Here is a 72089-nt window from a genome sequence, read left to right on the forward strand (position 1 = left end):
TTGACTCCGAAGGAAGAGATCGTTGCCCGGGATCCAACTGTTTTCATGTCGATTTATTGACATCACAGAATCCCAGATATTTTTTGTTTTATTTCTTTATCTATTGGCACACTCTTGCACGAAAATCCTTGTGATTTTCCAAAAGACTGGTTCTTTAATCTAATAGTTACTTTCAGATTCGGAGAACGGAAAATGGCGAGTTATTGCGAACGTGCAGAACTGAAGCGGCAACATTTAAGCGTGTGAAATTTTCAAAATTCCTGACATCACGCTTTGTCAGTTACGTCGCCTGACATCACGCCTGTCAATCACACTTTTTCAGGCGACTTTTCAGGAAATTTAACCATATTACATCTGGCTTTCTCTCTCTAGCCATACCGTATATAAGAAAAAATAGTCGATTGTTTTACACACCACTCTCAAAATCTCTAAAGCAAAATACTGCATTGTTCATCTTCTTACAACAGCATCCATGTCTGCCTCTACAGAAACACCATCTGCTACTGAAAGACTGCCTCTTCGACGCTGCTAGCCATCAAAGCTTACCAGAATCTCTGTCTTGATCTCTATTCATCCAAGTATGAAGAATCCCTCAAACTTTTAATCAAATGTCTTTGTCACTCTCCACTGTCTCATGCTCTAACAGTGTCAGAAGGAGTTTCCTTGGTTCATCTATCCAGGGCATACTCAACTGCAAGTTATCAGGAAGGTGAGTCAGTGATTACCTTCGAGATTGCTTCCCAAAAAACATCAATCTCCAAGTCTTGATTCAGCCGACTGCTAGGCTTTACTCAAACTAGGGATATGGTTGATCCGGAGTCAATCTCTTTTTCTGCGATTCTAGAGATGTTCATCTAGATGGGTTGCGTGGGAAATCTGACTGTTTTATCCAAGTTCAAGAAGCCCAACCTACCTCCAATGTGGAATGGACTCTTTACCCTTATCTTTAAAAGTTTTTCAAAGAGGGTCACCGGCTCGGACAGTACAAGTAAGCTTTTATGCACTATTTTGTACGTACTTTATCATGGGATCAGCCTGGATTATGGTTCCATTCTTTTGGCACAACTGGTTCAGAGTACTCATTCCACCACACGCCACTTAGAGATTTCGTGTGCTCATTCTGGTCCGTCATCGTCCACAGAGCAATTTCTAAACTCAACACTCCGATGTCTCCGGGGTGTACTGTCGCAGGCATTCCACTATTTCACTTTGAACATCATCGCCTCTGATCCTATGAAGTTCGCCTTTATTGGATCACTTCCAGGCGCCATGTTTCTTAATGTTCCTACAGACAATGTGATTATTAAAGCATACCGAAAAAAACCTTCGTTCGGTCCTCGCCCTTTAACGCCAGAGATGCAAAAAGCTTTACAGGATGCGAACAAGCCTAAAAGTGGAGGTAAGCGAAAGGCGAAAGATGGACCTTCCAAACCTGCTCAAGTTCCGAAGAAGAAAATAAAGAAATCCACTCGCAAGCCACGGTCTCCGTCTCCTGTTGGTAAGGAAGTTTTGGAGTCTCACACCATCTCCAACATTCAGAAAACTGAGCATGTCCAACGCGAAACTGAAGACACTACTGCGACTTTGTAGCCTATGGTCTCGCAACCATCTACAACTCAGACTAATCCGGAGGTAAATTTTTCGATGCCCACCTCTGTTCCTTTAACAAAAGATTTCTTTTAGGGCTTTACTCCTCCATGTTCTCCGAATCATACATCTACTCCAACCACCACTCCAATTTCCATTGCTCCATGTCCAAACATCTCGGTTGAAGTTTCGTTGCCACAGGTCTTAGTTGTTCAAACAACTCCATTGTCTACAGGTTCTATAGCAACAACCACCTCAACCACTAGTACACCGCCAGTAACTGTCAACGTATCTGATACGAGGGCAGGTGCTTTTGGTGTGATTGTTAGTCCTAATTTCTCACCTATCTCATGTCTAAGAACTGATGATCCTGATACAGTGACGAAGGGGCAATTCAAAACCCTCAATGATAAATTGGATACTCTCCTGGAGTCTTCCAAATCGTCGTTCAGTACTGAATACTCTTACGAATCTGTCAAAGCTCTAATTGAAACTTTCACAAAGGAATATGCCACATGTCTTGATGCATCTACCAAATCCATGGCAAATTTCGAGAAGACAGTTCGTGACATGACCGAAAACATTGATAAAGTACTTTCTGATGTTAAACTATTTATGGAATACTTCCGAACTTCTTCGGAACGAAACACAGCCTCTGCGAACAAGGTGATTACGAACCTTGGCGCAACACTCACAACCGAGAAATAAGCTCTTTCCAAGGTTCGCTCTGGCATCCAGGATGATAATGCAGAGTTGCAGACGACGATCACTTCCAAGATTGAAAAGCTTCAAGCAGATCTCGCTATTGAGAACGATCTCATGGATAAGCTAGCTATCAAAACCGAAAAAGAAAAATTTGCTTCTACCCACCTCTCTCAATGTAACACGGAGATTCAAGAGCTTAAGTCCGACAAAGCTGTGGTCAAAGGTGTTGTCACTGATGTTGATCAGTTTTTGCATTCCCTCATCAAGACTCGTGATTCTATGCTCATATTCTCTGTTCGCCAACATTTGGTTGACAAACTTCATCTGGTATTCTCCATGCTTGATCATTTAGAAGTTGTTTTGACATCGGGTACTCTTCCAAAACATGGGGGAGAAGCAAAGAAGGTTTCTGATCAAGCTGGTGGCTCTGATGAGCACGAACAAAAACCACCCAAGTCAAAAGATCTGAAGGATAATGTATCTTCGGGATCGTAAGGTAAAGATAAGTTTATTGATGGTGATGATGAAGAAGAAGAGGTTGAAGTAGCTAAGCTTAAACGCAAGTCTCATGACGCAGAGATCGATGAGAATCTGGGAATCGCCAAGGAAGCTAAAGCTAAAGAAAGGGAAGCTTGTGAAGCCCAAGTCACCCTGGAGACTCAAAAGCTTCTTTTTTCCTGCCTGGTCTGTGGAGCGTATTTTGAACGAAGCCATTGATAATCCAAATTTTTACTGGCTTGAGCCCGTAGTATCGTTTGATTTGGAGAACTCTCTGGATTCGTAGCTTTATCTTCCAATCACTCCGAAGGCCTTTCAGTTTTGTAGCTTTGACAAGATTGCGAACGCTTCTCTTCCAGACCATGACGTTGATCAGGTGCTTTTCTCGTTCCATCTCGAGCACATGAAGCCTCAGTATCAAACCTGGAGCTCAAAGAAGATTGCGGCTGTCAAGGTTTTTGGACCAATTGAAACTGATAGCTTTATCAATGCTCGTTTCAAGGTTGCTTGTGGGGCTGCGAGTTCTGTATTTAAATTTACTCTTGCTGATTTTCCCTGCCTTAACCCATTCGATTAGATTTCTCTTTTGCATCTATTGTTAAAGAATGAACATAAATTCGAACCTACAGTACTTTCTAAGGAGCCTCCGAAAGATCTTGACAAGATGAAACTGGGACGAATTCGAAAGGACAACTGGAGTATGGCGTTCCAGATACGAGAAAGGGGCAGTGCGAACTTTCAATGATGTTGCTTCTTTTTTCCTGAAAAACATTTGTATTCCTCTCTGTTTCTGGAAAATATGTTATGGCTTAGCAAGTGGTTTCAAAGGGAACGATGTTGCTGACAAATTTTTTTTCGCAGATATGATCAAGTGGTACATCACTTTTCGTAAATCATTGCTGGGTCTAATGCTATTGCTCTTCAAAGTTCAAAAGTGACAACAGAACTGAAGAATCTGCCTTCCTTTTTTGACACAAAAGGGGAGATTATTGGGTTATTTAATAGATTGTGTCAAATTTTGCTATGTATGTAGTTATCCTTTTTACGATTTGGGCCTGTCCATCCATCTTGATGTTGCTAGGGTTAGGTTTTAAATACTGCATGCATGTATTGTATTAGGGTTAATCAATTTGTGATTCCCTACCGTGCCTTTACAGTAGAAGTTATTCATCGAGCTCTTCTAAGGCATTTATTATTAATCATTCGACACAACTTTGATCATTGCATTCATTGTTTGATTTTTTTTCTGTTTAGAATCTTTCGATTAACTCTTATTTAATCTAACAAATTGCACTAATTTTAGAAGTTGGAGGACATATTTGGGAAAATTGATCATAATAGCTTTTAAATCACTTTTGGTGTTCTAATTAGGACTTAACGGTTAAGCCATAATTTTATCACTTTTAACATGATTATGGGTTACATATTAGTCTATTAAGATGTGAAATTCAATTTAACATAAGGGCCTTAATTCTTGGCTTGATAAGGGTTTAAAGTTAAGGATTTTCACATAAAATGCTACTTGTACACCTATTAGGTTCTTTCAGACAATATGATAAATACCTTGTGTGCATGAAATCCAACAGTGATAATCAACTCTCTAATAGACTCCAATCCATCCCCTAGAGTAGGACAAAAAATTCCATCACGTTTTTTATCATATTAGTAACTACATTAGCATGTGGACGTGGGAATAAAAAATTATAAAGTTGATACAATTGGCATTTTTACATGAAAAGTGTATGTTTTGAAATAATAGTCTGCATCATATAAGAACACATAAAAGTTGATTTTCCCCCTAAATTTTCACCATCTGTCAAGGAAATATCAATTGCCTCTTGTACATCATAAAACATACAGAGGGCATCATATACTCAACATGATTATGGTTGGGGAATAATAACAAACAACATAGTTGTCTTACAGAATAAAAGTGTATGTTCTCTTTTACAAATAAATTTGATATTAGTTTCTGTTAAACCATTTCACAAACACCTTGTATGCATCAAAGTCTACACCGATCTCAACTCTCTATTTGAGTAAATATACGTTCGCTTTCAATCAAAATCATAAAGTTCGTTGTGTTCTCCAATAAAAAAACAACAATTTGCACAAAAGTTTGAGTAATAATCATAATTATAAATTGGAGAGTATTGAATATGAGATGCCAACAAGGAACAAAACAGAGAAAAAGGAATTACAAGTTATCATTGTAAACTGATGGTTGGAGGCTTCCATATTGAAGTTTTTCGTTTATAGAGAGAGAAAGAGGAACACTATGATAGAATACCATGAATTCTCATAATTTGTCGATAAATAATAATGTATTATAAGAGTTAAAATTGTAGAGTGCTTAAGATTGTAGAACCGGAAAACCACATAAGAGAAAACTCACATAAACATCAACAGAAAGGATCGAACCTGTAAGCATTCTTAAATACCCATCTCTCGTTAACTGCATTCTTCTTCTAATATCTCTTAGCAGGAGAAACAGAACGGGCGTTGGGATGGGAGAATTCAATTCATTCCTGATTTTGAATCTCACTTACCTTGCTCACTACCAAAAATTAAAATTGATTCAGTATAACGATGTATAAAAGCAAATTAGGGCTCCAACTTATAAGAAAACGAAAATACGAAATTGAAACCTTCTTGTGCAATTGTCGATGTTAAATAAGGCCTTATAGATATCGAGGGAAGAGTATGAGATATGAATGGAGTGACAATCCTCTGAGTATCCAGATATGTAACAACCACTAGTTTCGACATCTCCGACTCCACCACTTCACCATTGCGCAAAGCTGAATCTTCACTCGCTTTGCTCTCTGTTTCCAGCTTCGCTAAATGTTTCTAGCACTTTGTCGACAGGTACAGTGACATAGATTGATTACACTGATTTTCATTCAGCAAATCGATGGTCAAATGCTTGAATTCAAAAAAAATTTCCAACCATGTAGTGAATTCCTTTCATCACCTATGAGAAATATGTTAAAACCTAATCCAAACTTAAAGATGATAGAATCGATGGTGGCGATAGGCATCGTCGGTGAAACTAGTGAAGGCAGCAATGTCATTGCAGATCAGGGCAAGGTAGATTGATTGTTGAAGATCATAGAGGGTAGACGCAAAAATGTGGCGTTGTGTCGACGAGTTGAAAGAAAAAAAGCGGCTCGTGTTTAATAGTCTAAATTTGTTCTCAAATGTTTTCAAACATAGAATTGTTCTCACTTGAACATACATCTATATATATATATATATATATATATATATATATATATATATATATATATATATATATATATATACATACTAGGTGTACACCCGCGCAAAGCGGCGGCGACAATTATTGTTGTTTCGATGAATATTTTTTTATTCAGAAAATGTTATTTGACTGTTTCAATAGCTATAAATTTTCTGGCTGATATGTTAGAAAATTTTCATGCCCAACCTTTGGGCAAACATCATGCCCACCTGACTGAGTATGTGGGTCGTACTTAGATGTATGCTAAGCGTACACACTATTTGGCTTGTACGCTGCGCGTACAGGCTTGTATGCCTAACGTACTCATCCATTAAGCTAAAAACTCCATTAAGCTCTTAATGCTTAAGTCCAGAGGTCCAAATCACATATCTGAGTCCAACAAGTGTCTAGAACCATAAAGTCACTGACTTGGTGACTTTGCATGTCCCAAAAGAACACAACTTTAACATATAACATTTTACTTTCATCAAATGGACACAAACTCATACATGGGGAATTCCAAACCCTAAAGGAGACAACTTTATGAATCTAGAACCTCAGAAACACCAAGAGTGTCAACTCATAGCTCTTGGAGTGGTACCAAACAATTATATCTCATTCTTGGGTCCAAAAAGGAACCAAAACTCATACGAAATAGATCTAAGCCAACAATGAACACGTTCATAGCTTTTTACCTCAAACAAGTTAGAAATGAAGCACGTAATCATGATCCACAAGCTCTTCCTTGATCCACAACCTTGCAGAAAACTCCATCTTCTTGAAAATGACCTAAAAACACCAATATGAACATAATGAGCTCAAAAACACCACCATGGAGGCTAAGGAAAATTTCTAGGGTTTTGGGGACTTAGAGGCTGGTAGAGAGACCAGCCCAAAACATTTAATGTGCTTATATAGGGTACAACATCAAAAATTTAGGGTTTTCATTTACCCCTCGTACGCCCAGCGTACGAGATCTCACACCCCCAATCCAACCCTCGCAATACGCTAAGCGTACAACACATTACGCCCAACATAATGCCCTTTGCATTAGTACGCCCCGCATACTCCCTAGATACGCCCCCGTACTTGGGTTTCCCCTCAAACCTTAACATATTGTGAAGGCCACAACTTCTTCGTTATTAATCCGATTCCGACGATCCATATATCCATGAAAAGGTAACGAGAAGCTCTACACTTTAATCAACTCATTCTTGCCTTACAATTTCCCAAACAAACATCCAATTTCCATAAAAGCCCGAGCTAACATATTACCAAAGTACCCTTTGGCCCCAAAACACAAACCGCATACCAATATCATCCAAATTACATCATCCACCTCCAAATGAGCCCAAATCTAAATTCTTCAAGGGTCCTTAGTCTACTAATACCCACTCCTTGATCACCACCCCGCAATGGGAAACGATTCGAAATTGGGTGTTACAACTCTCCTCCACTTAAATTATATTTCGTCCTCGAAATCATTCCTTACCATCCCAGGCACGCCAAAGAAACTTAGCAATGACCACAAACTAAGCATACCACAACCTTCCCAAGGAAACCGAAACAAACCCTAGTAGGGCTCTCTAATCCGAAGATGAAAAAATCCTTTATCCACCCGAAAATAATCCCTTGCAAACTACCCATACTAAACCATTGTTGAATTCATTACACTTGTCTCCCAACTGACTACTCAAATTCTGATATCTCGAGGTTCCCACTAGAAAACAAAATCACAGACCAATTCTTGCTGCAGATCACTCATACTTGACAAAAGGTTCAGATAATCCTTCAAGTAGAAGACTCATCCCTGCAAAGGTTAGACTTAGAAGAGAGCTGTGCAACAAGTTCAAATTTTTTACTCTGAGATTATTTAACCCAAACTGCAAGTGACCTAACATATTTTCCGAATGAGCGACTTCACACACGAGTTCCAAATCAATAATACCGCCTTGACTTATCTTGATGACCTTCACAGATTGAACCAATCAAAGACACAATCACAAATGGCTTAGTCTATCATCAAAACTAAAACTATTCCTTACCTTTGAACCCTTCGATTGACTCCCTTGGCATAAAGATACCCCAATTCTTATCCCACTGAAAAGAAAATCCTCTACATAACACTCACGATTCCCAACTCGAGACCTCGCTCAGAAACCAACCGGATACTTAACTCATAACCCGAGATCCATGGATCTGCACTTGCATTTCACCCCAAAACTTCTTATTCACGACAACCGCTCACTAGACCGAGATATAAAGGTTCCCAAACTATCGTTGTGACTACCAGTCTCGCACTTGGTCTGACCACCATGTTCCCAAGAATCCAAAGAAAAAGGCTACCCTGCCTATAAACACCTCTGCATCATACACTGACCATCCACTTAATCTTTGCAATCCAATATCAAAAACCTTGAGCCAACGGTCTCTACCAGGTCCCACTTGTATTGCTATAAGCACGCAAGCCTTGCCCACGGGTCCTACCCATCTACAGCTACACATGCCCGACTCCTCCATAGAACCCAATGATTCTGACCCAAAAACAGAGAAATACTCCTTGACAATCCTGATCGGCGTGCCCAAGGCACAAACTGATTCCTCATTTACGTTCATGACCACCTCCAATGATAGTCTACCTCGAATTCGTGAATGCTACAATCCCATCGTAGTCTTACGACACTACTAACCAACCATGTTCACCACCTACACTCATCCTGAATCGAACCCTACATCCAACAACTTCCAATCAGGTGATCGGGTCATATATCGAATTCCGAAGCCGTCAACCTAGACTCAATCACAAGCTTGCTATGCATAATAAAGGAGACGCCGATCAGTGGTTGGAAGTTTCCCGAATTCCCACTTACACAACCTCAGGCTAAACAACCACTTGGGTCGTTTCTCCTCTTGGCCGTGATGTGAAACTTGCCCCAGTTCCACACCCTTCCTAACTCTCGGAAATCCTGATCGATTCTCCCTACTTGGATTCAAAGAAGCTTTCTCATCTCTTAAATCTGATCGATGACTGACCCCTCAGCCTCACAAAGCATGAACCGCCTATGACCTGCGCTAATCAGTACTAGCGTTCCATTACTAGCCAAACTCAAAAATCGCCCCACTCCTAAAGTCCTGAAGAATACTCTTGAAATCTTAACCAGTCTGATAATCCTTTCCCTAAACTTACAAATCTTCACCCCGACTTCCATTCTCAAGGAATCATTGAATTCTAACCATCTACAAGCGATGCAGATATAAAACTCCCCTGACATTTCCAATGATCAAACAACTCATGCAACTGATATCACCATCTTCCTACTATCGCACCTCTCTTAGCAATGGTAGTGCTTGAACCTAAAAGTTCTTCCAAAGGCAACCCCCGATCATACCAAAATAGATGATGAACCCACCGAACCCTGACTAAAGATCCTCCAAGAAATACCCCCGAATTGAGCCTAATAAAGACCCGGATCAACAACTGAACATGCTGAAACCCTCTCAACAAGATACAACCCTCTAAAGATTTATTGAAGACTCTCGGCATGTAGAATGACATATAAAAATCTTTGATAACCCAGACAATAGCATAGAACCAACCCGATATATTGTTGGGTTATGAGCATTCTAACACTCCTAAGTGTACATGCAACCCTAAATACCTTGGATCTATGTTTTCTCCATTATACATACAATTATGAACATCCAAGGTATTATCCTAATCTAGCATACAAAATAATAAATATAACAAGATAGAATACATACCTCTTTGATGTAGAATGTCTTTATGAAGCTTGAGTGCCTAGTGCCCCAAGTGTGACACCTCAAATGGTTCACACAACACCAAATACACTTGGAATAACTTGAGAGAAACTTGAACACTCCTTGAAATCGTCTAGCCCTCACACTCACACATTAGTGCACGATTTCTTGAGCCATGGGATTCTTTTATATGGTGGCTATTAGGGTTACACCATGTAACTCATAACTTTACCCATTCCTTATGCTCCATGGATTTTAACCTCCATGGAGTATCCATGGGTCACCCCATGGACTTAGTCCAACATAAGGAATCTTGGATCACAAGCCCACATATATAAGAATGAATGATTTACACAATCAACCCATATATTTAATTAGTCTCCTTTTGATCACTTAATTAATTCCAAATTAATTATTGATCAATACTAATTAAATAACCTTATTAATATATTAGAACTTATAATATATTAACCAACCTTAAGTGTTATTTCTCTCATTATAGTCTATCCAAATGCATGATGCCATGCAACCCAAATAGACCATGCCGGTCGGGTCAAGTCTTACCAATTATAGTTATGGACTTAGACATTAATCCAACAGTCTCCCACTTGGATAAGTCTAAAACTATTATTGCGTATGACTTCAGGAACCGATCAGCAATCGTAGCTCTCAAAAGCTTCTGTCGAACTCTGACCTTGTCGATGAACTCTGACCTTTGTCAATGACTTGTCCATTAGATAAGGGATCATATATTCCTCCATTCTAGATATCATATGGACTGAGACATGGATTATCAATCATTCTCTCTGTCCATTTGTTGTTTCCCGATTTCTGATTCATGATGACTGACTGATTGAACAAATCAAATCAGTCCTGGCTTGGCCAAGCACTCACATGTATCATCTTTAAATCATCGAGGGGCCCACAGATATCGCTTTTATCCCGAAGGTAAAAGGAATGGATAAACTTCGAATCATATGGCTTGTTCTACTACTTGTTGAATCATACACAAAGGCACGTTTTATAACATCGAGTTACCAATGCGTTTTCGTGCAATCAATGTATAACCAACTCATAGTAACAACTCATATCTCTAGGTTTGAAGAATATAAGATATTATCGTCTCATGATCACTCGTGATAAAATCAATGAAGTGATTCAAATGAGCGCGGGTTGAATCCAATACTCAGAACTTATGAGCACTCATGAGTGTTGTAGCACCACTTTGTCCACCAACTTGGACCTCTACAAACCAACCCATGACAGTCTTGATTCATATCTACTTCCAACATATGACCGACTGTGGATGGTTTGAATAACTTAATCATTCAGGAAGAGCGACTTAGTTATTCTGGCAGTCAAAACATGCAAAGTGAAACACAAGAATAAATGAATCAAATATGGTATCAAACCCTATGAATATAAATAAACACTTTTATTTATCACCATACTGATTACTCATTATTCATTGTTTCGGTTTTATCAACTTTATACTTGAATTTAAAACAATAGTTGTCCCATGCTCCAAGCATGTACACTATGTTTTCTAAACACTAGTCATGCCATACACCAAGTATGCATACTATGTTTGTCTATGATCTTTACTTTGTAAAATAGATCAATTGAACATCACTCCAATGATCCTCTTTTCACAGTCCCAAATCCTTACTGCAAATGCAAGAATTCCAAATTCATGCCATTTACTGAAATCTGTTAGATTCTAAACTTATATGCATTGATCCTCTTAATGATTATGCACAAAGTCAGAAAGACTTGACAACAATCATTACAGAGCATTCCAAAGGAGATCAGCTCCTTGGAAACATCCTTCTTTCATTAAGTTTCCTAATCTTACACAGATTGAATAATTTCTAACTTTGAAACATTTCCATATTCCATTTTGACTATCACTTCTGAACAAGAGTTGCCTCCTTACAGATTATGTCAATATGGTCCTTCCAGAATTAACATTATACTTCCAACTGTCCTTGAGCAACCAATCTTTGGTAAATCTTAGATTGTCCTTGACAAGTGCTTAATCATTTTAGTCATATCCAATTCTAGACTTTTTCCCTTCATAATGCCCCAGGCATTTGGAAAATTTTAGAAAGGATGAATATAGCACATGTAATCGATCCTATATCCGAAGCATATGGGACACGATTCATGATGTCTCACATAAAGACTAAACCAGTCTTTTGCTATAATATTTCCATTTCAATTTGCCAAGTTCTCAAAATTCAGATTATGAAAAGGGATGTCGTAATCATAATCGAATTTTAGAACGCAAATAATGGACCCATATATAGAATTTCCTTATGTTGAGCCATTCCAACATGAAATTCATATATATATCCTTGATTAAATACGATTAAAATCTCAATCTAAGCTTTTTAGAATTGAAATGAAGTATAATTTCCTCTCCCTTAATTATAGCAAAACAACTTTTTCAACCCCTACAACCTCACGAATTGAAACTTTTGTTTTCTATAATTAACATTGCTAACTTGCAACCTTTGTCATAATTATCATGCTCCCACTAACATGATGATTATTAGCATAACACTTATGCTCCCACTAGCTTTGACATGTACTCAGAAATCAGCTGACTTTCTTACCAAAGTTCAGATTTCTGATACTAGATTGTTTTGATAAAACTTTATCAAAATCATACACCTCTCTTAGATAGCTCACATGTGTTTCTAAACAATTTTAGAACTATGAAAAGGGATGCCGTAATCATAGTCTCAATTGTTTAGACCTTTGCCACATCTCACAAGTCCATGTTAGTGTGCCGGTAAACCACACACGCTCCACTAACGACTTTGAGAATGCAAATATCACAATTGCTATCTAGCTAAAATCTACTTAGTGAAAGTGTTTCCTCACCATCATTTTCATGAATCGGAGAGAAACCTTATGACACTTAGATTTAATAGTGTATGTGTTCTTATCCATGTGAATTTGTCAAAACCATAATCACAAGACAAGGTTAGTGACAAATCCAAACTCATATTGATTAACTTGTGCAATCTTAAATTCTTGCCATTTGGCAGCTCAGGTGCCTGCCATTGCTTCCAAGTAGTTGTGCAACCAATTGAGAACTCTCAGAACTCCTATGCAAAGCCAACTTGAATAGGCACAAAAATTTCAACACGATAGGTTATAAACCTCAAGTCGTGTGCTAGTGAAGGACTTTAGGTTTTATTCTTGATTAAGTCTTGAAACTTTCAAGAGCTTTAAGACTCCCACTGTCCTCTTGACATATAAGACTCCCTTGTCAAATATTCAAGAGATAGTGCGGATTCTTTATCAAGACTAACACTTTACACAATTGGCCTAAGTTGGTCTCTGTTTTATCCAAAACATCACAACTTACCAATTTCAAATGTACAAGAGTAGATAACCTTTTACTCTTACATTTGACTAGTGTTAACAAACCCTCTTTAAGATATGTCACTCAAGTTACAATCTTGGAATATGACTCTAAGAATTGTTTTGGAACGAAGTATGACTCATCTTTTTGATTTAACCATTTCAACAATTCATGACTCCTCTTCTTGACTTTAGAGGACCAATTGTGATATGGTATCTTAATCATTAAGATGATCATAAACATGATACTAAAGTACTCTCCCATCTTTTCAGATTTGAGAAACTTTTATCTTTCTGCCATACTTTGATTCTTCTTATTCGTTCTGTCTCACATTCAAACTTCTCCAATGCTACAGACTTATACTTAAACTTATGAGTATAACCATATTTACTGAACTTAAGTAAATCATGACGAATAGTCTTCTTGATCTTTTGTGGTGGACTTGACCTGTGCACAAGAATGTGTACTCGATCCCTTAGTCCTTTCCTTATTCACATAAGGAATTAGTCTTAATTTTCCAAGCTGAAAGTTCTCATTCATCATACTATACAACTTGCATGATTCGAAGTTTCGGTCCAGTTGAACCTTGGGTGATGAGAATCTTTCCTTATTTGGTAACATTAGACACTACCACAACCGAAAGAATCAAATCCATTTTTCCAATATTGCTATCAATGGAATCTTATAAGCAACAACTTTTCACAAATGCCATTGTAAGGATACTTAAAATAAATAAAATCAAAACCTTTTTCTTTTATTTTAAAACTTTGCGGAAAAACTTATCCTTACAATCCATATGAAAACCTTGTTGTTATCTGTTCCTAAGCAATATAAATATCATAACTCTTAAGTAATAGCCCAAAATTCTGATCACCGAACCATGCGATTGAAATGCATCTTCGCGATCAGAATCAGCATGTACTTAATAGAGTTAGACAATGGACTTTACCTGAAGTAGAGCCAAACTTATTGACTTTAACATCCTTAGGTAAATTTGGCAGCTTCGTAACCAATGCCCCTTCCTTTGGCAATAGTTACCTATGGACCCTTGATAATGGGACTATCTCAGACTTCGCCTCTCTCTTTACCATTGGGTCAACCGAGTTGACTATGGCCGATCCCTTTCCATTGGGAAGAGAGATCTTTACTGGATATCCAATGTCATCATTGTCAATGTCCATAGCGTTTTAGGAAGTTGATCTTAGCAAATAGATAAGATCATTAAGGGTCTTGTCTTAGTCTGTTTCATAGGATTCCCAAAAGAACTCACTATGTGACTTAGAAAGTAGTTGAGCCACCAACTTTCTCAAGACTTTGACACCCAACTCTCCCGGCTTGTCAATATGTGACTACATCTCCAAGATGTGATCACACCTAGACCTTGCCTTGCCAATAGGGCTTGAGTGACCTTAAACTTTTTAGGAACTTGTGGGTTAGGGAGAATAATTGGAGGAGGTGAAAGAAGTATGATATCCATGGGACATCATCTTCATTTAGGAAAGCTTGTTTCAAGAGATTTGGGAAGATCATAAATGTCTAGACCAGACATCTTTTTGGGAGATATTCAAGATAGTTGATTTAAAGTCCTTAATATGACACCCAATATGAAATATTAAGGCTAGGACCCAACAAACTATTTTATAACTTAGAAGAGGGATGCCGTAATCCAAGCTATAAAATATTTGAAGGTAGGTGAATGACGATTCACCAATTTCCACCATGAAAAACGAAATAATTTATTAGGTTTTAATTGGATTTGAAAGTCCTAGATCTTTGAGATTCATTGAACTGTTCAAAGGCATGTTTCAATCTCGAGTGTGCCCTTCAGGTTTTGTGACTGGGATGCCGAGGATCACAAAACAAGGTGTGAATAACCATGAAATATACTTGGTACCCTTAATATTTACCCCTTAATCAGTGTGTCGGTTAACCACACACGCTCCACCGATACTATGATAAATATTAAGTTACCCTTTGCCGACCTTGTTAAGTCCAGGTTAGTGTGCCGGTTAACCACACATGCTCCACTAACGACTTAAGCAAAGTGCAAAGTGTAATTTCATGGGTTAGCACCAAATTCACATTTTCCTAAGTAACTAAGATTGGGTATTAATAAGAGTTTAGTTACTTAGTATTTATCATTAATACTTTTAATGAAAGGAGAATTATAGTCCTTGTCCTACCCGTTCGGCTAACGACCCTCCACCAGTCAAGGAAGCGGTGGGTGAGAGTGGACACCCATTAAACTGCCATTTTATAGGCAGTAACCTTATACCCCCCTTATAGACCGGCTTCGTGAATGAGGCCTACTAACGGTAAGACTGACTTTACTCTTATACATATATATAAATATTATTAACTTATAATATTATAAAGTATAAGGGTTGAATTTTAACTTTTAAAATTCTAAGGGCTAACTTGGAATTAAAGTATTCATAAGTGAAAACTTTTCAAATTCCAAAACTTGAGGGCAAGTTTTTAAACTATTCAAAACTAATTAATTCCATAACTTATGAGTTTAAAGTAGTTTTAATTAAAAAAAAAACTCTTCAAGTTCCATAACTTGAGGACAAGTTATGGAAGACTTTAAACTAATTAATAAAAAAAATAACTTTTTTTTATTGTAACTTATGGAACTAATTAAGGTTACACTTTTTTTTTTAATTTAATGAAGAGACTCTTGAACCTCCATAACTTGAGGACAAGTTATGGAGTCATAAAACCATTTAATTAGAACTAGACTCTTCATTTTGTAACCTTTGCCAACTTTTATGAGTTTTATGATTCTTAAATGTGACTTTTCATATAACTTGAGGACAAGTTACAAAAACACACTTTGGAATCAACTCTTAGATTAAAATGGATTGAAAACAACTATTTCACACAACTTTTCTATTAATCTAAGAACCTCATAAGAACAAGATAATTCAAATCATCAATCTTCAAGAAATTAGCATGAACATACAAACTAATACAAATCTTGAAATTATGACAATTATCTTAGAAATTGGATTAGAATGAACATTACCTCATCAAAAACAAGTTTATAAGTCCAAAAACATCTTAGGGTAATGTTCCTAGTCCAATTCCAGCCAAAACAATCGAATATATGCATCCAACTCGATTTTTCAGCTACTTTTGCAAGTATAACAAGAAAACAAGCCTAGGCTCTGACACCACTGTTGGGTTATGAGCATTCTAACACTCCTAAGTGTACATGCAACCCTAAATACCTTGGATCTATGTTTTCTCTATTATACATACAATTATGAACATCCAAGGTATTATCCTAATCTAGCATACAAAATAATAAATATAACAAAATAGAATACATACCTCTTTGATGTAGAATGTCTTCATGAAGCTTGAGTGCCTAGTGCCCAAGTGTGACACCTCAAATGGTTCACACAACACCAAATACACTTGGAATAACTTGAGAGAAACTTGAACACTCCTTGAAATCGTCTAGCCCTCACACTCACACATTAGTGCACGATTTCTTGAGCCATGGGATTCTTTTATATGGTGGCTATTAGGGTTACACCATGTAACTCATAACTTTACCCATTCCTTATGCTCCATGGATTTTAACCTCCATGGAGTATCCATGGGTCACCCCATGGACTTAGTCCAACATAAGGAATCTTGGATCACAAGCCCACATATATAAGAATGAATGATTTACACAATCAACCCATATATTTAATTAGTCTCCTTTTGATCACTTAATTAATTCCAAATTAATTCTTGATCAATACTAATTAAATAACCTTATTAATATATTAGAACTTATAATATATTAACCAACCTTAAGTGTTATTTCTCTCATTATAGTCTATCCAAATGCATGATGCCATGCAACCCAAATAGACCATGCCGGGTCGGGTCAAGTCTTACCAATTATAGTTATGGACTTAGACATTAATCCAACATATATAACTTACCTAAACCCAATCAAAATTCTAACACAATACCAATTCCCGATAACAACCCAGAAGAAAACAGAAGATAACATACCCACAAAAGCATCTGATGGAATCCTGACTTCCTCCTCATAAGTGCTCAACACCACACCAAAACAACATGCCAAAGATCCGAATATACCCAAGAATCCTCATCCCACAGGATTCCTAGATTCTCCAACACTCTCCCCAATTCGAGTACGCATCACGTGCTTTCAATAGTACGATCTCAATACTACCTTCCACACCTATCCATCCTTTCCTCAAGAATCCTCCCAAATATTCTAATTCGCCTTCTCAAATTCCATACACCAAACACTCGCTACCCAGCGCAACAAAACCCACCGAACCAACCCCTAGGCTTTCCTAAGTTCCCGACCTCACCCTGCCATCAGCTGCTGAAGGACTCCTCATAATGCGAGTCACCTGCCTCATCAATACAATCACATGCAACAAGGCTTAGATAATCCTTCCAGTAACAGACTCATCCCTACAACGGTTGGACTCAGACAAGAGCTGCGCAATAGGGTCAAATCCATCCCTCTGATATTATTTAACCCTTGTCACAAGTGACTTGACATATTCACTTAGTAGCTAACTCCCATCACCTAAGAGTTCCACAAAGCACAAAACAAGCAGCTTTGAGTAGAGTAGCCGATGGGCACTAAAACACAACAAAATCAGACATATCCTCATAGGAAACTCTCGATCTCTATTTCCAAGCATCTCGGGTTCACCTTCGCCCTACCCTCACTCTCTCAAGAGTGGGTAAACATTCCTCACGCTGGCCCGCTATGGACCGCACCCACTCTGAGGAAACCACAACCTCCTCATCCAATAACGCAACTAGCCGGCTGACCCACACAACTAACCCTACCACAAACTGCCATGTGACCCTCCATTGGTTCTAGATGACTATCATATGAATACAATCACATGCCCCACAGTTTAAACAATATGAGGCTAAAAGACTCAATCCCACAACAGTTGGACTCAAACAAGAGCTACACAGCAGGACCAAACCCCTTATCCTAAAGATCATTTAAACCATGTAGCATGTGACTTAGCGTATTCAATCAATAGCTAGTTCACATGAGAAAGAGTCATACAACAATCAATCAGGGATTCTATAAGATATAGGGCATCATTTAAGAAGTAATTCTATCATACAGTTCCTGAAGGTCCCTATCCTACTACTAACATGCTATTCTAATATATCAAAGCATAATCTCAAAATAATTGTGTGGTAATTTGGGGTCTACTTACTAGCTCCGGCTGACCGTACACATTGCATCCTCCTTTATTATTTTGAAAACCATTTGAAAATCGTTAGAAAACATCTTTTTCCTTAGTTTGAGACTGGATTCACACGAGTATTCATCCGATTCACTCAAGCCAAGGCTCCGATACCAACTTCAAACATCCCAAAAATTTCAACAATTTTAAACTTTTCAAAATGACCTTTTTACTAATAAAATTGTTTACAAAGTTAGTGTTTTCAAAACGTTATTTAAAAATTAGCGTATCCCAAGATCAATGACATAAAATCAGGATGTGTACGGTCACGCCCTCACCTTTCCACGATTCTCTAAAGTACCTGAATCCATAAACCAAAACTGTAAGCACAAATCTTCATGTGTTCCCCCAAAGTACCAACACACGAATAGATAACACATATAAAATAACAGTATACCATAAATAACACATAAAATAACAGTATATTGTGGGCCCAATCAACCATCGGGTTGGAATAGCCCAGGCCCTTAACCATCGGGTTGGATTGCCAACATACTATGGGGCCAATCAACCATCGGGCTGGAATACCCTCGGCCCTCAACCATCGGGTCGGAAGAACATCATACTATAGGTCCAATCAACCATCGGGTTGGAATACCCTCGGCCCTCAACCATCGGGTTGAATTGCCAAAATACTATGGTTCCAATTAACCATCGGGTTGGAATACCCTCGGCCCTCAACCATCAGGTTGGAATGCCAACATACTATGGGTCCAATCTTCCTGTGGATGGAATATCCTAAGGCCCATTCAACCATCGGGTTGGTATGCCTCAACCTGTTGGCTTACGCATGAAGAAGTGAAGCCTCAACCACCAACAAAATATGCACACATATAACATATAATCATAAAGCAGTCTACAGCCAGTCAAACAGGTCTACAGATCACTAAGCATAACATCATCCTATATACCAGGATATCGATCTAACAGATCACTATAGTATAATAACATACATAACAGGATATCAATCCAATGGGCCAACATTGGTTCCTTCGACTCGCAAGTACAGTGAGGAAAACTCACCTCGCACTACCGAATCACACAGATGATCCCTGGGTGCTGGCTGACAGACCCGAACTATCAATATCAAAACAATCACCCAGTTAACAATTGGGTTCCAATCCATAACCATAAATCCATACTCAGGGTAAAAAGACCATTTACCCCTTACCTAGCTTGGTCCAATACTATGGCCCAAACTCCTAATATGGCCCAATTTTCTAAATTGGGCCCAAACCCCCTTACATGGGCCTTACCCTAAAGCCCAACCATTTTCCTAGTCCAAAACGCTTGCATTCAGATGGCCCACTAAGAACTTAAACATCCAAGCCCAAAAGAAAGCCCAAACCGGAGGCCTAACAAGCAAAAACCCACCTGACTGAGTACGCAAGGCGTACTCAGCTGTACGTACACGCTATCTTGCTTGTACGCTGCATGTATAGGCTTGTATGCCCAACGGACTCTTCCATTAAGCCAAAAACTCCATTAAGCTCTTAATGCTAAAGTCCAGAGGTCCGAGCCACAAATCCGAGTCCAAACAAGTGTCTAGAAGCATAAAGTCACTAACTTGGTGACTTTGCATGTCCCAAAAGAACCCAACTTCAACATATAGCATTATACTTTAACCAAATGGACAAAAACTCATACATGGGGAATTCCAAACCCTAAAGGAGACAACTTTATGAATCTACAACCTCAGAAACACCAAGAGTGGCAACTCATAGCTCCTGGAGTGGTACCAAATCACTAGATCTCATTCTTGGGGCCAAAGAGGAACCAAAACTCATACAAAATAGATCCAAGCCAACAGTGAAAAAGTTCGTAGCTTTTTATCTCAAACAAGCTGGAAATGATGCACATAGTCAAGAACTACAAGCTCTTCCTTGAGCCACAACCTTGCACTAAACTCCATCTTCTTGAAAATGACCCCAAAACACCAAGATGAACATAATGAGCTCAAAAACACCACCATGAAGGCTAAGGAAGGATTTCTAGGGATTTGGGGACTTGGTGGCTAGTACAGAGGCTAGCCCAAAAGACTTATGCTTATATAGGGTACAACATAAAAAATTTAGGGTTTTCATTTACCCATTGTACGCCCCGAATACTCCTCGTACGCCCAACGTACGAGGTCTCACACCCCCGATCCAACCCTCGCTTTAAGCTAAGCGTACAGCACATTACGCCCAACGTAATGCCCTTCACATCAGTATGCCCCAGATACTCCCTAGGTACGCCCCGCGTACTAGGGTTTCCGCTCTAACCCTAAGATATTCTGAAGGCCATAACTTCTTTGTTATAATCGGATTCTGACGATCCATATATCCGTGAAAAGGTAACAAGAAGCTCTATACATTAATCAACTCATACTTTCCTTTCAATTTCCCAAAAAAACGTCCAATTTCTATAAAATCCCAAGATGACATATTACCAAAGTAACCTTTGGCTCGAAAACACAAACCGAATACCCGGATCATCCAAATTATATCATCCACCTCCAAATGAGCCCAAATCTTAATTCTTCATGGGTCCTTAGTCTGCTAATACCCACTCCTTGATCACTACCTCGCAATGGGAAACGATTCGAAACAGGGTATTACAACTCTCCCCCACTTAAATTATATTTCGTATTCAAATTCATTCCTTACCATCCCAGGCATGTCAAACAACCTGAGCAACACAACCACAGCCCGAGCATACCGCAGCCTTCCCAATGCAACCGAAACCAACCCTAGAAGGGCTCTCCAATCCTAAGATGAACAAATCCTTTCTCCACCCAAAAATAATTCCTTGCAAACTAACCATATCTACTCAATCTGAAATCTGAAGTCTCGAGACGGTCTGACTCCCTCACAGACAGCCCATACTAAACCATTGTTGAATTCATTCCACTTATCTCCCAAATGACTACTCAAATTCTCATAATTTGAGGTTCCCACTAGAAAACTGAATCACAGACCAACTATTGATGCGGATCACTCATACTTGACAGAAGGTTCATATAATCCTTCGAGTAGAAGACTCATCCCTGCAACGATTAGACTTAGACGAGAGCTGCGCAACAGGGTCAAATCTTTTACTCTGAGATTATTTAACCGAAACTGCAAGTGACCTAACAAATTCTCTGAATGAGCGACTTCACACACGAGTTCCAAATCAATAATACCGCCTCGACTTATCTTGATGCCTTTCACAAATAAAACCAATCCAATACACAATCACAAATGGCTTGATCTATAATCCAAACTGAATCTATTCGTTACATTTGAACCCTTTGATTGATGCCCTCAACATCTAGATACCCCAATTCTTATCCCACTGAAATGAAAATCCTACACATAACACTCGTGATTCCCAACTCAAGACCTCGCCCACAAACCAACCAGATACTTAAATCACAACTCGATATCCATGGATCTGCACTTGTATTTCTCCCCAAACCTTCTAATTTACGACAACCCCTCACTAGACCGAGATACAAAGGTTCCCAAAGCATCGCTGAGACAACTAGTCTCCCACTTGGTCCAACCACCAGGTTCCCAAGAATCTGAATAACAAGGCTACCCAGCCTAAAAACACCTCTGCGTCACACACTGACCATCCACTTAATCCTGCAATCCAAGATCCAAAACCTTGACCCACGGTCTCTACCAAGTCCCACCTATATTGCTATAATCACACGGGCCTCACCTACGGGTCCCATTGTCACACCCCCAAACCAAGGATGGCGGAAACGTTCGGGGGTGGAGGACTTCATGTATAGTATCATAACAACATTTGCAATAGTGATTAAAGTAAACACAACCAACATATATATAATTGAAAGAGTTACATCATTGTATGAATTACATGTTTCCAAATCAATTACAATACGTTGACAAAATGTAAAATGTTTGACGCCTTAACGTCCCATCCTCAAAAGCACTTGGTCACCTGTTTAGTGATTTCCTGAGAATACAAGTTGTTTGAAAACGTGTCAACACAAAGGTTGGTGAGTTCATAAGCTTTTTGTATGCAATTATGAAAACCTTTTCTTGTAAAAGTAGTGTCAGTTCCAGAAAAATCCAATATTTTCCTTAATGTGTAATTGTAGTCTTAAAACCCAAAGACCGGAATGTACAAATGATTTATCATATTTATAGTAAAACAATGCAAGTTTAAATTGACATAAACTCGTTCGATTTCAATGAAATCCCCTAAATTACTATGTTTGTTAATACTTTCTGTGAGTTATTATAACCATGCTATGACCTAGTTGGCCTGAAACGACGTTCTTCAGGCGTCGGAAATGTTATGACATTTGTCACCCCAGACCTGCCGGTCTAACTGTTGCATGCAGTTAAGGTGTGGGTTTGTCAAACCCAATATAGATCTATACACAACTATCACGCTCTCCCTCCAGGAGACTCTGGTTACAATACATGACTTATTTGTAAAGTGAAGCGAATGTCTCACAAAGTCATTAACGGAATTACGTGTGGTGTAATGAAAATCCTCTTTGTATAAATGTACCATTTTGAATTGTATGTATTATGTAATGTATCATAAACTATACCTATTATAGTTTATCAAAACAAGAGTAGTAGTAATAATGTATGTAAACTATACTCAATATAGTTTATCCAATGTTTGTATGTAATGGATGTACTTTAATTATAACAAGTTGTTATTTCTATGCTTTATCTAGCAAAATCCATTTGTTAACTGATGTATGTCTATATACTAAGACAAAAATGTCATATATTGCAATAACATATAATCACATAAAGATATACACCTTGCTCAACATGTTACAAGGTGAAATGAAATTGATAGCATTTTTCTGTTAACAACATTTTCTATCACTGTTCTTAGAAAATTTGTAGAAAATCATCAAAGGTCCAAATCAGAATCCGTAAATTCTGACAGTTTGGAAAATGAGTCTAGTTTCTCCATAATTTTTCTCATAATTTTTAGTGACCTCTGACTTGTGTGATCAAGTCTATAATCACAGACTGGTCCGGATTGATGTTTGAAATGATAGGCAGTTTTGTAAAAATCACTATAAATTGTAGAAAAATCGTATGGAGATGTGCAAGTAACCATTTTAAAGCTAAGGACTTGAACTACTTGCACCTTGTACAGTTTTGAAAACTAAAATGTGTAGGTTGTCCAAAACAGTCCGTGATTGATGTCCAACTTTTCTGATGAAAGCTGTTGGAAAAGTTTAGTTGTGTTCTTGATGATTTAACTTGTATTCCCCCCCTTAAAACTTAAGAAAACATGAAAATGTAGGGGTATGAACTCACCTTGGGTGATTTCAGTAGATGGATGATGGATAAAAGAAGTGCTCAACTCAAGAACACTTGGGAGGTGCTTGAAGATTCGAAGATCTAACACAAGTATGACGATATTTGTGTAAGCAATCTATGATTGGAGTAGAAGGAAGTGTAATAATCATAAGGATGATGAAGATACTTACCAAAAGTAGAAGGAAAGCCTTGGAAAATGCCTTGGAAATCTCGAAATTGAGAGAGAAGAATTGAGAGAAAAGTGTTTGATCTTTTGGTGGAAAAGAGAGAAAATGAGTGAAGTGAGGAGAGAGGGTGGATGTTCCAGCTCTAAGAACGTGGGAAATGGCTGAAAATGATGATAAAGTACATTGACATGACCTAGGTATGGTGGAAGGAGTGTGACTAGTCATGGAGTGGGTGTGGGTGGTTGCTTGTGTCATAAACTAAAGAAAAGTCAACACTCCACCTCTTGTACTTCACCTACTAAATCTTGGATAAGATTTATCCCAAAAAAACGTGATTAATTAATAAATATGGGGCCTTATATGTTAAAATAAAGTTTTGGGTGAAAATCCCGCTTTAAAATAATTAAAATCGGGCTTAAAACGAAGTTTGGGTCAAAAACCGGGCAAAACTGCCAAATTCCGAAATTTGGGCCGAGAATGCGAAGGTTCGGCTCCTTAGGAGCTTAGAACCGAAAGTGGGTGGGAGCCGAGAGGGGGTTCGGTCGCTGCAGAGAAATCCGAGAAAAGAGGAAGAGGAACCGAGAGTGCGAGGAGAAGGGACAGAAGGCGAGGCTCGGTCTCGGCTGCGCAGGGTCACCTCTCGGACCGAACATGGAGTCTCCTCGGACCGAAGGTGAGAAGGAGAGCCGAAAGTCAGTTTCGGTTCAGCAAGGTCAGGTCTCGGTGCATCATGATCAGGGGACCGAAATAGACAGAGCACTCGGTCCATTTCGGTTGAGAGGGTCTCGGCTCCTAAGAGGTTTCGGTTCCTGAGAGGGTTTCGGTTCCTTGAGAGGGTTTCGGTTTCTAAGAGGAGTTTCGGCTCCTTAAGTCCGTTTTTCGCGTAGACTTCCGTTTTTGGGCTGTTTTCGCCAAATTTGAGGGTCGGGATGCCCCGAGTGATTATAAAAAGTTGAGAGAGATTTTGAGAGAGATTTGGGAGAGATTTGTCATACTTAGAGAGATTTGGGAGAGATTTGACATACTTGGAGAGATTTGGCATTCAGAGAGATATTTGGGAGAGATTTCACATACTTAGAGAGATTTCTCATTCAGAGAGATATTTGGGAGAGATTTCACATACTTGGAGAGATTTGGGACAAATTTCACATACTTGGAGAGATTTGGGAGAGATTTGACATTCTTGGAGAGATTTCTCATTCAGAGAGATATTTGGGAGAGATTTCACATACTTGGAGAGATTTCTCATTCAGAGAGATATTTGGGAGAGATTTGACATTCTTGGAGAGATTTCTCATTCAGAGAGAGATTTGGGAGAGATTTGACATTCTTGGAGAGATTTCTCATACAGAGAGAGATTTGGGAGAGATTTGACATTCTTGGAGAGATTTCTCATACAGAGAGAGATTTGGGAGAGATTTGACATTCTTGGAGGGATTTCACATACTTAGAGAGTTTTGGGAGAGTTAGAGTGAAAGAGATTGGGAGAGACTTCTTTTGTGACCTTTTTGAGTGTTTGGCTTCGCAACGCAAGGTTCTTACACTCTGTTAAGCCTTGTTATGAATGTTATACGCTCTCGAGGGTATGGAATAAGGTTTTATCGAGTAGATTCATCACTTACCCTAATTAGGGTTTAGAATTTCCGAACACGTGAAAACTCTAAGTGATACTTTATTTTAAGATTGCGAATAGTACAATAAGGATCATGATGGAAACCCTAATATACAAAGGTTAGATGAGTTGACCGGTTTGACTTGTTGACTTTGGTTGACTTTGACTTGGCCAAAAATTAACGGTTGTCACACCCAGCCACCTAGAGCTACACAGGCCCGACTCCTCCCCATACCCCAATGGCCCTCACCCGAAAACAGAGAAATACTCCGCGACAATCCTGACCAGTGTGCCCAAGGCACGAACTGATTCCTCATATACGCTCATTTCCACCTCCAACGATAGTCTACCTCAAATTGGTGAATGCTACGATGCCATCGCAGTCTTACAACACTACTAACCAACCATGGTTACCACCCATGACGTAAGAACACCCTAAAAATCACAACCCTACTCATCTTGAACAGAAACCTTCATCTAACTTCTTCCAAACAAGTGATCGGGTCATACTTTGAATTCTAAAGCCCTCAACCTGGACTCAACCACAAGCCTGCTATGCATAATAAAGGAGACGCCGACCAGCGTTTGGAAGTTTCCTGAATTCCTACTTACACAACCTCAGCCTAAACAGCCACTTGGGTCGTTTCTCCTCTTGGCCAGGATGTAAAACTTGCCCCAGTTCCACACCCTTCCTAACTCCCACAAATCCTGATCGATTCTCCCCCACTTGGATTCAACGAAGCTCTCTCATCTCTTAAATCTGATGGATACCTGACCCCTCAGCCTCACATAGTATGTACCGCCTATGACCTGAGCTAATAAATATTATCGTTCCATTACTAGCCAAACTCAAAGAACGCCCCACTCCTGAAGTCCTGAAGAATACTCTTGAAATATTAACCAGTCTGAGAATCTAAATCATCTCCCATGATACCATACCCATTCCTCGAGTTCTTATGTTGGCGACTAGAAACCATAACCCTTTCCCAAACTGATAAATCTTCACCCCGACTTCCATTCTTAATGAATCATTGAATTCTAACCGTCTACAACCCAAGCAGATATAAAACTCCCCTGACATTTCCAATGACCAAACAACTCATGCAACTAACATCACCATCTTCCTGCTACCACACCTCTCTTAGCAACGGTAGTGCTTGAAGCCAAAAGTTCTTCCGTAGGCAACCGCCGATCATACCAGAACAGATGAAGAACCCACCGAACCCTGACTAAAGGTCCTTCAAGAATTACCCTCGAATTGATCCCGACAAAGACCCAGATCAACAACTGAACATGCTGAAACCCGCTCAACAACATACGACCCTCTAAAGATTCATTGAAGACTCTCAACATGCAAAATGACATATAACAATCTTTGAAAAGCCATACAATAGCATAGAACCAACCCGAGATATAACTTACCCAAACCCAAGAAAAATTCTAACGCAATACCAATTCCCGATAACAACCCGAAAGAAAATAGATGTTAACATACCCGCACAAGTATCTAAAGGAATCTTGACTTCCTCCCCCTGAGTGCTCAACACCACACCAAAACAACATGCAAAAGATCTGAATATACCCTGTTGGATTAGATGTCTAAGCCCATAACTATTATTGGTATGTACTCGACCCGAGAGTAGCATGGTCCATTTGGGTTGCATATCATCAAGACAATTTGCTAGGATGGACTTTTGAGAGAAGGTTATATATGATTTATTAATATATTATAAGTTCTAATATATTAATATGAAATCATATGTTTTAATTAGTATTGATCAATAATTAATTAGGAATTAATTTAGTGATAAAAAAGAGACTAATTAAATCTATGAGGACTAATTATGGTAATTAGTTATATTTATATGTGTTCGGCTTATGATCCATGTTGGACCAAGTTTATGTATGGATACATAAAGAGTTGGGCCACATGAACCATGGATCATAAAACCCATGGATATGGATTTGGGTTATATCCATGACCCTTGAAATCCTACATATAAATATATAGTCCATTGCCTAAAAACGCCACTTGAAGTTCTTGGAGTCCTTGGCGGTGTTTTTGGTGCATGAAGATTCTCTCTCAAGTTTCATCCTTGTCCATGATGTGTTGTGACTTCATTTGAGGCTTCCACACTATTGGGGCTAAGCTCTTAAGGCCAAATACATCAAGACTTCAAGCTACATAAAAGGTATGTCACCCTAACTAGTATTTTATATGGTTTATGTCAAATGCATGCTAGTTATAGGTTTATGCCTTGGAAACACCTTTGCATGTATAATTAGTGAAAACATAGATCCAAGGTGTTTAGAGTTGTATGTGCACCATAGGATGTTGTAGTATACTAAAACCCATCAGTGGTACTGGTATTAGAGCCAAGACTTGTTTTCAATTATACTTGATGCAATTGGCTGAAAATCAAAGTTATATGCTGTCTGGACAGGGGACTCGACGAGTCCATTGAGGGACTCGACGAGTCCATGTACAAACTCATCCAACTCATCGAGTTTGTTCTTGCACTCGGCGAGTTGGACCCCCTGACAACATATTTTCGAGTTTTTTTTGCTGGAATTGGACTAGGAACATTACCCTAAGCTGTTTTTTGAACTTATAAACCTGTTTTTGATGTGGTAATGTTCATGCTAATCCAATTTCAAAGATAATTGTCATAATTTCAAGATTTGTATTAGTTTATATGTTCATGCTAATTTCTTGAAGATTGATGATTTGAATTATCTAGTTCTTATGAGTTAGTTTAGATTAATAGAAAATTTATGTGATAATTTGTTTTCAGTCCAAATTGATCTAAAAGTTGTTCATAAAATGTGTTTTTGTAACTTGTCCTCAAGTTATATGAAAGGTCACATTTATGATTTTTAAAACTCATAAGATTTCCATAAGTTATGAAAATGAAGAGTCTCATTTTTAAATGTTTTAAAGTCTTCCATAACTTGTCCTCAAGTTATGGAACTTGAAGAGTTTTTTCATTAAAACTACTTTAAACTCATAAGTTATGGAAACCAAAAGATTTTTGAATTGTTCAAAACTTGCCCTCAAGTTTTGAAATTTGTAAAGTTTCTCCCCATGAATACTTTAATTCCAAATTAGACCCTTAGAATTTTTAAATGTTAAAATTGAACCCTTATACTATTATAATATTAATAGTTAATAATTATATATATATATATATATATATATATATATATATATATATATATATATATATATATATATATATATATATATAAGAACAAAGTCAGTCTTACCGTTACTAGGCCTCATTCACGACGCCAGTCTATAAGGGGGTATAAGGTTACGACCTATAAAATGGTAGTTTAATGGTGTCCACTCTCACCCACCGCTTCCTTGACTGGAGGAGGGTCGTTAGCCGAACGGGTATGATAGGACTATAATTCTCCCTTCATTAAAAGTATAATGATAAATACTAAGTAACTAAATACTTATAAATTCCCAATCTTAGTTACTTAGGAAAATGTGAATTTGGTGCTAACCCATGAAATTACACTTTGTACCTTACCAAGTTGTTGGTGGAGCGTGTGTGGGTAACCGGCACACTAACATGGACTAGTAAGAGTGGCAAAGGGTCGCTTAATGTTTATCATAGATCAGTGGAGCGCGTGTGGGTAACCGGCACATCGATTAGGTGATAAACATTAAGGGTACCAAGTTAATTTGCATGGTTATTCACACCTTGTTTGTGATCATCGACATCCCATTCACAAACTTGAGAGGGCACAATCGAGATTTAAACATGTCATTGAAAAGTTCAATGAATCTCAAAAGATCTAGGAGTTTCAAACCAATTAAAACCTAATTCGTATTTCGTTTTTCATGGTAGGAATTGGTGAATGGTCATTCGCCTACCTTCAAATATTTTATAGCTTGAAGTACGACATCCCTTTTCTAAGTTATAAAATATTGTTTTGGGTCCTAGCCTTAATATTTCATATTGGGTGTTATATTAAGGACTTAAATCAACTAACTTGAATTTCTCCCATTGTAGATGTCTGGTTCAGACAACTATGATCTTCCCAAATCTCTTGAAACATGCTTTCTAATGAAGATGATGTCCCGTGATTGGATCATGGAAATCATACTTCTCCTCTTCCACCTTCTCCAATTATTCTCCCGCTAACCCACAAGTTCTTGAAAAGTTCAAGGTCACTCAATCCCTATTGGCAAGCAAAGTCTGTGTGTGCTCACATCTTGGAGATAAAGTCACATATTAACAAGCCGGGAGAGTTGGGTGTCAAGGTCTTGAGGAAGTTGGTTGTTTATTAGGTTCTTCAATCACTTCCTAAGTCACATAGTGAGTTCCTTTAGGACTACTATATGACAAAACATGACATGACCCTTAATGATTATTTGCTTGATGCTGCTGAATCAGCAATGATTTGGAGCACTGGTAAAGCAAATTTGATTAGAAGATCTACTTCCCAAACTTCTATGGCCATTGACAATGGTAACAATGGAAATCCAGAAAAGTTTTCTCTTCCCAATGGAAAGGGATCGGCCATAGCCAACCCGGTTGACCAAATGGTAAAGAGAAAGGCTAAGTCTGAGATAGTTCCTTGTACCATTACTAAAGAGTCCATATGTTTCTATTGCCAAAGGAAGGGACATTGGTTGCGAAGCTGCCCTATTTACTTGAAAGATCATAAGGATGGTAAAGTCAAAAAGTTTGACTCTACTTCGGGTAAAGTCCACTATCTAACTCTATTAAGTTCCTATCTTGAGATTCTTATTACATGATGTGACTAGGTCGCATTTTTGATGTTTTAAGAATCAAAGAAAAGGAGAGGAAGCTTAAAGGAAGAATATGCTAATTCTGATCGCGAAGATGGATTTCGATCGCATGGTTCGGTGAGCAGAATTGTGAGTTGTTGCTTAAGAGTTGTGATAGATTGCCTAGGAATAAATAACAACATTGTTTTCATATGCATATCCATTGTAAGGATAAGTTTTTTCCGCAAGTTTTAAAATAAAAGAAAAGGTTTTAATTTTATTTATTTTAAATATCCTTACAATGGCATTTGTGAATAATTGTTGTTTATATGATTCCATTGATAGCAATATTGGAAAATGGATTTGATTCTTTCGTTTGTGGTAGTGTCATAATTTACCAAATAAGGAAAGATTCTCATCACTTAAGTTTCAGTCGGATAGAAACTTGGAATCATGCAACTTGTAATATATGATGAATGAGAATTTTCATCTTTGGGAAATTAAGACTAGTTCCTTGATCACATGTATATGTGAGTCAAGTGAAGGATTAGAGGATCGGGTACACTTGCGTGTGCACTGGTCAAGTCCACCACAGAGAACGATAAGACTATTCGTCATGATTTACTAAAGTTTAGTAAATATGGTTGTGCTTACAAGTTTAAGTGTAATTCTGAAACATTGGAAAAGTTTCAATGTAAGGCAGAACGAATAAGAAGAATCAAATTAGGCAGAAAGATAAAAGTTTCTCCAATCTGAAAAGATGGGAGAGTACTTGAGTATCTTGTTTTATGATTATCTTATTGGTTATGAAACCATATCACAATTGATTATCTAAGGACATCTTAGTGCATTTGTTTGACTAAGAAGAGGAATCGTGAATTGTTGAATTGGTTAAATCAAAAGATAAGTCATACTTCGTTCCAAAATTGAGTCTTAGAGTCATACTCCAAGATTGTAACTTGAGTGACATAATCCTTAGAAGGTTTATAACACTTGTCAAATGTAAAGTAAAATGTTTTCTTACTCTTGTACATTTGAAACTGGTAAGTTGTGATGTTTTGGATAAAACAAAGACCAACTAAGACCAATTGAGTAAAGTGTTTATCTTGATAAGAATCCACACTAACTCTTGAATATTTGTTTTGTCACGGAATAGTTCTTGACAAGAGAATATTATATGTCAAGAGGTCAGTGGGAGTCTTAAAGATCTTGAAAAGGTTTCAAGAACTAATCAAGAATAAAAACCTGTTGTTTATCACTAGCACACGATTTGATATTTGTAACCTATCGTGTTGACATATTCTTATTTTTGTGCCCATTGTAGTTAATGTTGACTATGCATCTGAGTTATATAAGTTCTCAATTGTTTGCGTAACAACCTGGAAGCAATGGCAGGCCCTTGTGCTGCCAAGTGTCAAGAAGTTAAGATTGCACAAGTTCAGTCCATATGAGTTTGGATTTGTCACTAACCTTGTCTTGTGATTATGGTTATGACAAATTTACATGGATAGGAACACATACACCATAAAATCTAAGTGTCATAAGGTTTCTCTCCGATTCATGAAAATGACGGTGAGGAAACGCTTTCACTAAGTAGATTTTAAGTAGATAGTAATTGTGATATTTGCATTCTCAAAGTCGTTAGTGGAGCGTGTGTGGTTAACCGGCACACTAACATGGACTTGTGAGAAATGGCAAACGTCTAAACAATTGAGACTATGATTACGGAATCCCTTTTCATAGTTCTAAAAATTGTTTAGACACACATGTGAGCTATCTAAGAAAAGGTGTATGATTTTGATAAAGCCTTATCAAAGCATCCTGTATCAAAAATCTGAACTTTGGTAAGAAAGTCAGTAAAGTATTGATTTCTAGAAGTCCAACTGATTTCTGGAGACATGTCAAAGCTAGTGGGAGCATAAGTGTTATGCTAATAATTATCATGTCAGTGGGAGCATGATTATTATGTTAAGTGGTAATTTTAGAAAACAAAAGTCTCAATTCGTGACTTTGCAGGGGTTGAAAAGTTGTTTTGCTATAATTAAGGGAGATGAGATTATGCTTCATTTCAATTCTAAAAGCTTAGATTGAGATGTTAATCGTCTTTAGTCAAGGATATATATATATATATATATATATATATATATATATGAATTTTACGTTGGAATGGTTCAACATAAGGAAATTATATGTATATTGCGCTCTCAAAATTCGATTATGATTACGGCATCCCTCTTCATAGTTGTATTATGAAAACATGGAAAATACAAAATATTGTAGCAAAAGACTGGTCTAGGATCATGTCTTTATGTGAGACATCATGAATCGTATCCCATATGCTTCGGGTATAGGATCGATTACATGTGCTATAATATTTATCCTTTCTAAAATTTTCCAAATGCCTAGGGCATTAAGAGGGAAAAACTACTAGAACTGGATATGACTAAAATGATTAAGCAATTGTCGAGGACAATCTGAGGTTTACCAAAGATTGGTTGCTCATGGACAATTGGAAGTATAGTGTTAATTTTGAAGGATCATATTGACATATTCTAAAAGGAGGCAACTCTTGTTCAGAAGTGATAGTCAAAATGGGAATGTGGAAATGTTTCCATAGGTGGAAGTTATTCATTAAATCTGTGTAAGATTAGAAAAACTTAATGCAGAAAGGATATTCAAAGGAATGTACTTTGAATGTGAGACTTCGTTTCCATGGAATTTCTCTCCATTTGAAACTTTGTAAATGTATGTTGCCAAGTCTTTGTGACTTTTGTGCATAGTCATTACAAGAGGATCATTGCATGTAAATTTAGAATCTAATAGATTTCGGTAAATGGCAAAGAATATTGTATTCTTACATTTACGATAAGGATTTGGGATTGTGAAATGAGCATCATTGAAATTATGTTCAATTGGTCTATTTCACAAAGTAAGGATCATAGACAAACATAGTGTGCATACTTGGAGTACGACATAGCTATTGTTTGGACAAACATAGTTTGCATGCTTGGAGCATGGCATGACTATTGTTTTAATTCAAGTATTAGGTTGATAAATCGAAACATAATACAATGAATAATGTGTAATCAATATGATGATAAATAATAGGTGTTTTATTTATATTCATAAGTTCTGAGACCATATTGGATTCGATTATTCTTGTGTTTCACTTTGCATGTTTTGACGTCCAGAATAACTAGGTTATTCTTCCCGAATGACTAAGTTATTCAAACCATCCACAGTCGATAATACATTGGAAGTAGGTATTAAGGCAAGACTGTCATGAATTGGGTTTGTAGATGTCTAAAGTGTTTAGACATAGCAAAAGTTGTTGCAACATTCATGAGTGCTCCTGGAATGAGATTCGAGTATTGGACTAAACCCACGCTCATTTGAATCACTTCATGGATTTTATCACGAGTGATCATGAGACGATAATATCTTATATTCTTCAAACCAAGAGATATGAGTTGAAGTCTACAAGTCGGTTACACATTGATTATGTGAAAACGCACCAGTAACTTGGTGTTATAAAACGCATTTTTGTGTGTGATTTGGTGTGTATATAGAGCAAGCATATGAGTCGAAGTTTATCCATTCCTTTTACCCTTGGAGGGATTAAAGCGATATCTGTGGGCCCCTCGATGATTTAGTGATGACAAACGTAAGTGCTCGACCGGGCCTGGACTAATTTAATTTGTTCAATTAGTCAGTCGTCATAAATCAGAAATCGGGAAACAACAAATGGACAGAGAGAATAATTATAATCCATGTCTCAGTCCATATGATATCTAGAAAGGAGGAATATATGATCATTTATCTAATGGACACGTCATTGACTAGGTCAGAGTTTGACAGCGGCTTTTAAGAGCTACGATTGCTAGTCGGGATCTTCGAGTCATACACAATAATAGTTTTAGACTTATCCAAGTGGGAGACTGTTGGATTAGATGTCTAAGCCCATAACTATTATTGGTATGTACTCGACCCGAGAGTAGCATGGTCCATTTGGGTTGCATATCATCAGGACAATTTGTTAGGATGGAATTTTGAGAGAAGGTTATATATGATTTATTAATATATTATAAGTTCTAATATATTAATATGAAATCATATGTTTTAATTAGTATTGCCCAAGAATTAATTAGGAATTAATTTAGTGATCAAAAAGAGACTAATTAAATCTATGGGGACTAATTATGGTAATTAGTTATATTTATATGTGTTGGGCTTATGATCCATGTTGGACCAAGTTTAGGTATAGATACATAAAGAGTTGGGCCACATGAACCATGTATCATAATACCCATGGATATGGATTTGGGTTATATCCATGACCCTTGAAATCCTACATATAAATATATAGTCCATTGCCTAAAAACGCCACTTGAAGTTCTTGGAGTCCTTGGAGTCCTTGGAGGTGTTTTTGGTGCATGGAGACTCTCTCTCAAGTTTCATCCTTGTCCATGATGTGTTGTGACTTCATTTGAGGCTTCCACACTATTAGGGCTAAGCTCTTAAGGCCAAATACATCAAGACTTCAAGCTACATAAAATGTATGTCACCCTGCCTAGTATTTTAAATGGTTTATGTCAAATGCATGCTAGTTATAGGTTTATGCCTTGGAAACACCTTCGCATGTATAATTAGTGAAAACATAGATCCAAGGTATTTAGGGTTGTATGTGCACCATAGGATGTTGTAGTATACTAAAACCCATCATACCCAAGAATCCACATCCCACAGGCTTCCTAGATTCTCCAAGACTCACCCCAATTCGAGTACAGATCCCGTGCTTTCAGTAGTACGGGCCCAATACTAACTTCAACACCTATCCATACTTTCCTCAAGAATTCTACCGAATCTTCTAAGTCACCTTCTCAAATTCCATACACCAAACACTCACTACCTAGCACAACAAAACCCACCGAAGGAACCCCCCGGTTTTCCTAGGTTCCCGACCTCACCTTGCCATCAACTGCTGAAGGACTCCTCATAATGCCAGTCACCTACCTTATGAATACAATAACATGCAACAAGGCTTAGATAATCCTTCGAGTAACAGACTCATCCCTACAATGGTTGGACTCAGACACGAGTTGCGCAATAGGGTCAAATCCATCACTCTGAGATTATTCAACCTTTGTCACATGTGACTTGACATAATTACTTAGTAGCTAACTCCCATCACCTAAGAGTTCCATAAATCATGAAGCAAGCAACATTCGAGCACAGGAGCCGACTGGCACTAAAACACAACAAAATCAGATATATATCCTCATACAAAACTCTCGATCTCTATCTCCCAGCATCTCGAGTGCACCTTCGCCCTGCCCTCATTCTCTTAAGAGCGGCTAAACATTCCTCACGCTGACCCGCTATGGACCACACCCACTCTTAGGAAACCACAACCTACTCATCCAATAACGCAACTAGCCGGATGACCCCACACAACTCACCTTATCACAAACTGCCACGTGACCCTCCATTGGTGCCAGATGACTATCGCATGTATACAATCACCTGCCCCATAATTTAAACAATCTTAGGCTAAAAGATTCAATCCCACAACTGTTAGACTCAGACAAGAGCTGCACAGTAGGACCAAACCCCTTATCCTAAGATCATTTTAACCATGTAGCATGTGACTTAGCGTATTCAATCAGTAGCCAGTTCACACGCGAAAGAGTCATACAACAATCAATTAGGGATTCAATAAGAGATAGGGCATCATTTATCAAGCAATTATATCATACAGTTCTTGAAGGTCCCTATCCTAATACTAGCATGCTGTTCTAATATATCAAAGCATAATCTCAAAATAATTGTGTGGTAATTTGGTGTCTACTTACTGGCTCCGGCTGACCGTACACATTGCATCCTCCTTGAATATTTTGAAAACTATTTGAAAATTCTTTGAAAACATCTTTTTCCTTAGTTTGAGACTGGATTCACACGAGGATTCCTCCAAATCACTCAAACCAAGGCTCTGATACCAACTTGAAACATCCCAAAAACTTCAACAATTTTAAACTTTTCAAAATGACACTTTTACTAATAAAAATGTTTACAAAGTTAGTGTTTTCAAAATATTATTTAAAAATCAGCATCTCCCAAGATCAATGACATAAAATCAGGATGCATACGCTCACGCCCTCGCCTTGCCACGATTCTATGATGTACCTGAAACCTTAAACCAAAACTGTAAGCACAAAGCTTAGTGAGTTCCCCCAAAGTACCAATACACAAACATATAACACATATATAATAACGACATACTGTGGGCCCAATCAACCATCGGGTTGGAATACCCCAGGCCCTCAACCATCAGGTTGGAATGCCAACATACTATGGGTCCAATCAACCATCAAGTTGGAATACCCTCGGCCCTCACCCATCGGGTTGGAATGCCAACATATTATGGTTCCAATCAACCATCGGGTTGGAATACCCTTGGCCCTTAACCATAAGGTTGGAATGCCAACATACTATAGGTCCAATCAACCATCGGGTTAGAATACTCTCGGCCCTCAACCATCGGGTTGGAATGCCAACATACTATGGGTCCAACCATCCTCGGGATGGAATATCATCGGGCCCATTCTGATGGGTTTTGAGCACATCAAAGAATCCCTATGTGTGCATGCAATCCTAGTATTCTTGGATCTAAGTTTTCCCTAATTGAACATACAACTTTTGAACATCAAATGGGAAACCCTATGAATTCTATATAATTTTCGAAATTAACTTCTAAGGTTCGTAAACATACTTTTGATTATTATATAGTAATAATAATTCAAATCCTTAGTGTTGTTGAAGCTTCGAGAGCAAGCACCACAAATGGCGTGCCTCTAATCGCTCACACCCAACACTAGCAAGAGGATGAGAGAGGAGAGAGGATGAGAAGACTTTAGAATTTTGGCTATCCTTCTTAGGGTTAGAGTGGCCGAAAATCACAAGGTGTAGAGGTCTATTTATAGTGCAGATAGGATGCCGTGGATAACCCTAATTTAAATATAATATTATTAATTCAAATTTGGTAATTATTCACCTCGGTAATTATCTTAGAGTATATTCTAGGAACCCTAAAAATACCCTCCAAAAACGTCCACCACCTTTGTTCAACTATTAAACAATTTCACTTTAGCCCCTGTATTTTTAATTAATTTTTTAATCCCGAAATTAATTCCAAATTAAGTTCTGATTAAATGTTAATTAAATAATATGATTTCTAATTAATATATTATTTTCATAATATATTAATAAATAATTTATTTCAATTTATTGACCAAATTATAAATTCATCATCTCTCTCCAAAAATCATCTTTTCTTGTTGCTAGTTTTGAGGGAAACCCAAAAGGATTGTGCTACTATCAATTCAAGTATATACCAATTATAGTTATGGGCTTAGACACCTAATCCAACAGTCTCCCACTTAGATAAGTCTAATAAGTATAGTTGCCAGTATAACTTCAAAAACTGATTAGCAAATTGTAGCTCTCAAAGCCGTTGTCGAACTCTGACCTAGTCAGTTACGTGTCCTAAGATAAGAGATTAAATATTCCTACATTCTACAAGATATCATATAGACATGAGATATGGATTATAATCAATCTCTCTGTACAAGATTTGTTTCCTGATTTTTGATTTATGACGACTGAAATCAGACTACCAATTAGACACATCAATTCAGTCCAAGCTTGTCCAAGCACTTTAGATGTCGACATCAAATCATCGAGGGGCCCATAGATATTGCTTTTGCCTTTAGGGAAAAAGGAATATATAAACTTCGACTTATATGCTTACACTATTCACTTATCAGATTATACACAACAATATGTTTTATAACATCAAGTTACTGATGCGTTTACGTACTATCAATGCACAACTGACTTGTAAACAACAACTCATATATCTTGATTTCAAGAATATAAGATATTATCGTCTCAAAATTACTCGTGATAAAATATATGAAGTAATTCTCTGAGCATGGGTTTATCTAATACTTAAAATCCCTATTTTCCAAGTACTCATGAACATTGCAGCAAAACTATGGTTATGTCTAATTCCCATAGGCAATCTACAATTCAATTCATGATAGTCGTAGTTCGGTACTTACTTCCAAAAGTACGATCGACTGCGGATTTTTGAATAATTCAATTATTTAGGAAGTAAAACATGCAAAGTGAAAGACAATAATAAACTAATTAACTATGATCTCAAAACTATTGACTATAAATAAAACTCTTGTTATTTAATCACCATATTAACTAGACTTTATTTATTGTATAATGTTTCGAGTAATCAACTAAACACTTGAATTAAACATCAGTCATGCCATGTAATAAACATGCATACTATGTTTCTCAACGGTCCTTCCTTTGTGAACAGATCGAATGGACATTATTCCAACGATGCTTATTTCACAATTCCAAATTCTTATTAGAACGTGTAAGAATTCCAAATTCTTATCACTTCTAAATGTGTCAGAGTCCAACCTTACATGCAATATCCTTTTGTGACGATGTGGCATCAAAGTCACCAAGACTTAGCCAACGATGCCACAAAAAGGCTCTATTGAAACTTTGTAACTGAAAACGATTTCATGGTAACGAAGTTTCAAATTCAAGATACACTCCTTGAACACCTTCCTTGCATTAAAGTTCCTAACTCACATATATATTTTATCATCAACTTCCACTATGTAAACATTTCCATATCCCTGTATGACCATCAATTTTGATCAAGAATCATCCCAATCTAATGCATGTCGCTATGCTCCTTCCAACCAATTGTATACTTCCAACTGTCCACAAGCAACCAATCCTTTGATATAACCTCATAATGTTCTTGACAGTTGTTTAATAACTTTAGTCACACCAAGTTCTAGTCATTTTTCCTCTCAATGCCCTAGACATTTGGAAAAATCAGAACAAGTGAATATCATAGCATATGTAATCAATCCTATATCTGAAGCATATGGGACTCGATTCATTGATATCAATTGAAGGTTTGTATCGGTCAAATACACTTCAAGTATAATAAATAAGAACAAATTAACTAAGTAAATGAAGACCAGAAAAAGTAAAGAACACGAAATATTCACCAAATTGTCTTTCACCAAGAAAGGGGTTTGTTTTCACAAAGAAAACGAGTTGTAACAAAGAAGGTCACCAAGACGTTAACAATAAGTTTTCACCCTAATGTTTAATATATACTAAACTATATTAGTATATCCCTTCAATGAAGGGATTGTATCTAATTTATATTATGAACCGATCCTTATCACCAAGATATCAGATCTGCTATATGTATATATATATATATATATATATATATATATATATATATATATATATATATATATATAATTACTTGATATATAAAGATTACATTACGTTTCTATATACATGCTGACACTGATAAGAATTGAGACGTTGACACTCATCAGATCATAAAGTGTGACCATACAGTAGGATTGATATAGGGTTTGTAGTTCATAGTATGTTGTCTTAATGTGAATACATAAACCCTAATTAGGTTGCATTTACCCTTAATTGTTAAGTGTTATTTTCTGCATTGTATATGAATTTTATAACCTATGAAACCCATCAGTAAAATCTATCAAAAATCACAAAATAAAAAATATTTTCAATATTTCTTTAAAAAAAGGAGAAAATTTTTACGACTTAAAAATAGTTTGTCATAAATGTGTATCGTATTTTTTTTGTTACAAATGTATGTTGTAAATTTGTGACGGACCAATGTTTATCATGTTTTATTTATGATATACAACATATGTCATTAAATATGTCATTAAAGGTCTTTTTTCTAATAGTGATGTTTATCTACCTAAAATTGTCCACATTTACACTTAATAATAATAATAAAAATAATAATAATAATAATAATAATTACACGCAAGTATACCGTTATTAAGGGAAGAATCGGAATTCAATATATATATATATATATATATATATATATATATATATATATATATATATATATATATATATATATAAATATCTAAACACAATCTGTTAGTAAAATTGAGATTCTAAGGCCCTAGAACTATTTAAAAGAAGTCAAATGTAAAGGAGGTGTTATTATTTAATAATGTATGGTTAATTCTATGTTAGACTTGAGTTGTGATATATTGTTAAACTTAAGAAATAGATTAATCAATATAAATATTAGGTTACTAGCAAAGATTAAAAAATATCAAATTAGTAAAAAAGGAAAAACATTCAAATGAAATCTGAAAAACACATGTTTATAAAAAGGTTTATGAACCATATAGTAAATTTACCTTTCAATAATATAAGGTTCCATATCCTATTAATCACATCAACCAAAAATAAAGAAGACCAAGAAAGTATAAAATATATAAAGGGGCTTAATTAGACTATAAAAATGCATAGAGTATTATGAATAATTCCCCAAAGGCATGAAACATAATATTTTCCGTTTTGGACATACCGTCGTGAAATATTCTTGGATATCACTTACCTTGAAATATATCTGTCCATGGCCTCCTTAACTGTAGAGTTCTCACGAGATCTACAACCTTCATGACATTAAAATACGTTATGACAGTGAAGTTATACACACCCCCTATAAGGAATTTTTAGTTCAACTTCCCAATTGATCTGTAATCAAAAGAAAGTAACTAGTTCCTTTCACTACCTTTACAGGGTTCAACATCTCTATCAAACACATCGACTTTTGATCTAGCTCTGATACCATTTTGAAACTCCTCTACGACATATACGACAATATTGTCCTGTTTGGGCAAACAACACAAAAAACTTCCCATACGGTCACCCATCTTGAAATTGTCCTCAAGAATTTAAAATGTGTTGTGTTAGAAAATGTATCTACATCCCTAATATAGTGATCCTTAGTTCTCATTCACAATAAATATAGGTTACTATTTTATGCCCATTTGGTGGGTGGCTACATGCACCTAATCCCATATTTCCTATGAATGCAGACTAATCATTCCTTATAGGGGTATAGATACCTTCCATGAATTTTTTAAGTCGATGATGAAACTAGATTCCATGAGAACTTTGTAGTTAAAGAGGCTCATGTAGGAGCAATTTTAGGATAAGTGACCCTTGGAAAGTTTCATCTCACAATGCCTAGAGTAGGCAATATTGCAGTGCATCCCTTTAGGGGATCTTATAGATGACATCGATGACTAGGCAAAAGTATATAATTTCGACATGGACGTTTCACCATATAAAGGGGGTGGGAGAGCAATCATAGAACAATAACCCACGTCGAAAGAAAGTTAAACATGTGTAACTTTATAAAGGGAATGAATACCTACTCTATCACGACACTTTCCAAATTCGTAAGGGAGGCAAATCTAGTGAAACAAAAATCACTTGTTGGAGTGCACAAACTTACCTACCATCTCATATGGTCTAAGGTGGTTTCCATCAAAATAAAAGTCTTCGTTTGGCGGTTGAGACTCAGCAGACTGTCTACTAGATTCAACCTCAAAGAGAGGGTAGTAAGCATTCCATCTACAATGTGTATGCCATGTAATGCTTTCATGGAGAACGAGATACATATTTTCAAGAATTGTTCGACAACTAAGGTTATTTGTGGCCTGCTACTTGTATGGTGGAATGATCTTCCTTTCTTGAAGGACTCATTTAACGCCTTCCTAAGGATATACTTTACTTATGGTATAGGTTGTAGGTCTCAAGATATTCTTGAAGCGATATCAAAGGAGTTTTTATTGACCATATATATATATATATATATATATATATATATATATATATATATATATATATATATATATATATATATATATATATATATATATATATATATGAACGTTCTGATTTTCATCAATAAAGTGAAGAGATTATCTGCTCTAGCTTATGAGGACAAGACACTGAGCGTTTTTGGCTTAAAGGTATACCTAAAATGGATAGGGATTTGTTACAAAATCATAGGCAAAAAACCTTTTATATTGTACAATGTAATTCCTCATCTTGTGGTTTGTTTATAATAAAGTCTAGCTGTTACAAAATGGTGGCTCGATTAACAATTTTGGGATGGATAAGCTCCTTGGAAGTTTTCATATCGGGTGTGACAAAACATACAATATTATGATACATGTCTTAGTAATTCAGATATTTCATGAACTATTATTTTGGCATGTCATCAACATAAAGACATACATACCTTACATAATACATAAAATATTATCTTTTGAGACTAAAAACTAGTTGAAATGAAATCACAAAGCCATTTCTTCATTCCTCTTTCGCTACACAAATCACCATTAAAACTTAACCTTGTTGAAAATAGAATAATCAATCAAACATTCACCAAATTTTAACCTATGGAAACCCAAAATACTTGGATGGAAGCATTTCATGGGGTTTTGATCAGAGATGAATATATAGGGGAGGGAGATAAAAGAGTTAATGAAAAGAAAATTAACAACTTTAACATCAGTTATCGATGAATTTCCCATGCATAATGGCATTCATTGAATAAATTGGTAAATTTTAGCGATGGATTTCCGACTGAATAAGTTTCGCTATTTCACTACTATTCCGTGTCACAAATTTAGGACCTATCTGTTTGAAAAACGGGATATAGATAAACTTGGATCAGTGAGAGTTGTGAAACACTTTCAGATTAAAGCATTTCGAGGGTACACTCAAAATCTTTAATCGAATGAAACTCACTGTTTTCTAGAATGGAGAACGAAGAAGATGTTATGAAATATGTACCTAAAATGAATCCGAAATTGATCATATAACTGAAACTAACTTCCTGTCCTAAAACTGTCATATGGTAGTTACAGGAAAACAACTTCCTGTCCAAAAAATGGTCATATTACATGTCAAAACTAACATAAAACCAGCTCGACCCCAATCAGGGGCTCTGCCCCTTGGACCCCGGCAGGCGCTGCCGCCCCTTGGACCCCGCTCCCAGGGGAGCTGCCCCCAAACCCCCGTCAGTTCAGGGCTTCGCCCCTAAATAGCAGTATACTTTCAACAATGATAAAATCAAACAAATGTGCACTCCTCATCATACTAATTTGTACGATAATTATCAAAGTGACATTGATCAACAAATTAACCCCGTTACACTTAAATAATATTAAGTGATATAAAATCACCAACACTAGCTATTAGCACCAGATCAGAAATCCATTGGAAATCCGTTTGCTACATTGTCAATATTCAACTCAAAGAAATTTTGTCGTTGATTTGACTATATTCCACTACTAATTAGTGCAGATGTAGTGTGTTGCTAAATTCGTCATTGATGCTCTTTATTCTAATAATTTGGTATTGAAATTTCCGACATAATAAATAGTTTTTATAAAAGGTTCAATACATATCGATTGAAGGCAAACGGGCAACAAGCTGCGCCGCTAGCCCTTTTTGGATGACAAAATCAATTCTTTTGAAAACTATATTTGTGGATCTAGGAGATATGACATTAGAATGCATGACCCGTTGGACTCTATTGAGGACTCTATTGAAATTGGTGTTGGTGAACTAGAGACCATTTTTTTACACCATAAATTGTGTTAACACAAGAAATAATGTTGCCCTAAATATCATCAATGAAGATATCACTACAAGATCTGAAAAGTAATGATAAATTGGTACAGCTAGTTATCTAATCAACGCCTCTATACATATGAAAGCTGTATTCATTAGAATGGTTAAAACGAGACATGTACAGATCTCTTATTTGGGCATATATAACAAGACAGAAAATTCAATCAATAAATCATGTTCGAAGTATAATTTTTTGCGCGCGCCAGCTTTTTGAAATTTCACATGACAAAAATCAAATCTTTATGGACACCACTGAGAGCAAACACAAGGCGTGCAAGGACAAAAATGATTATTTACAAGATATTATTAATTAAAAGCAACGAACATAATAGCATTATGTTCAACTTTTTCTTTATTTTTTTTTTCATAGAGAGCTAATCGTGAGAGAATAACTAAATACGTACCCATGCTAGTTTTCAGATTATGTTATCTGAAAATACACCACAACACCTACTTATGAGCTATAAAAAGTATCTAACACACAGACAATATCTTGTAAGCCAGAGAGACATTATGATTAAAAATAAAGTTTTTCAGCCTCTAAGAAAGCATCATAAATGGAGGACATCAAGCAGCTTGGAACTTCAATGGCCAGGGTCAAAATCGCAGCAACAGGCGGACAAGATACTATTCATAATAATTATACATTGTGTATTAAAGTAGAAATAATTAATGGTTTTGGTCCTTAAAGGGAGTGATCATCATTTTGGATCATATGATGTGGGGGTGCAGGCATTCATCCCACAAAGGCATGCTTCACCAATTCTTATAGTGGTACTTAAGATAGACATCGTGCTACAATCCAACTATTCAAGTAATGGCCATCTCTACTCCTTTTTACGTGTTCATGCAAATGCCAACATATATCATGCAATTTTGTAAATTAGAATATCTTACATAGCCCTATATATATGGACCCTGAACCAATTCTTTAACACTCACTAACTTCTACTATCAGGCCTCCATATTCATCCAAAAAGATAACCAAAGTTAAGGACTTGATAATGGGAAAACAGTTATCCCATATCAGTTTAGTGGCTCTTGCTTTTTTCGGCTTGACCTTTGCCTATGAACCCGACGCCCTTCAAGATTTCTGTGTAGCTGACCCAAATAGCTCAGGTTTTTATGTATATTTCAAGAAATATATCTACAATTTTGTTGTTTTTTGTTATCTAAAGAATGTTTCTTTGCAGTTAATGTAAATGGCAAGACTTGCAAGAATCCTACGCAAATTCAAGCTAATGACTTCTACTTCAGTGGCCTACATCTTAAGGGCAACATATCAAACCCTTTGGGATTAAGGGTGACACCTGTTACTGTAGCTCAGTTACCAGGGCTAAACACTTTAGGCATTTCAATGGTCCGCATTGACTTAGCACCTTGGGGAATCAACCCCCCTCACACTCACCCACGAGCCACTGAGATTATAACAGTTTTAGAAGGCTCGATAGAGGTTGGGTTCATCACTTCAGATCCAGAAAACCGACTTATCTCTAAGGTGCTATATAAGGGCGATGTCTTTGTGTTCCCGGTTGGGCTTGTTCACTTCCAACGTAATATTGGAAATAAATGCGCGGTGGTTATTGGTGCTTTAAGTAGTCAAAACCCTGGTGCTATAACAATTGGGAATGCTGTTTTTGGATCAAACCCACCAATTTTAAGTGATGTTCTAGCTAAGGCCTTCCAAGTGGATAAGAAACTGATTGATCAACTCAAGGCAAAGTTCTAGTGAACAAGAGAAGACAATGAACGAACAGGGTCTACAAGCAGAAATTAACTGCTAACGTTTTTCTACATTTGATATTTGTGTGCGGATGCTGATTTTAGGATTTCTTATTTATTATTTATTTTGTAAAACGCATGTTTGGTTATGATGACCATAGACCAGTCGGAAGAATTTTTTTTTTCAATGTTAAGATTTCGTGTGTGGAATCCAATTGATCAAGTAGCAGTGTAATTAGAATGAAGCGTCGATCATTTATATTGATAAAAAATAAGGGAAATGACACAAATGCGCCCAGCAAACTTTTTAGGGTTGACCTTTTAAGTCCCTAAACTAATTTTGTGTCTTCATAGGGGCATAAGGTTGGAAACAACCTGTTTTTTTTTAGTCCATCTAACCTATTATAGCAGGTTTCAGTAGCCACATCAGCTCTTTTCCATTTAATAGTCAAAATCACATTTTGACTTTCTCAATATCGATTTCCATTAGACAGCAATGGTTGCACATCAAACCTTTGTATATGATTTCATATTTCATGATTCATAGAAGGAGGATATTGAAAGGATCCGGTAACTTGATCAGATTCAACATCATCTTCTCTGCCACAAGCGCCGACACCTGAACACCATCGACCAAATCGTAAAGCTTGTAAAATGGAATTTCAGTATAAATCGGAAGGCTCAAATTCTGAATTCGCAATCAGAATAAGGTTGTTCGGAAATCATTCACCGGAATCGGAGTTAAGGAATCGGTTTCGGAATCGGAAGTAATTTTGATTCAGATTCAGAGTTACTGCAACCAACACATTGCGATCGTAATTTCAGTTTACGAACTCGCATGTGTCGATCTCGTAATCAATGCGTTTCGTCTTTTATTTCACAATTAGGACTGTTGCTTCCAATCTTGGAATCAGAATTGATCGTATTGGTTATGGTCTGCAATTGATTTGCAAAATGGAATCGTTTTCGTTAGATTTTGACTTTTAAAGTGGAGAGCAGACAGGGGAAAAAGGTGAAGAAAGCACAAGAGGAGAAGATGAATAGTACTGGGTATTTGGTCAACAAGTCAAAGGGGTAACCAGATGACCCCTTCATTTTGTCCAAAAGGACGTAATCGACCTGGAAAAAACGAATTTGTTCCCTCATAAAGCAACGAAAATACTTTATGGACTAATTGAACCAACCCTAGAAAGTTCGTTGGGCATTTGTGTCATTTCCCCTAATTAGAATGCGTAGCCTTTTTTTTAATATTTTTCACAGGTTTTGTTATATATACCAAATCTGGTTTTTAAAACAAATCCAAAAAGAATATTTGCAGAATAATATAAACATACCATTAAAATCCAAAAACACTTAATAAACATAACATACCATTCAAATTCTACTACATAACAAAATAACAAAAAAAAAGCAAGTTTTTAAGAAACATTGTTGTCATCATCATTCTAGTTCTCCTCCTTCTCCTCCTCCTCCTCCTCATCATCATCATCATCATCATCATCATCATCATCATCATCATCATCATTCTCGAGTTCATTGGATGTTTTTGGGTTATTTTGTGAAAACATATTGGGATTAAACTAAAATTGTGGTATTGGTTGTGGTTGGAAGTTTGGAATGACGGACGCGAAAGTGTTATTAAACATTTGGTTCATTTGTAGCATATGTTGTTGCATGATTTGAATTTGTTGGGATAATACAACAACTTGGGGATTATCTGAAGATTGGGATGTGGAAGCTTTGGAACGTTTGGTATGTTCATTTGGAAATAAATTATTGTTGATGCTTGGTTTCCTTCCAATTCCGCGAATATGCCCACGTCTCTCACCGATGGCACGAGCGAGATGTTGTTCTTCATTTAGCCTTTCGTTCTCCCGAGCTCTGATTGCATCAACATCTTCTCTCGTTGAATAATTTCCAAAAAAAAAAAAAAACAATAAAAATACACTAATTAAAAAAATAACTAAATTTATGCACTAAAATAATAATAATAATATACCTTAAACTAACTATAATAATAATAATAACATATTTATCAAACAACTTATTAACTTTGTTTATTACTAAAAAAATAACTAAATTTATGCACTAAAATAATAATAATAATATACCTTAAACTAACTATAATAATAATAATAACATATTTATCAAACAACTTATTAACTTTGTTTATTACTTACCCAAACTACTTCTGTTTGTCGTGTACACCAACCCCGACTTTCTTTAAATCACATCTGTTTCCAACCGTCGATATGTTGCGGGTCTTGTCCTTTTTCTCTCTAGAATAAGCCAAAAACAATCAATATATTTATATAAGTGTTAATAAAAAATTTATAAAATACAAATAAATTTAATTACCTCCTCACGTCGTCTGTTTGCATATGTTCTACTTCCATGAGAACTCGTAAATTGAAGTTTGGACCTGCTTTCTTTACCTTTTTTGCACTACTTCCTATAACCCTCATCCAAAAAGAGAAGATCAATCATCTTATCCCAAGCTTCGTCCTCCATATCATCCGGTAGACATTGTCTTGTACCTTCTACATCCTTATATCCACCAACCCTATCAAAATAAATTTTCACTTCATATTTGTGCTCTTTATAAGCTCTTTGGCAGTCGCTCTGTACAGCCGCTCAAACGGCTTCCCACAGATATGTACCCCGATACATATCAAGATTAAAAAATGTCTGCAATAAAAAAACAAATTTAATTAGTAAAAAATATATTTAAAAAGTATAAAAATTTTCACATATAAAAAGTATTTTGTACTTACTTCAATCTCAGGATACACAGCTTCATAGTAATGGTAATGAACACGTCTCCAAGTCCTATAATGGAGTGGTACATGATCTGCCACAAGTTTGAGATAAACCTTGTCAACATTTTGTCATTTGTATTTATGAATCTATTGGTCCCCCCCCCCCCCCCCCGATGCTATCAATTTCCATAGGTAAAGGTTGACCGCTGTGATTAAACTTTTTCACATATTTAAGCATCTTCCTTTTCCACGCCGACGCGTCGGGTTTGCTACATTGACACATATAACTAAAAATTTAGAAATTTAAAACTTTAAAAATATATCCAATATATTTAAGAATTTCATGTAACTTACAAGATTAACAACCCGTCGGTATCTTGCCTGCACGCTCATGTGGAGGTCGTTCCCCGCCGTCTCCTCCATACCCCCTCGCAACATGTGTAGCCATCTGTTTAACAAATATTAGAAAATATACTAAACATACTTTAAAAAAAACTAATAAACAATTTTAATCAATCAAAATGTATAACAACCGTAACATACCATCAATCAGAATCATCACTAGAACAATATACATGTACAACATCATCATTAATAAATTCATCATCGTTTATGAAATCGTCATCATTATCTGAAGAGTACGTATCACAACCATCATCGTCATCATTAAAGAAACTGTCATCGTTTATATTAGGAGCCACACTTGATTCACCATTGTCGTCATTATCTAAAAAGTACATATCATCACTGTCAACGGAGTATGTATCATCATCATTATCACCTAAATCGACAGCCAAGGGAAAATCATTTGATCAAGTGTCATTCACCTCATCTATCTCATTAACACTGATACTTTGATGATTCCAAAGTTTTCGATGATAAACATCTTCCACAACTCTCCAATTATTGTTTCGAGTAGGATCTTGGAGATAAAACACTTGTTTAGCTTGAGTGGCTAAGATGTATTGTTGATCGTCATACCATGTTTTACCGACTTACCATTCATGACTGGTTTTTTCAAGTCTTCTCTTGCTTCTTTTTTGTCTTTGGTTTTTTCATTCATCAATGCAGTATTTACAAAACTCTCATCCCCATTTTTCTCCAGATGCATAAAATCTATATTGTGTTTTAGCTCGTGGGAAGACCAATACTCAAGCTCAAAAAAGATACTATATTTCGTCCAATTCAACTCTTTTTTTCTTATTTCATCATTGCGCTTTCTCGTTGCACCCCCGTGCTCAGGATGTTCCCTGGAATACGATCAGGGAGACAAGCCAATTGCTTTAATATAGTTGTATTGTTGAATCGTCTTAAATGTGGCCTTCTCTCAGGTAGACCATTAAACAATAAACTTTGCCTCCACTTATGGCTCATATGCAAGAATCGTCTATAACCAATATAAGACATCTTGTTGGTGACATGAATGGAAGATGTGTCTGCGTTACAAGTAGGGCATGCTAAATAACCTTGACCACTCCATCCAGACAAACTTCCATGCGCTGGAAAATCATTGATAGTCCATAACAACATTGAACACATGTTGAATACGGTGTTGGTTGATGCATCTCTCATTTGGACTCCTTCGGCCCACAACATTTTCAACTCATCCACCAAAGGCCTCAAGAAAACATCAATGTCCTTTGAGGGTGATTTAGGGCCAAGAATCAGCAAAGTTAGCATGAAAGAAGACTCTTTCATACATATCCATGGTGGTGTATTGTAGGTAGTTAATATAACCGGCCAAGTACTATAAGTACTATTAAAGTTGCCAAATGGATTGAAGCCATCAGCAGCAAAACCTAGACGAACATGTCTAGGTTCTTTACCAAACTCTGGATATCTTTGATCAAAATCTTGCCATGACTTCCCATCAACCGGATGATACATCATACCATCTATTGAGCGTCCAATATTATGCCAACTCATATCTTTAGCTGTGAATCTGGAGCTATACATTCGTCGAAGTCTTGGAGTCAAAGGAAAGTACCGCAACAATTTTTGTGGTACTTTCTTCCCCTTTGTAGTTGTGTCCACCCATCTACTCTCCTTACAAATCGGGCAATTCTGCATGGAACCGTTCTCCTTCCAAAACAAAGTACAATCATTTTTGCAAGCGTGGATCGATTGATATCCTAACCCTATCTTTCTCAACTTCTTTTTAGTTTCATAGTGTGAAGCTGGAATCTTGCTCTTCGGGAAAGCAGCTCTTAGTAACTCTACAAGTTGGTCAAACGAACTATTTGTCCATCTATTGATCACTTTAATATGCAACAACTTTTCCAAAAAGTTTAAGGAAGACATATCACTACATTTAGGGTATAACTTCGTATTGAGCTCCTCAAACAAATCATCAAATTTCGGGTCTATACCTCGTCCCTCATCGTCTATATTTTATGCATTTGTATTTTGTTCCGCCATAACATCATCAATTACATCAAACATCTCATTACTTGTGGGCATGTTTGTTCTTGGATTCGAATTGTAGCTTAAATCCGAAGAACCGACATGTTTATCACCGTGATGAATCCACGTAGTATATGTTTCTAAAAACCCAATGTCATGTAAGTGGGCATAAACCATAGGTAAAACATGTCGATACGAATTCACACACGTTTTACAATGGCAACGCACTTTGCCTTTAGAGTTGACATGTTTCTCAACAATCTTCATAAAGTTTTTAAGACCTTCCAAGTATTTTGAAGGCATTGGTTCTCTCTAATCCAACTCTAATCGATCGTCATTGTTGTTTCATTATTAAAAAATATATTATATATATAGTTATCGAAAGTTAAATTGTATTTGGGCTATATAAATAAATATATACTCGAGAACGGATAGAGTATTCACAAGTATATAAAAAATATATACTCGAGAAGTAAAAATCAGACAGATTAGTATTTACAATGGTTATGAAAAAGAAACTTAAAAATAAAAATCAACGATTCAACGTGTTTTAATAAGAAAATCATATTATACGGTACGTTATTTTAATATTAATATTAATTTGATTTTAAAACTAATTTAATTTGATTTTACAATTATTTTTATTTTATTTTAAAACTAATATTAATTTGATTTTAAAACTAATTTAATTTGATTTTATAATCAATTTTATTTTATTTTAAAATTAATATTAATTTGATTTTTAAACTAATTTAATTTGATTTTACAATTAATTTAATATTTTCTTTTTATTGATTTTTTTTTAAATTAATTCAACTTTATTTTATAATTAATTTTAAATTACTAAAAGTACGTTGTTATTAATAACCTAATTAAGCTAAAGCTGTAATGACCAACATTAAGTCACTAACAAAAATTAAGCACTTTGAAACCATATTAAGCACTTTACAATACAAACAATAGCATCCAAATACAAAAACTATAACTTATCAATTAAAAACTTTATTACTTCATTTTCTATACACTCAAACTATTAAACCTAAATATCACATAATCATACATGTACACAAGACATTCAATTCTAATTTTCATTTCATTTTAGAAATACAATACAAATGTATACATCTAAATACAAAGAACAAATTACTGAAATAGTCCCTGTGGTTTGGCTAATGTTGCGCATTTGGTCCCTATATTTTGTTTTGCACTCATACCATCATCACGTTTTCTTTTTATTACCCGCCTGGTCCCTGGGTCCGTTAGTCGTCAATTCCAAACGTTAAGTCCCCCCACGTGCTTCGCACATGAGGGGTATTTTCGTCATTTTATACATGGCGCCTAAATGCAATGCCAATCATTTCTTCATTCCGATCATTTTACGATCACCTCCCTCGCACACACACTCTCTATCTCTCTCACTTAATCTGTAACTCATCAAAATCGAGTAGAAACCCTAACTCCTCAAAATTCTGCAAGAATCATCGAAGCAACAGTTGTGGGTTGGAGGATTAGAGCAAACATGGAAGAAATAGACTGTTGAAAAACATTACGGTAACCCCTTATTTTCAAAAGTTAAATTTATCACTTACAAATTTCAAGCTAATAAGTTGAAGCTTTCTCTTTTACAGCTGGTCATCTAACTATCTTCTCCATCAGATTATTCTATGGTGGAGAGTTTACGAAGTTTCCTCGAAGGAGGTACGTCAAGGGCAAAGAAAGATACGTTGATCTATTGGACATTGATGAGTTTTGTGTGCACGATATTGATGAGATGATGGATACCCTAGGTTGTGTTGAGGAGGGTAAGTTGCTTTATTACCACTTCAAAAGACCCTTTTCAGATTTGGACTTTGGGTTTTTTGCATTGGCTAGTGACAGTGACATTAACCATTTGGGTACATACGTGGGTAAACATAAACTGGTTGAAGTTTATGTTGAACATGGTAAAACAATGTTGCATACATATAAAATGTCATCTACCCCTAGTAAAGTTAGGATAGAAGAAATCGTTGATCAACCTTCATGTATTAGAAGGATATTTTTGGAATGGAAGGAAATTGAAACAGGGGATTGTATTGGATCAAGTAAACCAGATGTTGTGCCAATAAAAGAAACTGAAAGTGACCAAATTGATGCCCAATGTGAAACACAAGGTATATTTGATGAATTTGATGAAACTCTAAATTAAGAAACTGGAGGGATTACTCATGAAAGTGGCAATAGAGATGATGTTGATGATAGTGGTGATAGTGATGATAGTGAGTTCTTAGTAGACTTAGATAACCTCCTAGATGAACCTGAGATAGACATGAATGAGTTTTTGTTAAATATTGATGAAGATATAGAGTGGGTGGGTGATCTTGGAGGGTCAAATGTCAAGGAAACAGAAACAAGGGAAATTGATGATATTGAGGTTGTAAACAATGAGGTATTCTTATATGAGTCATCATCTGATGAAGGTGGGAGCAACAGGAGAAGAAAGTCAATTAAGGCAATCCGAAGGGCAATGGAAAACAATGAAGCAAGAGTTAGTGATCCATTCTATGTGTACCAAAAATTCACCTCATCTGAAGAATTGAAGGATGCAATAAGACAACATGTTGTGGAGACAAGGAGGGAACTAGAGTTCATAAAAAATGACAAAAACAGAGTGAGAGCTATTTCTAAAGGTACTATCCCAGACCTTGGTCAACTTGACCCATGTGGGCCCAGTCAAAGCAATAAAGAAAGTGAAGAAAACAAGTGTCTATGGGTACTTTATGCTAGCAAGTGGGAACAAAATGTTGACTAGGAAATCAAGACCTATGAAAACGAGCATAGATGTCTACAAACAAGAAATGTGAAAGCTTGTACCTACAAGTTATTGGCAAAGAAAATAGTGCAGCATATTGAAAGCATCCCTACAGTCCCTACACGAGCTTTACAAGAACAACTTCAACGTGAATACCAAGTAGGTATTTCGAAGATGAAGGTATTTAGGGATAAAACTGAAGCATTGAATCAAGTAAGGGGCGATTATGCAGGGCAATATACTACACTAAGAGACTATGTTCAAGAACTTTGCACTCGAAACCCAGGGACAACAGTTAAGATAGAGGTCGAAAGTGAGCCAAACCAAACTTCCGAGACTAGAACTTTCAAATGGATCTACATCTGTCTAGGGCCATTGAAGAAAGGTTTTCTAGCAGGTAAAAGAGATTACATTGGTTTGTATGGGACTTTTATGAAAGGGCCTTATCCTGGAATGATACTTACAGCAGTGGTAAGATGTAAACACATATCTGTCATTTTATTCCATTTTATTTAAATTACTAACTCCTTCACTATGTTTAGGGTCTTGATGGAAATAACTGTATATATCCTTTGGCATATGCTGTCGTAGAGGATGAGAATATAAATTCATGGGCTTGGTTCATAAGGTGCTTGGATGATGACATTGATTTGCAAGCTAATTCCAACTTTACCTTTATATCTGACAGACAGAAGGTAAGTAATTTCAATGGACTTGGTTCTTATTGTACATTGTATACATTACATCTAATGTTGTTTACATTTTGTACAGGGATTGTTGCAAGCAATTGGTACATTGTATCCACGTGCAGAATACAGGTTTTGTCCGCCATTCATAAAAACATGAAGAAAATATGGAGGGGAAAGTTGTTTCAGAACATGTTGTGGAACTGTGCAAGTACAACAACAATACAAGAACTCAACCATGCTATGGAAGAGTTAAGAAAGCTAAACAATGACTGCTACGAATGGGTCAAAGCTATTCTACCCCCACATTGGTCTAGGGCACACTTCACATGTTTGTTTTATTTTGTTTGGTTAACTGTTACCAAACGATTCACTTTCTCAAATAATTTTTATCTATATTGTAGGGAGGGCTCATTATGATGGGCTTCTGAATAACTTGTGTGAGACCATAAATAATCAAATTAAGAAAGCACGTGACCAACCAATTATCACATGCCTTGAGTTCATTAGAGAGTACCTTATGTTAAGGATTGTGAGTGTCCAAAAGGTAATTGATAAGGTTGTTGGACCATTAACTCCAACTACAACAAGTGTGCTTGAAAAAAACAAATATGATGCAGCTCAATGTGTGGGTAAGTTCTGTGGGAATGGAAAATATCAGGTGAGTGGTCCACGGATGGACCAATGTGTGGTAGACATGGTTCAGCACACATGTTCTTATAGAAGATGGGAACTCACTGATATACCCTGTAAACATGCCCTTGTTTCTATATGGGACATGCAAAAAAATAAGCAGAATGTTGGCGTACCAGAAGAATGGGTTCATTCTACTTACTGGTTAAAAACTTGGAAGGAAATGTATTCTTTCAAGATTGAACCAATTATTGGAAGAAGAATGTGCGAAAAGTTTCCATGTCCAACCACTTTGCTTCTTCCCAATCATCATGTCCCCATTGGAAGACCAAGGAAGAAAAGAAGGAAGTCATCTGTTGAATTAGAAGATATGGTGAAGGGTGGTATGGCATCAAGGAAGGACAAAAGTGTGACATGTTCAAAATACAAAAAGCTTGGTCATAATAAAAGAAGCTGCAAAGGTCAAAGTGCATGTGATGATAGTTCAAGAAAAAAAAAGGGAAGGCTGGAAAGAAAGCTAAAAGTGTAGGTGATGGTAGTTCAATCAAGAAAGGGAAGGATGGGAAGAAAGATCAAAGTGCACGTGATGGTAGTTCAAGCAAGAAATGGAATGTTGGGAAGAAAGCTCAAAGTGTTGGTGGTGGTAGGAAAATTGGAACTCAGATCGTCTGACAGAGGCAATATCGGGATTTCTTGCTGTTTTTGCTATGAAATAGTTGCCTAATCTGTGTTTACTGATAAACTTCGAATTTTAATGATTTTGTGAGACTATCCTTGCCAAAAACAAAAGATATTTACCAATTTATTAGATAATAAATTCCTTATATGATTAAAATTGATTATTTGAATTAATTGGGTAACTTATCTTGCAAGAAATTGAATTAGGTCAAATATAGATAATCACTAAATTAATTGTTTGATTTATATTATTTATTATTTGATCCCTTGTGTTTTGAAAAGTTCAAAACTTGCCCTCAAGTTTTGAAATTTAATTTTTTGATTGAAAAGTTTAATTTTGAAAAAAATTTAAATTTCAACCCTTAGAATTTTACAAGTTTAAAATTCAATCTTATACTTTATCTATTACATGAATAATATATATATATATATATATATATATATATATATATATATATGTGTGTGTATAAGAATAAGCTAGTCTTATCGCTAGTAGGCCTCATTCACGAAGCCAGTCTATAAGGTGGGTATAAGGTTGCTGCCTATAAAATGGCGCTTAATGGGTGTACACTCACACCTACCGCTTACTTGACCGGTGGAGGGTCGTTAGTCGAACGGATAGGATAGGGCACTTAATTCCTCATTATAAGTATAATGAATATTGCAAAGTAACTACAATGTTTTCAAATTCCCAATCTTAGTTACTTTAGGGTAAAATGTGAAAATTGATGCTATTCCATGGAATTACACTTTGTACCCTTGTCAAACGTTAGTGGAGCGTGTGTGGCTAACCGACACACTAATTTGGGATTGACATTGGTGACAAAGGGTGGCTCGATGTTTATCATAGATCAATGGAGCATGCGTGGCTAACCGGCACATTGATTAGGTGATAAAGACATTGAGTGCACCATGTTGATTCGCATGGTTATTCACAACTTGTTTGCGATCCTCGGCATCCCAGTCGCAAATTTGAAGTGCATATCGAGATTTAAACATGCCATTGAAATGTTCAATGAATCTCAAAAGAAATCTAGGAATTTTCAAATACATTTAAAACTTAATCTCTTTTCGTTTTTCATGATGAGAATTAGTGAATCGTCATTCACTTACCTTCAAATTATTTACTTTTAGATTACGGCATCCCTTTTCTAAGTTGTAAATAATGTTGTTGGATCCTAGCCCTAATTTCTCATTTGGGTGTTTAATTGGGGATTCATTTCTAATCAAACTTTGTTCCTTTCTATTTCAGATGTCAAACGCAAACGCAAACAACAACGCTTCTGGGTCATTATCGCTGATGACCTTGTGTCAAAAGGTGACATTTGATGGGTCAAACTTCAACGAGTGGATGAGATACATTCGCATGATAACTCGCTACGAGGACAAAGAATATGTCCTCGATGAGAAGCTGGAAAAGATCAAGCCAGAAGTTGCTACTCCTGAAGAGATGGCCGCCTTTGAGGCCCACGAGCGTGATGCGACGAAAGTTCATTGCATCATGCTGGCCACCATGAACCTCGAACTCCAAAAGTCCTATGAGGACATGTATCCATATGAGATGCATCAAGATTTGCTGGACAGGTACCACCAGAGCGCGAGGCAAGAGCGCTATGAGATCATTACCAACATGATCACCGCTAGGATGGGGAGTGGAGAATCCTTAACTGCTCATTTGCAAAGAATGCAAAGGTATGTTGATCGTCTTCTCAAACTTAATGTTAAGTTTGATGAGGATTTGGCTATCGACATCATCCTCCACTCCTTGCCTTCCTGCTACAACCAGTTCAGAATGACCTACCACATGAATAAGGAAGAGGTCACCCTGAGTAAACTTCAAGGGCTCCTAAGGACAGCTGAGAGCAACCTCAAGGACAAATCTATTGCATCATCCTCTACTGTAGCTGCTCCTGTGTTGGCAATTGGCCAAGGAAAAGGAAAGAAGAGGAAGGCTCCTTCTAAGAGCCACTAAAAGGGTAAGCCCCAAGATGGTTCCTCTTCTAGTGGGACCAAAGAAGGTTCTGTTAAACCCTCTTCTGACCCCAAGGAAGCAGAGTGCTTCTATTGCCACCAGAAGGGCCACTAGAAACGAAGCTGCCCTAAATATCTGCAGGATATTAAGGATGGGAAGATAAAGCCCACCTTTGCAAGTATGTATTTAATTAAATCTAATAACTCATCACTTGCTACTTCATGGGTCCTTGATACTGGATGTGGTACCACATTTGTTCTGATTTGCAGGGGCTAAGAGAAAGTAGGGAAGTGGAGCATGGAAGGATAAACTTGATCATGGGAAACAAGAAGTCTTCACCAGTAACCAAGATCGGAGTTTATTCCTTAGTGTTGAGTAATGGGTTAGGGCTAGATTTAAATAATTGTTGTTATTCGCCAGATATGGCAAGGAACATCATTTCTTTTCATGGATTGTTTATACAAGGTTTCAGATATTCGTTTGATAATAGTAATGGTTCTATTAATGCTTATTTGAATGGTGTCTTTTATTTCAATGCATTACCTTGTAATGGGATTTATGAATCTGTGTTAATTATAGATAATTTAGGAAATGATGTTTTGAATATTGATTCGTCCACAAGTTTGGACAAAGCATGCTTGTGGCATTGTCGTCTTGGCCATGTTAACAAGAAATGCATAGCCCAACTCCAAAAGGATGGAGTCTTGGAGTCATTCGACCTTAGGGACGATGACGAGTGTGAGTCTTGTTTACTTGGGAAGATGACCAAGTCACCCTTTACTGGCACATGTGAAAGGGGTGAGTGTGTATTGGATCGCATACATACTGATGTATGTGGACCCTTTAGATCCACCACAAGGGACGCTTGTCGCTTCTACGTGACTTTTACAGACGATTATAGCAGATATGGATATATCTACTTGATCAAGAAAAAGTCGGAAACCTTTGAAAAGTTCAAAGAGTTTAAAAATAAAGTGGAGAATCAGCTGGGCAGGAAAATCAAGATGCTTCGATCTGATCGAGGGGGAGAGTACCTAAGTCTTGAGTTTCATGACTATCTAAAAGAATGTGGAATAGTTTCGCAATTGACGCCTCCTAGAACGCCACAATTGAATGGTGTGGCTGAGAGACGTAATCGAACCTTGTTGGACATGGTTCGTTCTATGATGAGTCGTGCTTCGTTACCAATCTCATTCTGGGGGTATGCCTTAGAGACTGCCGCCCATATCCTTAACTTAGTTCCCACCAAGAAGGTTGCCAAAACACCTCACGAGATGTGGACAGGGAAAGCTCCCTCGTTAGCACATATCAAAGTTTGGGGTTGTGAAGCTTTCGTAAGATGAGAGACTCACGACAAGCTAGAACCTCGTAGTGAGAAGTGTTATTTCATCGGCTATCCACAGAAGTCTTTTGGCTATCTCTTCTATAGACCAAGTGACAATGTTGTCTTTGTTGCTAGGAGAGGAGTTTTCAGAGAGAGAGAACTCATAAGTCAAGGAGACAGTGGGAGTCAGATTGACCTTGAAGAGCTTCAAGAGTCAGGAGATGAAGGAACCTCTGACACTGGCATTCAAAATGAGGAGGAAAGTCCTGTTGAACCAATTGACCAGTCCTTACCTCTTAGACGTTCGAGTAGAGTTATTGTTCCACCCCAGTTTTATGGTTTTCATATTACTACTGACGGGGATACGTTTATTAGTGATAGTACACTAATAAATCTGGACGAACCTAATAGCTACAAGGAATCCATGGCAGGCCCAGAGTCTGCTAAATAGAAAGAGGCAATGGACAGCGAGATTCAGTCCATGTATGACAACCAAGTTTGGAATTTGGTTGATAATGTACCAGGTCGTAAGACAATCGGGTGCAAGTGGATCTTCAAGAAGAAGACAGACATGGATGGGAAAGTGCACACTTATAAAGCGCGATTGGTCGCGAAGGGCTTTACTCAAACTTCTGGAGTTGACTATGATGAGACCTTCTTGCCAGTTGCCAAGATAAAGTCTATTAGGGTAATGCTCGCAATAGCTGCGTTTCATGATTATGAAATTTGGCAGATGGACGTAAAAACCGCTTTCCTAAATGGGAAGTTGGCAGAGGATGTTTACATGAATCAACCAGAGGGTTTTGTCGATGCGAAGCATCCCAATAGGGTGTGCAAGCTTGAAAAATCCATTTATGGATTAAAGCAAGCGTCTCGGAGATGGAATCTTTGTTTTGACGAGAAGGTCAAAGAGTTTGGCTTTCTGCAAAGCGAAGATGAGTCATGTGTGTATGTCAAGGCCAGTGGGAGTATAGCGAGCTTCCTCGTATTGTATGTCGATGACATACTACTCATAGGAAACGACATCCCAACCTTGCAGGAGGTCAATTCCTGGCTTGGGAAATGTTTCGCTATGAAGGACCTAGGAGAGGCTTCATATATTCTGGGAATAAGGATAGTGAGAGACAGAAGTAAGAGACTGATAGGACTCAGTCAGGATACGTACTTGGAAAAGGTATTATAACGTTTTAGTATGGAAAATTCCAAGAAAGGGGAATTGCCAATTCAATGCAATACCAAACTGAGTAAGACTCAGAGCCCGAGTAGAGAGGCAGAGATAGCTGATATGAGCCGAGTACCTTACGCTTCCGCAGTTGGCTCGATTATGTATGCTATGACTTGTACTCGCCCTGATGTGGCCTTCGCTTTGAGCATGGTCAGCAGGTATCAAGGGAATCCTGGTAGAGCACATTGGATTGCTGTCAAGAATATTCTTAAGTACCTACGAAGGACCAAGGAATGGTTTCTAGTCCTCAGTGGGAGTGATGACTTAAGGGTGCGAGGGTACAGTGACGCTAGTTTTCAGACGGATCGGGATAATTACCGATCACAGTCGGGCTGGGTCTTTACCCTGAACGGAGGAGCGGTGACTTGGAAAAGTTCCAAGCAAGAGACCGTAGCTGATTCAACGTGTGAATCGGAGTACATTGCGGCAAGCGAGGCGTCAAAGGAGGCTATATGGTTAAAGAACTTCATAGGAGACCTTGGAGTTATGCCATCCATAAAAGAGCCAATGGAAATTTTCTGTGATAATGAAGGAGCGGTTGCCTTGACCAAGGAACCAAGGGATCATGGAAGATCTCGACATATCGACAGGAAATACCATTTTATTAGACATCGGGTAGAAGAGGGACTCCTCGTTGTGAAGAGGGTATCGTCAGAAGATAACCCAGCAGATCCCCTTACGAAGGGACTGAGTAGGGTTAAGCATTTGAAACACGCTAGGAGCGTTGGGCTAAAGGACGATATTAGTTTAGATTAGATAGATAGGAAATTTGTAATGGATAATTTTGTATTCAACATTTTGATGATTAAATAAAAGTGTGTTATTTATAAGAAAGTTACTATCTTGTGTTGATTATTTATCTGTTATTTCAAATTTTGCATGTTTTGACTTCCTGAATAATAAGATTGTTCGAACAGTCCACAATCGCTCATATGTTGGAAGTATATATGAAAGAAGATTGTCATAAATTTGTTTGTAGATTTTCTAAAAGGTTTTAGACATAGCAAAGGTTTGCTACAAAGTTTATGAGTGCTTATGAAATATGTTTTGAGCATTGGAATAAACCCGCACTTGCTAGTATCACTTCATGAAAGTTATCACAAGTGATCGCAAGATGATAATATCATATAATCTTTAAACCCAAAGATATGGTTATTGTTTGCTAGATGATTATGCATTGATAATACGAAACCGCATCAGTAACTTGATGTTATAAAACGTATTATTGTGTGTAACTTATGTAACATCCGGATACCCAGGTATCTTATTTTAAGTATTTTGTTGAATTTTAGAAAGGGACTCGGCGAGTAGGCGCTCAGACTCGCCTAGTGGAATCGCGCTTCTGCCAGCCTGGATTTAATGAAGGGACTCGGCGAGTCCATGCGTGGACTCGGTGAGTCCGCGGTGTTTAATGCAGCCCTAATTTTTGGGGCTTGTGCCCTATTTAAAGGCCCTTATGGCCGTCATTTGAGGCCACCTTGTTCCAGAGAAACCCTAGAGAGAGTGAGGAAGGCTTGAGTGCAAGAAAGGGCTTATAATCTTCATTTTGGGGTGATTTTTTCTAGAGAAAGAAGAGAGGATCCATTTAGAACGTGAAGAAGCTTGGATTGGAGCTAATCATCTTGAGATATTGTCTCTGGAGGTATAATCCCTTATATTTCGTGTTGATATGATAGATTTCATGATTTTAGGGTTTTTACCTCCCTTTTTATAAGATCTAGTGAGTATGAGGTCCCCTCTTTGTTGATGATATCAGATCTGGACCTTGAGAGGTCCATAGACTCACTACCTTCTAGCTTTTTGCAAGCAAATAAGCAATTGGAGACTAGGTTGCCATTTCTAGTGATATTTCTCCATTTGAGGCTTGATATGGGTTGCATGCACGTAAAGGTTGCACCTTTACGTGACTTTTGAATGTTAGAAGGATGGATCTACTGTTTGGTGAAGCAGATCTGACCTCAAGAGATCTTTTGAGAGTTTCCATGGGAGGAACTCGCCGAGTCCATAAGGGACTCGACGAGTCGAGTCGGGTTGCCCCGTGACTCGCGATCTGTAACGACCCGGGGAGTATAGGGTTGACTCAGTGAGTCAAGTGAGGACCAGGGACGAGGAGGCAGGCATGTACTCGCCGAGTCACTCTAGTGCACTCGGTGAGTCTGGTCAATGTTGACTGTTGACTTCTGTTAACTTTTAGGGATTAGTCAGTGTTTGGACTTATGTGCCATTAGAGGGGCAGAATGGTCTTTTACCCTTCTTAGAGAACTTATAGAGAGGAATTGGCCTAGCCTTTAGAAGTTGTATTAATTAGAGAATTTATTTATGTGATTAGGTGAAGGCTAGTGCAGTATTTCAGAGTTCGAGGTTTACCGAGTTACTCGAGGTGAGTCTTCTCACTATACTTTACCTAGGGTGGTAATTAGAGTTATGTGACAGAGTATTTTGTATGCTTTTGCATGATGTGATTTCTATGTGATTTATGCTATGTATGTTACAGAGTTTACAGAGTTAGGACCGAAAGGTCCACAGAGTTAGGGCCAGAGGGCCCACAGAGTTATGGGACTGGAGGGTCCCACTGAGACACATTGACCAGAGGGTCAAATAGAGTTATAGCCTCGAGTGGCTAATATGTGTTGTGTGTGGTATTTTGGGGAAATCACTAAGCATTTATGCTTACAGTGTTTTGTGTTATGTGTTTCAGGTACCAGTGAGGATCGCGGGAAGGCGCCGGAATGATCAGTACACACTATTGGAGTTTTATACATTATGATCTTGGGATGTGTTTTTATGGATTTGATATGTGATACATTGGGATTAGAAAATATTTATGAATGAAATTATATTTTAAAAAGTGAAAAATTGTTTTGAAATTTACGGTGTTACAAGTTGGTATCAGAGCCTTGGTTTGAGGGATTCGGGTGCATCTTCGGATGAATCTGAACTCAAACTGAGGAATTGAGAAAGTTTTCATAAAATAAACAAATTTTCTAAAAGAGTAAAAAGATTTTGAAAGGAGCAGAGCAGAGCAGTGTGTACGATCAGCTAGCGCCTGAACGGTGATTTCCCAAAATACCCTTACATTATGTGTTATAAGATGTCTTATGATATGATATGCATGCTAGAGTAGGCTAGGTATTACTATTAGGACTAGAGTGGCCTGATCTGTGATGCCTTAGCCTAGGAGTTACTGCTATTATGAGATGCTTCGAGAGTAAGTAGGTAGCAGCGAGGAACTTATGAGTGGTTTACTAGAGAGTAGCCTGAGTTTAGTAAGATATGGAGTACTGGTGACCTGGGATCCAAGGAGGAGGACTTAAGGTGAATACTGATGCGGTGTGGACGGTACTATAGGGCCCGTACTACTGAAGACACCGGAGCAGTGCGCACTCTAAGTAAGAATCCTTTGGGTACTAAGAGAGCAAGTAGGGTCGAGTATCAAGTGCGAATATACTCGAGCGAGTCTCTGATTCCTTTTGTGTTGTATTTCAGAGACATCATGGTTGGGATGCGTCATCACCCAGGGGGCAGTGGTACCAGTGATGAGGAGATCCGTAGGCTGATTCACGAGGAGGTGGTCGCGGCCATCCGAGCTGAGATACCAGAGATGTTCGGGTCAATCAAGACCACGTTGATTGAGATTTTTGATGAGCGGTACGCTGCTCTCACTGAGGCTGCTGTTGCTGCAGCCACCGCAGCCGTCGCTGCTGCCAGGCCGCTGGGGGGTGACTCGTTGCTGTACCGAGAGTTCAGCAACACGAAGCCACCAGAGTTTGATGGGACGCAGGATCTGATTGCTGCGATGAGATGGGTTTCTGATATTGAGGGATGCTTTTATACGTGTTCTTGTCCGGAGCATCTAAGAGTTCGGTTCGCGCTGAACCAGCTTCGCTTGGGAGCGAAGGACTGGTGGAAGTTTGTGACAGCGCACTACACACCTGCAGAGTCTGCCGCAGTGACCTGGGAGAGGTTCACCGCTATGTTTCGTGATGAGTACATTCCCCCGGTGGAGAGGGAACGTTTGGCCCAGGAGTTTCTGACCCTCAAGCAGGGTACTGAGTCTGTTACTGTGATCACCAGGATGTTCCATGAGAGGGCGATGTTTTGCCCTGGGCACGTGTCTACCGAGCAGGCACGTATGAGTCGGTATCTGAGTATTTTGAGGAGGGACAAACGAGAGTTCGTGGCGAACTCGTCATACCCGAAATTTGTTGAGCTTCAGGAAAATGCCCGGAAGAGGGAGATAGAGCTAGAGACTCAGGCTAGAGAGGAGACGGAGTCTCAGGGGAGAGATCGGCGACCGGCACAGTCCCAGCCGGCAGCCAAGCGGGCCAAGCCCGCCGATTCGAGATCAGGGAACCAGAAGGGCCGCACTTGTGGCAAGTGCGGCAAGGGTCACGAGGGAGTTTGTAGAGCAGGGTCTTGCTACAAGTGTGGCAAGGAGGGGCACATGACCAAGGATTGCCCCAAGGGGTTTGCAGTTTGTTTTCACTGCAACCAGACCGGACACCGGAAGGCAGAGTGTCCGCAGTTGCGAGGGTCAGCGCAGGGAGCTTCTCAGGGATCTGTCCCTGCTGCCGTGCAAGCTACGGAGAGTCGGCCAGTGAAGGCCGAGGCGCCAAAGGCTCGCGGGAGAACCTTCCAGTTGACAGCGGAGAAGGTCCACGCAGCGCCCGATGTCGTGGCTGGTATGTATTCTTTCATCTGCTTATTTGTGGATTGTGGTGTTATGCTTATATTGTGTTATGCGTAGGTACATTTCTTGTGTGTTATGTACCTGCTTTGGTGTTATTTGACTCGGGTACGAGTCGGTATTTTGTGTCGTTAGCCTTTAGTAAGCACATCAGTACTCGTCGAGAGGCGTTGAGTCGACCTTTGTGAGTTTCCATAGCTGACGAGAGAGCAGTGTATGCCACTGATGTGATTCGAGGATGTGTACTCGAGATCTTCGGCGTTAAGTTTCCGATTGATTTGGTCCCGATTGCTATGGGAGATGTCTGTGTCATCGTGGGCATGGACTGGTTGAGCAGATTTGGAGCGGTTATCGACTGCGAGCGACAGCTGGTGACCATACGAGACCCTAGTGGGGGAGTTCTTACAGTTTATGGCGAGGGTACCCGTTCTGGGTCGGCATTTTGTTCAGCCGCAAGAGCGAGGCAGAGTCTACAGCAGGGCTGTAGTGGGTTTGTGGCTTATGTGGTGGATACGAGAGTAGGTGCAGAGAGACCGAGGTCGGTCGATGAGGTCCCGATAGTGCGTGAGTTCCCGGATGTTTTCCCCGAGGAGTTTTCGAGTGTGCCTCCCGAGAGGCAAGTGGAGTTCCGTATCGATTTGGTTCCGGGGGCAGCGCCTATCGCCAAGGCGCCCTATCGCCTTGCACCTCCAGAGATGCAGGAGTTATCCTCGCAGCTTCAGGAGCTGCTGGGAAAGGGGTTTATACGGCCGAGTAGCTCGCCGTGGGGAGCGCCGATCCTTTTTGTCAAGAAAAAGGATGGTTCACACCGGATGTGCATTGACTACCGGGAGTTGAACAAGTTAACGGTCAAGAACCGTTACCCATTGCCGAGGATCGATGATCTGTTCGATCAGTTGCAGGGAGCGTCTTGGTTCTCCAAGATTGATCTGAGGTCTGGATATCAACAGATGAGAGTGCGAGATGAGGATATCCAGAAGACGGCGTTCAGGACTCGTTATGGGCATTACGAGTTCGTGGTGATGCCCTTCAGGCTCACCAATGCACCAGCAACATTCATGGATCTCATGAACAGGGTGTGTAGACCGATATTGGATCGATCGGTGATCGTGTTCATCGATGACATATTGGTGTATTCGAGATCCAGAGAGCAGCATGAGGAGCATTTGAGGGAGATCCTCGGAGTTCTGAGCTCAGAGAGGCTTTACGCCAAATTCTCCAAGTGTGATTTCTGGTTGCGAGAGGTCCAGTTCCTGGGACATCTCGTTAATCAGAATGGGATATTGGTCGATCCGGCCAAGATTGAGGCGCTAATGAGCTGGGAGGTGCCGAGGACCCCCACCGAGATCAGGAGTTTTCTGGGGTTGGCTGGCTATTATAGGAGATTTATTAAAGATTTCTCTAAGATCGCCGTGCCTCTCACCAGGTTGACCCGGAAGGGCGTTACTTTTTCGTGGGGTCCTGAGCAGCAGGCCTCGTTTGAGACTCTTCGCCAGAGGTTGTGCGAAGCCCCAGTGTTATCCCTTCCAGAGGGAATGGAGGATTTTGTGGTATATTGTGACGCATCAATATCAGGGTTGGGTGCAGTGCTTATGCAGAGGGGGCATGTGATAGCATACGCATCGAGGCAGCTGAAGCCTCATGAGACGAGGTATCCCACCCATGACCTGGAGTTGGGGGCTGTGGTGTTCGCTCTCAAGATCGGGCGTCACTATCTGTATGGGGTTCGGTGTATAATATACACGGACCACAAGAGCTTGAAGTATTTGATGGATCAGCCCAACCTGAATATGCGCCAGAGGAGATGGTTGGACGTGGTAAAGGAGTACGATTGTGAGATCATGTACCACCCGGGCAAAGCTAACATTATAGTTGATGCCCTGAGCCGTAGGGCGGAGAGTGCCCTGATACGAGATGTTTGCTTGAGATTGACAGTGATGACTCCGGTGTTGGACACCATTCGGGAGGCCCAGGCAGAGGCCATGAGACCGGAGAACCACAAGAGGGAGCGGGTGATTGGGCAGGCACCTGAGTTCGTTACCGATAGCCGTGGGCTTATGACCTTTCAGGGTCGGGTTTGGGTGCCGTATACGAGTGGGACGCACATCACTTTGATGGAGGAGGCGCATAGATCGAGGTTCTCGATCCATCCCGGGGCCACTAAGATGTATTTGGACCTGAAGAAAGATTATTGGTGGCCCTGTATGAAGAGGGATGTCGCGTGGTTTGTGGAGAGGTGCTTGACCTGTCGCAAGGTTAAGGCCGAGCACCAGCGTCCGCATGGCAAGTTGCAGCCGCTTGATATTCCCCAGTGGAAGTGGGAACATATTTCCATGGATTTCATCACCAAATTGCCGAGGACCACGAGGGGTGTCGATGCAATTTGGGTGATCGTCGATCGGCTGACGAAGAGCGCGCATTTTCTTGCCATCAGTGAGAGCTCTTCTGCTGAGAGGTTGGCAGAGTCGTATGTGCGGGAGGTGGTATCGCATCATGGAGTACCGATCTCGATTGTGTCAGATCGAGATGTACGTTTCACTTCCAGGTTCTGGAAAAAGTTCCACGAGGAGTTGGGTACGAGATTGCATTTCAGTACCACCTACCACCCCCAGACGGACGGACAGAGTGAGCGGACGATTCAAATGCTTGAGGACATGCTCCGATCATGTGTGTTAGACTTCGGAGGAAGTTGGGACACGTATCTGCCGTTGGCTGAGTTTTCCTACAACAACAGCCACCATTCGAGTATTGGTGTGCCTCCCTTCGAGTTGTTGTATGGGAGGAGGTGTCGGACTCCTATTTGTTGGGGAGAGGTAGGGCAGCGTGTGATGGGTATCACTGAGATAGTGCTTCGGACGACAGAGCAGATACAGCAGGTTAGACAAAGTTTACTGACGGCCCAGAGTCGTCAGAAGAGTTATGCGGATAGGCGACGATCCGATCTTGAGTTCCAGGTGGGAGACTTCGTACTCCTGAAGGTATCTCCTTGGAAAGGAGTGATCCGATTCAGGAAGAGGGGCAAGCTGGGGCCCCGGTACATCGGTCCGTTCAGGGTGACCGCGAGGGTGGGCAGGGTAGCATATCGGTTGGAGCTACCTGCGGAGTTGAGCCAGATTCATGATACCTTCCACGTGTCTCAGTTGAGGAAGTGTATAGCCGGTGAGTCGGCAGTGGTGCCACTGGAGGATATTCAGGTGGATGCGAGCCTGAATTATGTGGAGAGGCCAATCGCGATTCGGGATCGAAAGATCAAGGTTCTGAGGAACAAGGAGGTGTCACTGGTGCAGGTCCAATGGCAACATCGGAAGGGGTCCGAGCTGACCTGGGAGCTGGAGTCGGAGATGCGGGAGCAGCATCCAGAGTTGTTTGCCGAGCAGGACCTGATGTTATAAAACGTATTATTGTGTGTAACTTATGTAACATCCGGATACCCAGGTATCTTATTTTAAGTATTTTGTTGAATTTTAGAAAGGGACTCGGCGAGTAGGCGCTCAGACTCGCCGAGTGGAATCGCGCTTCTGCCAGCCTGGATTTAATGGAGGGACTCGGCGAGTCCATGCGTGGACTCGGCGAGTCCACGCTGTTTAATGAAGCCCTAATTTTCGGGGCTTGTGCCCTATTTAAAGGCCCTTATGGTCGTCATTTGAGGCCACCTTGTTCCAGAGAAACCCTAGAGAGAGTGAGGAAGGCTTGAGTGCAAGAAAGGGCTTATAATCTTCATTTTGGGGTATTTTTGCTAAAGAAAGAAGAGAGGATCCATCTAGAACGTGAAGGGAGCTTGGATTGGAGCTAATCATCTTGAGATATTGTCTCTGGAGGTATAATCCCTTCTATTTCGTGCTGATATGATAGATTTCATGATTTTAGGGTTTTTACCTCCCTTTTATAAGATCTAGTGAGTATGAGGTCCCCTTTTTGTTGATGATATCAGATCTGGACCTTGAGAGATCCATAGAGTCAATACCTTCTAGCTTTTTGCAAGCAAATAAGCAATTGGAGACTAGGTTGCCATTTCTAGTGATATTTCTCCATTTGAGGCTTGATATGGGTTGCATGCACGTAAAGGTTGCACCTTTACGTGACTTTTGAATGTTAGAAGGATGGATCTACTGTTTGGTGAAGCAGATCTGACCTCAAGAGATCTTTTGAGAGTTTTCATGGGAGGAACTCGCCGAGTCCATAAGGGACTTTACGAGTCGAGTCGGGTTGCCCCGTGACTCGCGATCTGTAACGACCCGGGGAGTATAGGGTTGACTCAGTGAGTCAAGTGAGGACCAGGGACGAGGAGGCAGGCATGTACTCGCCGAGTCACTCTAGTGCACTCGGCGAGTCTGGTCAATGTTGACTGTTGACTTCTGTTAACTTTTAGGGATTAGTCAGTGTTTGGACTTATGAGCCATTAGAGGGGCAGAATGGTCTTTTACCCTTCTTAGAGAACTTATAGAGAGGAATTGGCCTAGCCTTTAGAAGTTGTATTAATTAGAGAATTTATTTATGTGATTAGGTGAAGGCTAGTGCAGTATTTCAGAGTTCGAGGTTTACCGAGTTACTCGAGGTGAGTCTTCTCACTATACTTTACCTAGGGTGGTAATTAGAGTTATGTGACAGAGTATTTTGTATGCTTTTGCATGATGTGATTTCTATATGATTTATGCTATGTATGTTACAGAGTTTACAGAGTTAGGACCGAAAGGTCCACAGAGTTAGGGCCAGAGGGCCCACAGAGTTATGGGACTGGAGGGTCCCACTGAGACACATTGACCAGAGGGTCAAATAAAGTTATAGCCTCGAGTGGCTAATATGTGCTGTGTGTGGTATTTTGGGGAACTCACTAAGCATTTATGCTTACAGTGTTTTGTGTTATGTGTTTCAGGTACCAGTGAGGATCGCGGGAAGGCGCCGACATGATCACTACACACTATTGGAGTTTTATACATTATGATCTTGGGATGTGTTTTTATGGATTTGATATGTGATACATTGGGATTCGAAAATATTTATGAATGAAATTATATTTTAAAAAGTGAAAAATTGTTTTGAAATTTACGGTGTTACAACGTAGCTAGTAGATAATAAAAGCATATAAGTCGAAGTTTTATGTTCCTTTTATTCTAAGAGTATAAAAGCGATATCTTGGCCACTTGATGATTTGGTTTGACTTATGTGTCGGGCCCGGTCAGGATGAGGTTGATGTGTTCAACTGAGTTCTATGTCGAACAAAGCAGAGATCGAGAAACAAATGCTGGACAATAAGTATTGTCGGCATGATATCTAGAACAGAGGATTATACGATCCCTTATCTGAAGGACAAGATTTTGATCAGAGTTGACAGAAGCGTATAAGAGCTACGATTGCTAACCGGATCCTGAAGTCGTATGTGAGATATAGTTACTAGACTTATCCAAGTGGGAGACTGTTGGACTAGTGTCTAAGCTCGTAACTATATTTGGTATGTACTTGACCCGGTTATGCATGGTCCTTTTGGGTTGCCTTCACCAAAGCAACTTGACAAGGTAATTTAAGGAAAGAGAGAGGATATTATGGTTTATTAATATATTATAAGAATAATATATTAAAGGAGAAATCATATTTATTTGATTAGTATTAGTCATAAATTAATTAGGAATTAATTTGGTGACTAAAAGAGATTAATTAAATAAAGGGGCATAAACTGTCAAATGTGTGATAGTTGAGTTTTGGGCTGGGAAACCTAATGGACTAAGGGGGAACGAAATTATGATGAGGGATCATCATATTTTCGTCCTAGGGCCCTATTCCAGAAGGTTCATTGGGCTACTTGGTGGCTAAGGTATCCATTAGGGTTTAGACTGAAACCCTAGCAGCCTATAGTATAAATAGAGACCCTTGCATGCAATTTTCGGCCACTGGTTCCCAAGAGAAACCCTAGGGCCGATTTTAGCATGGTCTTTCCTCTCTCATAATTGCCTTCTTGTTGTGTGGTGTTTGTGATCCATTAGAGGAATTACAATTGTGATTCTAAGCTCAAGTGAAGAAGATTCAAGCTACTATTTGAAGAGGTAAACATCTAGATCTGATATTATATGTTAACTTTGATATTATGTATGCTAGATTAGGGTTTGTAAGTCTTGGATTCATTGCATGTACAATAGAGAAACCTAGATCCAAGCATTAGGGTTTGTATGAGCACATAGGATTGTTCTTATGCATAAAACCCATCACTTTTAGCCTGGGAGGATTCACTCTGATGTTTTGGCATATGATTTTGTTACATTTACAAATGTTATGATATTTTTGAGATACACAATTTATGGCTTTTGATACTTATGGTTTTTATTAATGAATAAAAATGAAATTTTTGGATTGTATTTTTGGTATGTTTTGAAGTTGGTATCAGAGCCTTGGTTTGAGGGATTCGGGCACACTCTCGGGTGTGTCTGAACTCAAACTGAGGACTTGGTATGAAAAATTTTCAAAAGAAAATCATTTTTATAAAAAGAACTTTGAAAAGAGAAAAGAATCTCGAAAAGAGAAACGAATTTTGAAAAGAGAAAAGGGTGTGGTGCATGCAATCAGCCGAGCTCAAGTAAGTACTCCCAAATTACCCATACAAGTTTATGTTATGATATGCTTATGAGAACTGCATGCTAGATTAGGGCTAAGTATCTAGGAAGGATGCCTTATGTGCCTGTTATATGTGTATCAGCTTTATGAACTGCATGCTAGTACAGATTAGTCAGTGATATGATGGCCTGATTAGGATATGTTTGATTATGTATACTCAATGCTTGAATGCTACTTGCTATGTTCTTTTAGGATTTCTAGGTATCTCTAACTAACTAGTAAACGAATATGTTAAGTTAGATATTGCAAGGACTAAATAATTTCAGAAGGTTAGGTTTAGCCCTATTTCGCAACTCTCGTTTGAGTCTAACCATTGTAGGGTAGGACCTCTCATTTGAAGAATTTTCTGGTCTTAGTGATATGTAATAGTGTTCGTGATCTAGTTAGGGGAGATGGCAGGGACTTCTTCTGCAGCTGATGGCGGAGAGTGGGATGGTGATTACCCTAGGGCAAACCTAGGATGAGATTAGCGTAAGAACAGTAGTAGCAGTAGAAGGGACTTGGTGGAGTCAAGGCAGTTCTTGAAAAAAGTACAGATAGATATGGAAGGTAGTATGGGCTCGTACTACTGAAAGCAGAGGAACCGCACTCGAATCAAGGAAGGCTGAGATGAACCCAGGAAACTTGTAGTGTGTCAGATCCCTCGAGTGATGACATGTATAATGATGTTTGTTATGTTGTATTTTCAGTATGGTGACGCTACGCACTAGACCAGTCGGTAATTCAGGTGCCGGTGAGGGATCAGGCTCGGGCT

The 72089-nt window shown here is 38.3% G+C and overlaps 2 protein-coding genes across 2 annotated transcripts; both read left to right on the plus strand.

The window, feature by feature from the left end:
* The first annotated feature begins 44775 nt into the window (after positions 1-44775).
* LOC145137926 (putative germin-like protein 2-1) lies at positions 44776-45797 on the plus strand. The gene is made up of 2 exons (XM_079072065.1): positions 44776-44971; positions 45046-45797. The coding sequence occupies exons 1-2, from the start codon at positions 44857-44859 to the stop codon at positions 45579-45581; spliced, it is 651 nt and encodes a 216-aa protein (XP_078928191.1). The 5' UTR covers positions 44776-44856; the 3' UTR covers positions 45582-45797.
* An 8572-nt stretch (positions 45798-54369) lies between these two features.
* On the plus strand, positions 54370-55518 carry LOC145140013 (uncharacterized). Its single transcript, XM_079073639.1, has 3 exons — positions 54370-54544; positions 54618-55234; positions 55330-55518. Exons 1-3 carry the CDS (start codon positions 54370-54372, stop codon positions 55516-55518), a joined length of 981 nt encoding a protein of 326 aa, XP_078929765.1.
* Positions 55519-72089: the final 16571 nt, after the last annotated feature.

Source organism: Lactuca virosa, chromosome 9, assembly GCF_052849685.1.
Source record: "Lactuca virosa cultivar CGN04683 chromosome 9, Lactuca_virosa_CGN04683_v6, whole genome shotgun sequence".
NCBI lineage: Eukaryota > Viridiplantae > Streptophyta > Magnoliopsida > Asterales > Asteraceae > Lactuca > Lactuca virosa.

What these genes read in the sequence shown, in the direction of transcription:
- LOC145137926 (XM_079072065.1), top strand. Translation starts at nt 44,857, where the DNA reads ATGGGAAAACAGTTATCCCATATCAGTTTAGTGGCTCTTGCTTTTTTC. An exon ending in AGCTGACCCAAATAGCTCAG is followed by an intron (nt 44,972 to 45,045) that starts GTTTTTATGTAT and finishes GTTTCTTTGCAG; the next exon opens with TTAATGTAAATGGCAAGACT.
- LOC145140013 (XM_079073639.1), top strand. Translation starts at nt 54,370, where the DNA reads ATGAAGAAAATATGGAGGGGAAAGTTGTTTCAGAACATGTTGTGGAAC. An exon ending in GTCTAGGGCACACTTCACAT is followed by an intron (nt 54,545 to 54,617) that starts GTTTGTTTTATT and finishes TCTATATTGTAG; the next exon opens with GGAGGGCTCATTATGATGGG. An exon ending in ATATGGTGAAGGGTGGTATG is followed by an intron (nt 55,235 to 55,329) that starts GCATCAAGGAAG and finishes ATGTGATGATAG; the next exon opens with TTCAAGAAAAAAAAAGGGAA.